Below are 72089 nucleotides of genomic sequence, written 5' to 3' on the forward strand. Positions count from 1 at the left end.
ACAAATTAGTCTGTTGTCGGGACCTGGCGTTTCCCGCCTTCTTCTTGGGTTTTTTAGTGCATATAGGCAGTTTGTGGTTCCAGGCCTCACAATAAATTCATAGGTTGTTGTTTCTGCAATGTTCCCTCTGAGCGGGAGTGAGGGGTCCCCTAATGGTTCCAATTTGCATAGGTTCAGGGAAAGGGCTAGATGGAAGAGAGTCTGAGACCAAAGGAGTGAGTGTAGGCCTCTTCTCACCCCTTTGTTCTGCTCTGCGGGCATCGATCTGGAGCACCAGATCCAATAGTTCACCAAACGCAGTCGGGACAACAGGGACTATGGATAGCGTGTCTTTTAATTCTTCAGACAGACCCTGATTAAAGACAGCTGATTTATTTTCTTCCGGCCAGTCGGTCTCGGCAGCAAGCTAATTAAAGCGAGCCAAGTAGTTCAGTAAGGTAGAAGAGCCCTGCCTAAGTTTGAGGAGCTCTAGGTCAGAGGCTTGGGTTATATAACGAGTGGCGAACACTCTACTCATTGCAGAGAGAAGGGCATCACAATTATACAAAAAAAGTTTGCCTCTAAGAGGGGGTTGGCCCAAGCAGCAGCAGTACCCCCCAGATGAGACAGGATGAAAGCAGCCTTGGTAGTGGAAGTGGGAAAGGATGAGGGACGACACAGAAAATGCAGCTTGCACTGGTTGACAAAAGTGCAATATTGCTTTGGGTCCCCCGTGAAACGTTCCAGAGGAGCCAAGGGAAACTGAGTGGATACTACTACAGGAGTTGGATCCTGCCTAGCCAGTGGAAAACCACAGCCAGAGGCAGGAGCACCTACTGCCTCAGCTCCTTGTAACACAGGAGTCGTAAGAATATCCTGAAGTGCAGAGATCATATCTGCCCTTAGATCAGAGACCATCTGCATGATCTGTGCCAAGCGTTCCGAGGGTTCCATTGGCACTTTTTCTTAAGGCTTCTAATTCTGTTACTCACCACTGTGTAGACAGGCAGGGGTGTTGTTCAGAACTTCTAAGGGAGTAAGCTGCTCAAGACTCAACGTTTCGGCCACTGCTGGAAAGACCACTTGAGGGATTACCCAGACTGGACCTCCTCTAACTGAGGAAACTCTTCTTGGCAATAGACCTTCCTGCTGTGCATAGAATACAGACAGGATGGTAGATTACCCAAAAGAGTGGGGAACACCCACACTGCTACACTAGGCTGCAAGGAAAATTCACACAATTAATATCACCAAAATAACAACAAGGCACAAGTACAGGTCTACGGACAGTATAACTATCCGGAAGAAGTAGACGGAACACTAAGGAAGGAGCCTAGAAAAATAATAGGAAAAGTTATCTCTATTCTTTGACTGAGGGTTAGGGTGTTTGACTGGAAGTGGAGTGGTTCTTACCCTCCAATATGAAAAGGAATCTTTTATTGATGAAACGACAGGAAAAAACAATAAAAGGGAAGATTAGTATGGGATACCTCCCCGAAAGGAACGAGGGTCGCAACTAGTTTCAGGGTGGTGCATTTGGGCACCAAAGCGTTCGAGGAATGTACGGGAAGAGTTCCAAATTCAGGGTTTGCAAAGCACCAAAGTTCAATATCCAGAGTACACTCTTCAGAGGGCAAAGAGAGCCAGGTTCCCAAAAGCAGAAGAAACCAACAGTACAATATATTAGCTTACCGGGTGAAGGAAGCAGTGTAATGCAGTGGAGCCCCTTATGAAAGGAGCGGTTGCCAAACAGAAACAGTCTGCAGGTATTCAATCAGGTCTGCTGAATCAGAAATGAGGCTCCGTGTTTCTTTGAGAAGCGGGGAATGAAATGGAGCAGCTCAAAGGGAGGAGTGTATAACGGAATTCACGGCACCAAAATGCCAGCAATTTGAAAACCACGGTCTCCAAGGGCGGCAGAGAATCGAAGGTTGGTTTGGCGGTCCGAGTCGGTATCAGCGGGTCAGGATTCAAACAGAGGTAGAGACATAGGCGGATCGGTTAAGGAATCTGAGGTCATAAACACGATGAAAGGCAAGGCAGCGAATAAGTTTAAAAAAACAAAACAAGTAACGCTAATTAGAAGCACTGTTGCGAGGGTTCTGGGCTCTTTTGACATGAAGCAGTTGTGGCTTGAAAGTCAGCGTCGGCTTGTAGACCTGCGCTGAGGTCAGCTGGCGAGTCATGTGACTTTTAGGCAACCGCCTCCGTTTCCCTAGCAACCTCCAGCGTTGCCAGAACAGAGACGCCCGCTGTAAGCAATGTTCCTTAACCCGGGGATACCGCAGGCGGTACGGGGTGGTAAGGACCCTAGATGTAACAATGGCATTGAATTACTTAAGGAAAAAATTGGTTTAAATGCCGAATCCACCTTAAATTTGATCCTGATTTACAGACCTCCATCCTTGTCTGAAGATTTCACGTCAGCGCTGTCCAACCTTCTACTGTCCTTCCTTAAACCCAATTCCAGTCTTCTGCTGTTTGGTGATTTAAACTTCTTGCTGGGCCTTAAATAAGACCCCTGTGGAGTAGAGTTGGAGAGGACTCTGGTGAACCTAGGTTTGGATCAGAAAAATCGGATACCTACCCACATCCTGGGGCACATGCTAGATTGGGTCTCCGCTATTAATGTTGTCATGAAAGATCTACAGGTATCTCCTTGTCCCTGGTCTGATCATTCGTTCGTCCACTTTGTTATCCAGGCTGATTTCCCTAAAAAACCAAAGGGGAAGGTGGATATTATTGGATGAAACACCAGACTAATTACGAGGACTAGAATAGAACCACTATTGAGCCCTAACATTTTTTTCTCTCCCAAAGAGACGTTGGGGGGATGTCAAAATTCTTGATCTCCAACCTAGAGGAGATTACTCATATCCTAGCTCCATAAAAATACAAAGACATTTGGAAGTAGATCAAAAGTAAACCATGGTTCTCTCAGGACTTGCAAAGGCAAAAATCTAATATGAGGAAACTCTTTTATTATTGGAAAACCAACCTGGTCCCAGGATCTCTGATGGCTTATAAAGGCGCAGCCAGAGGGTAGAAACTGCCCATCCTTGATGGCAAGAAAAACCTCTTTAATGAAAGGATTGTTAACGCTAAATCCGAGGTTAAAGAACTTTTTAAATTATTGAAAGAACCGGAATCCACCACTTCACCTGACATTGATTCTGTTTCGAAGGACGTGGCATGGTGTAAAGACCGGAGGGGGGTGGTCTGTACTTCGGCTCTCTATAAGATAGAGCAGAGGCACAGAGGACCCCTACCAAGATTCTCTTTTATTGGTATCTTGGTCGAGCAATCAAGGCCTAGCTTCTCAAGAGGTGATGCAAGCTGGTTCTTAAGTACAGTGTGGTCCCCAAGCACCCACAAAGGAATGTCCACACACTAATCGGTTACAACACAGTCTTTATATAATTAATGTTCAAAGGTATATACATTATCACGATAACTCACTTTGTACTCCGAAAATCAGCAATGGTAAATATATACAGTTTCTAAAGTGGTACCACTAACGTTATTAGATCTCATTAAAGTGCATACAGTCAGAATGACACACAGATCAAAATAAAGAGGAAACCAGCAGTAGAGAGAGGAAGGAAAGCAAGATGGTTTAGCAATTGGCAGAATACTGGCCCGTACCACAAGACACAGTTCTGTGTGGAGATCCCCCCACCTGGGCAACCAGTAGAAGAAAGATACAAGCCCAGTCCATATATTGTTCACACTAGACTTCCCAATAGTTCTGCAACCCCAAAGTACCTTGGTGTTGCAGCGTTCCTCGTCGGGGAATCAACGGCCCTTCTTGAGTGCCCTCCCTTTAAGGCAGGAGTCACGGGTCGTCAAACGTCCGACGGAGAACAGGTCGAGCTAAGACGGTGAAGTGGCTGTGTCGTTTCTAGAGGTGCTCGTTGACGGGGAAGCATAAACGTCCTGCCAGGAAGAGGCGTGCGGGGCACCTCAGTGTCGATAGTTCTGGACCGCAAAGAGTTGAAGAACTGTGGCCCAGCAAGGGCGTCGAGTCGTCGGCATCTCTGTGGTCTTTGGGTGGCAGGAAACCCACCGGTGGATGCTCCTCGGCGTGTCGACGGTCAGGCCTTCTCCAGCAGGATACAGCAGCGACGCTGCGGACGAGAGCGTCCTTGGATCAATGAAGTTCTTAGGCAAACGGGAGCATGGCGGCTCCGGTCGGCGACGGTGGTCGTCGACAGTGGCAGATAACAGTCTGGGCGCTTCTCCTTGGAGTTCCGCAGCAGTCCCCGTATCGGGTCGACAGCCTGTTGAAGGTCTGTCTACCAGGGAGTTTAGGCAAAGATCAGCTGTGCACGATGGTCCCTCGTAGCTCGGGAAGAGGGCGCCCTACCAGGTCCTCTCTGGGTCAGTCCTTGAAGCACAGCAGCTTTCAGATTGTGAAGGAGAGCAACAGCAATTCTTCTCGTCCAGCAGGGCTTCAAGATCAAGCTTCAGTTACTCCAGTTACTCATCGTAGTGGACTTCAGCTTCTGAAAACGATTCCTAGCCGTGAGAGATCCCCAGATATACTGTTGATCTCCCATTCATTCCGCTGGGTCACACTCAAGCATCCAATCACGACTATGGTCATTCATGCAGGCAGGCAGTCAATCAGGCACACGGTGCATTCAGGCCAATCACTTCTCTCCAGACACTCACAACAAGTTATGTGTATTGGGACAAGTACCGATCCATTCAACACTCCAAGCTGCATTCATACAGGTTTTGGGCAGGGCTGTCTCAACCATTGTGTCAACCACCAGATACTAGACAGCCACAACATAGAATGTATATTCGTCACACACTCCATTCACCCAGCTCCAACCACAGGCGTATCCACTACATACGGTCGTTGAGAAGGCTCCAGCCAGTCTGGTCGGCACTTCCCCACACTACCATATACGGAACTTCCACCCAACAGCCAGTCAGGGGGAAGGGACAGAGGCAGGGCTTCCCGGGACTTCAAGATGATCAAGGTAACAGGTGATAGAAGGCAAGAGGCCATGGGGGCCATTTTGTCTACATCCGGAATCTACCGATTCCAATGACAGGGCCTGGGCATCCCAAAATGGAGGATGCTCAGGGCACCAGTCATTTCAGCACGGAGCTACCACCAGCCCATACCCGGTTCTGTGGGTCACACACAGGTGCCCAAAAACATACACTAGGGGCACAGGGTTGCACCCCTACCCATGGGTGCCATAAGGGTATCCCATGGGTCTGTTCACCAAACCAAAAGAGAGAGAGAGCTGCACTGCCAGGAGTCCCACATAAACTCCTGTGCAGAAAACACAACAGAACATACAATAAAAAGCAGTAAAGGACAAGGATAGGGAGGCCCTGTCCCTCCGATGCATTTCCAGCATCACACATGGTGCCAGAGCATTCAAGATGCTATGGTTAATAAATTGAAGGGTATCAAGGCAGACATCTCCCAAAAGAAAGACGCCTCCTCGTCGGACCAGAGCAAGCCTTGTACAGATTACTTTAAAAGATGTCCTTCCATCCCACAGATTAATTATCTGCCCCCCACCTTACTTGCAGCGATCTGCACATTCGTGAACGCATCACTTGTTGAGGGTCACGTTCCAACTGATATTAAACAATCCTCGACCGGGATGCATATGGGCAAATTGCACAACATTTAAACAAATACCCCATTTTGAACCGTCGACAATCTGGTTTTAGAGCAGGCTACGGCACGGAGACTGCTCTATTAGAATTGAAATCCAGACTGCGGGATAGAATGGATAAGGGGCTGGCATCTATGCTCATTCTTTTGGACTTGTTGGCCGCGTTCATTTGGTAGACCGTGCAAAATTAGTTTCAAGGTTAGAGGACGTGGCCAATTTTTCTCTAGCTGCTACACGCTGGGTCTAATCATTCCTCAATAACAGAGAAAGCAGAGTGTGCTCTGAGGTGGCAGAGTCAGTCTCATTTCCAGTGGAATACGGTGTACCACAGGGGGCTTGCATATCCCCTTGTCTGTATAACATTTTTATGGCGATGTATTTTCGCACTGCTGGATCAGGAAGGGATCTTATTCACCAACTATACGGACGATAGGCAGTGCGTCGTCCCCTTAGTAGGATCTCATGACCAAGACAAAGAAGAATTGAATAGGGTTTATGTTCTAATTGAAACATTGATGTTATGGAACAACCTGACGCTGAATAGGTCTAAGACCGAATTATTAATAGTCAGTTCGCAGTCCATGCTGTCTAAACTGGACTCGGCTTATGAAGTTTTTTTACTGGCGGAGGTTAAGATAACCCCCCCTCAAGAAAGTAAAAACATTGGGTGTCACTTCGATCAGTGCCTCACTATGAAGGTCCATGGTCTCCGCGGCCACGTATTATATCAAACTTCTTACTCATTTAAGACCTCTAATAACTCAGGCCAATGCAGAGACCATAGAAAGAGCTATAATTGGTGCCAAGTTGGATTATTGCTGTAGCCTACTAACCGGGCTTAGTAAATCAGTAACAAGTAGGCTACAAATAATTCTAAACAGGGCTGTAAGGGTGGTCATGGGTCTCTCCAGACGTGACCATGTCTCGGAGGCGAGAAGAGCACTGCACTGGCTTCCGGTGGAGGCCGAATACATTCTTGCCTCCTTGCGAACACTTTCACATGCATTCTTGGCATTATGCCCGGTTACCTGCAGGTCTTTATCCAGGAAAAGGCTGCGTGCAGATCTCTCAGATCTAATAATCAAAAATGACTAATGATCCTGAGATGCAGAACAAGGAAGACAGAAAAGGGAGCATTCTGTTTTGCTGCTCCTAAGGCGTGGAATGACCTTCTGCTTGAACTCAGATTCCAAGACAAGCTTGAACCTTGCAAGAGAAGGCTTAAAACATGGCTGTTAGCCTAGCTTCTATTGTGGCCTTTTCCTACCAGTCTTTTCCCACCTGCTATTTGCTTGAATTGTCCTTTCTGGGCTTTTTTGTTTGTCAGCGCCCTCATGCCCATGGGTTCAAGGTTTGCGCTATACAAATAATGAAAGTAAAGTAAAGTAAAAGCAGTGTACGACATGGTATAGAGGCAATGAGGATTAGTTGAAGAGATTGGTTTTGAGTTTCTTCCTGAACAGATTGTAGGATGGTTTTTTCTGCAAATTGGGTGAGGTTGTTCCAGATGGGGGGGCAACGCAAACTAGGAAGCGAGATCTGCCAGCCCTTATGCAGTTGAACTTGGTGTGATGAGACGGTGTCTGTACTGTACGCAGCTCTTTAGGCTCTCAGTGAGGTGTGTCTCTTGAGTTTTTGTGCAAGGTATGAAGCGGCGTCGTTAGAGAGGCAGTGATGGGCGATGGACAGGATCTTGAAGAAGATTATGTCTTTGACTAGGAGCCAGTGGGCGAACCTCCTGTCCTCTGAGATATGATCGTGAATACCTATGTTCAATGCAGCCTGGAGGGCATTGTTCTGAATTGTTTGTAGTTTGTTCATTGTAGTGCATTACAATATTTTAATTTGGCCCTGAGGACGGTTTGTGCGACAGGAAGCCTATTCTCAGAGGACAGGAATGGTTTACTAGCGTTGATGAGCTTTGTGGCGTGTCCTGTGGCTGAGGGAATATGATTAATCTGTCATGACATGTTGAGTGATGAATCAAGGTAGACACCCAGTGTTTTTACTGACGTGGCAACAGGGATTTTGTGACCATCAATGATGAAGGCCTTGTATATGTTGTCCAGTTTGACCAGGCTGACCGGGGGATAAATCAGAAATAGATTGTTTTTCTCATTGTTGTGACAGAGGCTGTGTGAAGCCATTCAGGATTGGATACATTCATAAATGGAGTTCAATTTGAGTGTGTCCTGTGTGTTGTCGTCAATGAGGGGGTTGAGAATTTGGGTGTTGTCAGCGTAATTAGGGGACAAGATGCTTAGCGAGTCAAGGTGGTGAAACAACTGTTTAGTAAAAAAGTTGTATAACTTGGGCGAGACACAAGATGTGATGTTTACCGCATGTGGTAGATACTGCATGCGGTACTACCTTGTGTGGTGGTAATAATTGTAATTGTTAGATGGACAATCTCAATTGCCTTTTTCATCAATTAGAAGTCTAAACGCCCCTTGCAAGCTTGGGGGAAATTCCATAGAAGCCACAATTTTTAAGTAAAATGGGTCCATAACCTTGACCCATGCGTAAAGATATCAGTAGGCAACCAATCCCTCCCCTCAGAGCTTCATCTGATTTCTACGAAATTAGAGCCTCCTTTACATCAACGGCTGTGGAAATCATCAGTTCAGATAGAAGTACCATTAAAGAACCACATGAATGTTGACTAAAACCTCTAGCACGTTGGATCCCAGACTTAGATGCCGGTTATATGGCATACAAGTACTAAAAGTGATCAGACCACCTTCTTTAATGTTGTAATCTGATTTTGGAACATAGAACAGACAGGGTGTCATTGACAACAATTTTCCAGAAATCTCTCTGGTTCTTTCTGAGTACAGAACTTGGTAGTGCATCCCATTTCTTTTCCATGCAATAATCCTCCTTAAGGGAAATTATTTCTATACACCCCCTCCTCATAAGGGCCATTGCTACAAACATTTTAATGATAGTGTTTTAAATGAGCACCAGGTCCAGTTTACATTATTTAGTTGGGGATTCATGTATACAACTCTTTCAACACAGAAATATTTGTAAAATATAAAGCTTTGTGTTAATTCTTATGTTCTCAAAATACTCTTTGATTTTATGCAAAGCAAGGTGGAACTCTCACTGGTGCTATTTGCCCCTTTCCTTTCTTTCATGGAGGAATCTCAAAAGAGTACAAAATGAGATTACCAGACATAACATCTTGAAATGATGACCTTCTATTAGAACTAAGGAAAGAAAAACCTGGTAATTGACTGCACTATTTATTATTTAGTAACATGAATAAACCTGCATGTGTCTCCTTTTATAAACAGAGTGAGCACATTTTACAATGTGGATTGTGATCAGATGACAACTTTCTTCTAGAGCACCATGTTGACAATTGGGGATGTAATAGCGACATTCTTCATAGCATTAATGGGGAGCTGAATCATGAAATTCCAATCATCAGAAAAAGAACATTGAAGGTGGTCATCTACTTGACCAGTAGAAGATGCATTGATCGTGATTCGGTATGAAGTATGCTGTGGCTACCTCTCCCAGTCACCTAACGTTATGCCTAACCTCAATTTTCTGGGATGTTTGTAATCGTATCTTTTGCAGTGGACAAACTTTGGTATCAGTAGACAGACTGGAAATGAAGAGAAAGCTTGTGACTTCTGTTGTCTGGGCAAACGGACAGCAGCCAGTCATCAAAGGTAGTTTCTTTTCGGTTCACTGTAAGAACCAATCCTAGGCCACCAAAGGCTGCCTCCCTGGCACTGCTTTACATCAAGAATATTCAAAGGTGGTGTCATGGGTACAAAAATGGACTCCCCAAATGACTCTGGAATGCAGACTATAACCTATAACTATCTTTCTCCCACGTTCTTAGTTTCCCCCAAAAAGTCTTATTTATTATACTTGGTAGTCTTGCCAGTCCCATCAGATTCTCTAAATATATATTTTTTAAACAATTGTATTTATTTTATTCAACATACAACACAAACCAAACTTGAATTTTGTTTCTCTCAATCAGTGTCTTCTGCTTCTCCCGTGCCCTCCCTCCCACTAAAGCCTACTCTCCTTCACATTCCATTTATTCATCTTGCAGCGGGAGTCCCCCTCCCTTGTTTTCTGCTGAGTCCCGGTCACACGACCAGTCTTTTGTGGGCCCAAACAACGTGGCTATTAAATGTTTCCAGGCTGTAAAGGTTTCAGCTTCCTCCTCCCCACCAGAATTACCAGCTTCCTGCCATACTGTGGTTTCAGCTTCTGCCCATTTCCGAAGGTCTTTCCACCAGACTTCTATTCTCGGTTTATGGCATTCCTTCCATCCCATAGCAACTCTGCGCTTCGCAAGTATATATGCCAGATCTTTTAATTTACTTACATGCTTAAGTTTGCGTGGTCTGGGGAACCCTCCTATCAGGCATGCCCATGCTGTATCTACCATTATCTTGATCCCTTTTTCTTCTAGCCTATATGCAACTTCTCCCCAGAATCTCTCAATTACTGGACATGCCCAAAACATATGTGCCATTCCGGCGTTTTCTTCGTCACATTTGGGGCATGATTGTCGCCCTGCATTTTTAAATTTAGCTATCCTCTGGGGTGTCATATGTGCCCTATGAGTTATATATAATTGTATTTGTTGTAACCTTGCATTCCTTGACACTTTCTTATGGTACCCTTGGGCTCGCTCCCACATCCCATCAGTCATAGGACACCCACTTCTTCCTCCCAGTCCTGCCTCAGTTGTTCCACTTCCTTTCCTACTTTGGACATCACCAGCTCATATATTCTAGATATTTCATGTCCTCCTTCTTCTATGTCATATATTATATCTATGGTGGCATCCGGTTTATCCTCTAGTACTATTTCGGACCATGTTTCTTTGATTCTCCGCACCACCCTATGGTATGTAATATATTGTCCTGTATGTAACCCTGTTTCATCCACCAGCATCCCAAAGTCTGTTATGCTCCCCACTGGCCATATATCTCCCATTGTTGCTATCCCTACTGGTTCCCAATGTTTCCTGATCATCAGCTTAGCTTAGTTGGCTTTCTTTTCCCGGCAGTGCAACTAATGGCACTTGCGGGGATACAGGGATGGGTTCTCCATTGCCTGACAGGCCCTACGCCATATTTCCCGTCCCAATATCATCATCCTCGGGCACTCTTTCATATCTGATTTGGGCAGCCAGATCATTTCCTTTAGGAAGAATGGGGCACATTCCAGTCCGAACAGCCTAGTTTCTGAGGTTGGTTCTTCTGATAAACATTTTGCCACATATTGTAGTTGGCTTGGTAGATAGTAAATTTCAAGGTTTGGCAGTTTTATCCCCCCTCTATGATGTGATTTTTGTAGCTTCCAAAGGGCAATTCTTTTCCTCGTCCCATGCCAGAGGAATTCCCTAAATATGCTATGTAACCTGGCAAAGAATCGCCTTGGTATCAAGTACAGTATATTACCAAAATAATGCAACAATCTAGGCAGGACGACCATTTTCAGCATTGCCCCTCTCCCCATCATCGCCATGGAGAGCTTCACCCAGAACTTCATGCTATTTTCGATGCTCTTAATCGCATTCCCGGTATTGTGCTGGTGCTCTGCCTCGACAGTATGGTAAATATCTAACCCAAGATATCTGAACGTGTTGAACTCCCATGGTATTTGCAGGACAGGTAATTGTTCTAGTGGGATCCCTTTGTATCTACCCAGCGGAAATATACATGATGTTTTGGGGTTCACTGCTATGCCGGACAGCAACGCAAATTGCTCCATCACTTCCAGTACATATTGGAGGTTTTCTTCGGGGTAGCGTAAATACAACAGCATATCATCTGCATACAAGGAGATTAAGTGTGGTTCCCCTTTTATGGTGATTCCTATTACGTCGTACTGTTGCCTTAGGTATATCGCCAGGGGCTCTAGTGCTAACATACACAGCATAGGGGACCACGGGCATCCCTGTCTAGTACCCATACTGAGTTGCCTTCTCTCCAATATTATTGCTCACGTTTTAACCATGGCCAGCGGTGTGCTATATAATAGCTGGACCCATTTAAGATACCCAGGCCCTATCCCATAGCTGGTCAGGGCTGCAATCAACCAAGGCCATTTGTCTGAGTCAAAGGCCTTTATTGCGTCCAGCGATACAATTGCCATTTCGGCCGCGTCCCCATTCGTTTGTTCAATGACTCAGTGGAGTCGTCTAAGATTGTTGGATACATTCCTATTTGGGACATACCCGGTCTGGTCGGGGTGTATTAATTTGTTAATAATCTTCCTCATTCTGTTCGCTAGAACCGCTGTGAGCATTTTGCTGTCTTGGTTTAGCATTGATAGCGGTCTAAATGATCCACAATCATTGCCAGGCTTATTGGTTTAGGGAGCGTCATGATAATTGCCTCTCTTAGGGACTCTGTCAGCCTTCCCATTTCGTACGCCTCATTTAGCACCGCTAAAAGCGGGGGGAGCACCTCCTTTCTATACATTTTATAAAATTCACTAGGGAGTCCATCGGCCCCCGGAGTCTTGCTGGTGGGCAGTTGCACTACTACCTCTTCTAATTCTTCTAGGGGGTTTCGGGGCATCCAGCTCTTCTCGCTCCTCTGCGCTAATTTGCGGCAAACCTATGTCTCCAAGTGTTTGTCTTATTTTCCTACCATCGCTTCCCTCCTTATCTCCGTACAGGAGTTGGTAGTAATGTGTGAATTCTCGGTTAACGCCTTCTTGAGTGTCCACTATGCGCCCATCTTCTTTTGTTATTGTTCTGATTGTAAGTTTGGGGGTCTCGCTTTTATATAACCATGCCAGTGCCCTCCCTGACTTATCACCTCCAGCATGCTGTCTCTCTATGTACATTTTATAGCTTAGGTTACAAAATCTCTCCCAGAATCCAACACATTTCTGTTGCAGCCTAAGTATTGTTTCATTATCTTCCTTGGTAGTACTTTCCCTTCTCGACGCTGTTTCTAATTCTTTTTCAGCTTCCTGCAGTTCAGTTAATATCCCTCCTTCTAGTCCCTTGGACTTAGCTATAGCTATCCCCCTCACAACCACTTTAAGGGCTTCCCAGAACATACCAGCAGTCTCGACACTGCCAGTGTTGGTCTCAAAAAGCTTATTATTTCTTCTCTCAAATCCTCCCTGAAAATTGTATCTTTGAACGCCTTAGCTCTGAGGCACCACGTTGGTATCCTCACTCTTGGGGGTCGGTATTGCCATATCAGAACCAGCGGTGAGTGGTCCGATAGGACCCTCGCTTTGTATTCTGTCTGCGCTATTTCTGCCATTAGTCCTTGTGTGGCAAACATATAATCCAGCCTCGTATGCAAATTTTGTGGGGCCGAGTAATGCGAATATTGCCTATCCTGCAGGTGATGTGCCCTCCATGCATCCTCAAACCCGAGATCCGTCAGCAGTGTCTGCAACGCCCTGGCAGCGGGGGTGGGTCTGTCTATTTTTTTATCTGATCTGTCAAGTTTCATATTTAATGTGCAGTTGAAATCTCCTCCCCAAATCACCGCCCCCCCAGGCACATGCCAAGTTTGCTATATAGGGTTCTAAAGTATGCCGCTATGTCCTGGTTCGGGGCATATGTATTGATGATGTTTATTTCTTTGTTCTCCACCAACCCTTTTATTATGACCATCCTCCCATCCGCTGTAACGCTCACCTTGTATCCACAGGGATGCCACCCGACTGGTCTGGAATGCTTCTTGGACGGATGCACCTCCCCGGGTACTTGCGCTGCCGTGGGCTTAGTCTGGAAGACAGGAGTTCAATTTTAGCCACAAACGCCTTCTCTCGGGGCCCGCCTCCCAAGTGTCCCCTTGCGAACCCCTTAGAGCCTCTCTCACCTTGTATTTCGATAAGGTGCACTCCCCGTCCTGCCATTCTGTGCAGGGGCGCATCATGGTTGGGCACCTTTCCGCCGAGTAACTTCACTGGCGTGGGCCCGGGAGTCCAGGCCAGCTGCGACTCCACTCTTGAGGTAAGTCTTTAGTCTTTTTAAAGAATAAGTGTACGCAATAGTTGTTGCCCTGTTGACCTTCTCTTTCTCTCGTTGATGCAGAAGGGGTGATGGAGACGTCGAGCAGATGGAGAGGGCAGTGCTCGAGTAGGTAAGAGAATGCGCGAAGCGCAGCGCTATGAGCGTCTTTGAAATAAGCTAACCTGTGCTATCCTTCCTTGCAGGTCGCCGAGAAATTCCTGGAAGAAATGTGGCCAGATGGAAGCGGAGCATAGATTGGAAGATGTCCGGTCGGCGATGGAGTTCCAGGAGAGTTTTGGTAAGTAAGCAGAGCCTGGAGGCGATGGAATCGGAAGATGAAGGCTTACTAATTGTCCTCTTCTTGACTCTCCTCTCTAGGATGTTACTAGTGGAAGAAGATGAGTTCCAGGGAAGGTTCCGGATTGATCGAGGAGCTGGAGGCAGAACAGATAAGGATGAATAACGGTGTTCTTCTTCTTCTCCCCGGAGATGCAGGCCAAGGATGCTGCAAGCAGGCCTCGGTGAACGGCACGCTGCAAGTGCAGAACAATGCGAAGCAAGTGCCTCAGCTCGGGCGTGGCTTAAATAGCAGCAGGTATCCCAGGTGCCTTCAGGGCGGACCACGCCCTGGATGCTAGACTGCATGATGCAGTTCCACGTTGATCCTTGTGGGGGCAGCCATGTTGGTCCATTGCCCAATGGAAACTCTACCAGCCATATGAGCCTGGCGCCAATGGAACCAGGACTGGCTCCAGGACAGCCGAGAGGGGCATGATTGGGCCCTTGGGGCCTTGCAGGAATACTGTGGAGAGGGCCAGAGGCCCTGAGTTCCCAGGCCAGGGGTTAAGGTCGTGACATCCGCTTCCACAGTGGATTGTAGTAGCTGGAATGGGACAAGCGGTGCTACCCAGGTAATCACACCTCTAGCATAAGCTGAGTATGTTGCACCCACAACAGTCCCCTTCCACTTCTTTTGGATTACCTCTAAACTTTCTTGTGTGAGGTGAGTCTCCTATATCAGGGCTATGTCTATTTTGTGTCAACGCAGATACATCATAACCTTGTTGCTCTTTAGGTACCTATTGAGCCCTCTAACATTCCAAGTGATTACTTTAAGGTCCCCCATGATTTGTTAACATCCCGTCCCTCCCTCTGCAAGTGCAGTCCCTATCTAGAGTTTTTCCTCCTGCGTGTAGGCTCATTCCCCAACTTAAACTTCCCCTAACTATAAACACTTCAACTTCTCCCACCTCCCTCCCTCCCTCCTCCCATCCCCACCCCAACACACTTCCCAACTCCCAACGTTCCCCCACCCCTCCCAACTGTAGGCCGGCTCCATCCCTGGATCTCAGGCACACCTGCATCTAGCCCTTTTACTTGGGCACAGCAGGGAAGCGTCGCCCTACTGGCGCTTCCGCTGTTCTACCTACTGGGGTTAGGTCCTCTGCCTGCAGTGGCTCCTGCGTTGGCATCCACCAGTGTGCATTCTCTGCTCAGAGTTTCATTATGCAATTCTATATTCCAGTCCAGCTTGTTCATATCATTAGGCATATCAATAGGTTAGGTCAATACTTTACCCAAGCCTCCTTCATCATTGTTTCTGTCCTCTGCCTTACAGCTTCACCCTCCCCTGCAGTTTCCGGTGTAGTGTTGGGTTACTTCTCCTGTTCTTCGCCACCTTGCCCATTGCCAGACTCCGGGAATCCATGAGCGTTCAGCCATTCCATCACCTCTTCTGGAGTGTCGTAGAAGTGTTCTTTGCCTTTGTGTAGGACCTTGAGTTTCGCAGAATACAAAAGCATGTACTTAAGGCCCGTTGTCCGCAATCTTCTTTCGCCGCCACATAACTGTACCGCAGTCTCTTTACCGCCATAGTGTAATCCGGGTATGTAGTGACCGTCGCAGATGCTTGCGTTATTGTCCCCCCTTTCCGAAAGAATTCCAGGATCTTTTCTCTGTCTCTGTAATTCAGAATCTTTGCTATGATTGCTCGAGGTGGGGCACCGGGTTAAGGTCCCCTCGTCAGAGCCCTATGTGCTCGTTCTATGACAAATCCTTGTGAGAGCTTGCCGGCCCCAATTTCCAGAATGAGCATATTTTCCACATAGTCCGTGAAGTCTGGGCCTTCTTCTCCTGCTTGCAGGCCTACCAGCCGTATATTGTTGCGTCGTGCTCTCCCTTCGGCCACCTCTGCGCGGTCCTCCAGTTTCGACACTTGCTGTTTTAGTATATGGACCTCCTTAGCGTTGGTGGTGCTGGTCTCTGTGTTGCCTTTTACTGCACTCTCGAGGCCACTAGTTCTTTCCGCACAAGCCGACCACTATCCGAGTTGCATCTATCTTTGTCTCAAGGGTCGCCTCCAGGTCTGCCATCGCAGCCCCCCATGAGGATTTTAGTTCAGTTATGGCTGCCGGGATCTGATGGTCGTTTGTCGGCCCTGATCCGGTGCAGTGGTTTTTGCTTGTGTGGGTGTGTGCGGAGTCTGGTTTGTTTTAGTAAAGATATCCATCGTAGGTTGCTTCCCTTTGCCTTTGCCTCCCTTGAGCGCCAGCACTCTTGTATTCTCGACGCAGCTCGTCCTCTGCTGAAGGCTGCGTGCTATCGGACGTGTTGCGATACAGGTTTGGCCAGCGGTTGTGTTTGATGCGTGCAAAGCTCCTTATGGTGCTGCCAGCGCTTCTCTTAGTGTGAGGGCCGCCTCACGCGTGGCTACAAGCCCAGCTCCTCAGTCCGTCGAGCTTACCAGGTCTGCGTTGGCTCTCAGAGGTACAGACCATGTGCGAGTTCAGCCTAGGGGCCCTAGCTTGGCCTCATCAGGCCTCTTCTCCCCACGTGCCACGTGCTCCTTTTCTGGCCGGCAGTGGCTTCAGCCTCCGAGCAAGATGTGCTACTCCGTCTTACCGGAATTCGGGTGCCCCTTGGGGTAGTGAAGTTGCTCCCTCGGCCGTTCTACCAATTGGGCATTTTGTTACATGTGCCTTTCAGTGCTCCTCATACCAGGTACATGAGGTCGCCGGCACATCACCCTCGTGCCCTGCACTAGGGATGCCTGCTCATTTATCAGCTTCTCGCTGTTTTTGGCACTCTGCCTGGGCGCTTTTGCCTGGGGTTCAGGCTCTTTCCGCCTCTGCTCCAGAGGGCCACCCCAGTATAATGTCTCCTGGGCCCTTCCGTCCGTATGGCACGTTGTGTGGCCCCCCGGGTCACGGAAGCAACCTCCTGGATTATAGCCTTGGGGTGCTCTGGATCCAGGTACCCACGTTATTCATCACGGAGGTGCTCACAAAGCATGAGCAGTGTTTCCTTCTCCATGTGTGGCCATTTGTGTGGTTTTCCACTTGCAGTTGTCTCTGCTTCTTGTTTCTGTTGCTTTAGCTTATGTGGGGCTCTTCTTTGGCCCTCCTCTAGTTCCCTTTCGTGTTCCAGTCACGTGCGACATACTTCCCAGGGGCATCCGCAGTGTTACATGCCACCTCCCATTATGTGGTCATCTAGGGCCCCGTTCCGTTTCGCGTGCAGTCCCCGGGGGCTCTTCCTCCGTTCGCTGTGCTATTTCTTCGCCGCTGGGTCTGCTCACTGCGCTGGCACCTCGATGCTCTCCTGCAGCCGTTTTATCCAACGGTCTGCGTACTCCTCAGTACGCTCTCCTCCACGGCGGTCTATCAGCACTCCGACTCAGGCTTCTGGCTTTGTGCCGACACTTCTCCTCACCCTGCGCTGTGCGGGGCTGTCTCCACCATGTGCGGGCCAGGTAGTCTTCGTTGTCCACATCTGTTCCAAATTCAGCGGCCGTCTGCACATCAGAGATCCCTTTGTTCTGGGACTGCCGCCATTTTGCCAGGACTTCCCGTAACCTTCTCAGTCCCACAACTCGGGTTCTGAACCTGCTTTTCACACGGCGATGCATCCGCTGGGGACTCTCCACCTTCCCATATCCATATTGATGTATGCTTGCTGGAATTTCAGAGCATTTTCTTGCACTCTGTCGGATCAATTTGGCAGCCATGTTGGTCCATTGCCCAATGGAAACTCTACCAGCCATATGAGCCTGGCGCCAATGGAACCAGGACTGGCTCCAGGACAGCCGAGAGGGGCATGATTGGGCCCTTGGGGCCTTGCAGTAATACTGTGGAGAGGGCCAGAGGCCCTGAGTTCCCAGGCCAGGGGTTAAGGTCGTGACATCCGCTTCCACAGTGGATTGTAGTAGCTGGAATGGGACAAGCGGTGCTACCCAGGTAATCACACCTCTAGCATAAGCTGAGTATGTTGCATCCACAACAGTCCCCTTCCACTTCTTTTGGATTACCTCTAACCTTTCTTGTGTGAGGTGAGTCTCCTGTATCAGGGCGATGTCTATTTTGTGTCAACGCAGATACATCATAACCTTGTTCCTCTTTAGGTAGCTATTGAGCCCTCTAACATTCCAAGTGATTACTTTAAGGTCCCCCATGATTTGTTAACATCCCGTCCCTCCCTCTGCAAGTGCAGTCCCTATCTAGAGTTTTTCCTCCTGCGTGTAGGCTCATTCCCCAACTTAAACTTCCCCTAACTATAAACACTTCAACTTCTCCCACCTCCCTCCCTCCCTCCTCCCATCCCCACCCCAACACACTTCCCAACTCCCAACGTTCCCCCACCCCTCCCAACTGTAGGCCAGCTCCATCCCTGGATCTCAGGCACACCTGCATCTAGCCCTTTTACTTGGGCACAGCAGGGAAGCGTCGCCCTACTGGCGCTTCCGCTGTTCTACCTACTGGGGTTAGGTCCTCTGCCTGCAGTGGCTCCTGCGTTGGCATCCACCAGTGCGCATTCTCTGCTCAGAGTTTCATTATGCAATTCTATATTCCAGTCCAGCTTGTTCATATCATTAGGCATATCAATAGGTTAGGTCAATACTTTACCCAAGCCTCCTTCATCATTGTTTCTGTCCTCTGCCTTACAGCTTCACCCTCCCCTGCAGTTTCCGGTGTAGTGTTGGGTCACTTCTCCTGTTCTTCGCCACCTTGCCCATTGCCAGAGTCCGGGAATCCATGAGCGTTCAGCCATTCCATCACCTCTTCTGGAGTGTCGAAGAAGTGTTCTTTGCCTTTGTGTAGGACCTTGAGTTTCGCAGAATACAAAAGCATGTACCTAAGGCCCGTTGTCCGCAATCTTCTTTCGCCGCCACATAACTGTACCGCAGTCTCTTTACCGCCATAGTGTAATCCGGGTATGCAGTGACTGTCGCAGATGCTTGCATTATTGTCCCCCCTTTCCGAAAGAATTCCAGGATCTTTTCTCTGTCTCTGTAATTCAGAATCTTTGCTATGATTGCTCGAGGTGGGGCACCGGGTTAAGCTCCCCTCGTCAGAGCCCTATGTGCTCGTTCTATGACAAATCCTTGTGAGAGCTTGCTGGCCCCAATTTCCAGAATGAGCATATTTTCCACATAGTCCGTGGGGTATGGGCCTTCTTCTCCTGCTTGCAGGCCTACCAGCCGTATATTGTTGCGTCGTGCTCTCCCTTCGGCCTCCTCTGCGCGGTCCTCCAGTTTCGACACTTGCTGTTTTAGTATATGGACCTCCTTAGCGTTGGTGGTGCTGGTCTCTGTGTTGCCTTTTACTGCATTCTCGAGGCCACTAGTCCTTTCCGCCATAACTCGTACATCTTGTCTGAGCAAGCCGACCTCTATCCCCACTGCATCTATCTTTGTCTCAAGGGTCGCCTTGAGGTCTGCCATCGCAGCCCCCCATGAGGATTTTAGTTCAGACATGGCTGCCAGGATCTGATGGTCGTTTGTCGGCCCTGATCAGGTGCAGTGGTTTTTGCTTGTATGGGTGTGTGCGGAGTCTGGTTTGTTTTAGTAAAGATATCCATCGTAGGTTGCTTCCCTTTGCCTTTGCCTCCCTTGAGCGCCAGCACTCTTGTATTCTCGACGCATCTCGTCCTCTGCTGAAGGCTGCGTGCTATCGGCCGTGTTGCGATACAGGTTTGGCCAGCGGTTGTGTTTGATGCGTGCAAAGCTCCTTATGGTGCTGCCAGCGCTTCTCACGCGTGGCTACAAGACCAGCTCCTCAGTCCGTCGAGCTTACCAGGTCTGCGTTGGCTCTCAGAGGTACAGACCATGTGCGAGTTCAGCCTAGGGGCCCTAGCTTGGCCTCATCAGGCCTCTTCTCCCCACATGCCACGTGCTCCTTTTCTGGCCGGCAGTGGCTTCAGCCTCCGAGCAAGATGTGCTACTCCGTCTTACCGGAATTCGGGTGCCCCTTGGGGTAGTGAAGTTGCTCCCTCGGCCGTTCTACCAATTGGGCATTTTGTTACATGTGCCTTTCAGTGCTCCTCATACCTGGTACATGAGGTCGCCGGCACATCACCCTCGTGCCCTGCACTAGGGATGCCTGCTCATTTATCAGCTTCTCACTGTTTTTGGCACTCTGCCTGGGCGCTTTTGCCTGGGGTTCAGGCTCTTTCCGCCTTTGCTCCAGAGGGCCACCCCAGTATGTCTCCTGGGCCCTTCCGTCCGAATGGCACGTTGTGTGGCCTCCCGGGTCATGGAAGCAACCTCCTGGATTATAGCCTTGGGGTGCTCTGGATCCAGGTACCCACGTTATTCATCACGGAGGTGCTCACAAAGCATGAGCAGTGTTTCCTTCTCCATGTGTGGCCATTTGTGTGGTTTTCCACTTGCAGTTGTCTGTGCTTCTTGTTTCTGTTGCTTTAGCTTATGTGGGGCTCTTCTTTGGCCCTCCTTTAGTTCCCTTTTGTGTTCCAGTCACATGCAACATACTTCCCAGGGGCATCCGCAGTGTTACATGCCACCTCCCATTATGTGGTCATCTGGGGCCCTGTTCGGTTTCGCGTGCAGTCCCCGGGGGCTCTTCCTCCATTCGCCGTGCTATTTCTTCGCCGCTGGGTCTGCTCACTGCGCTGGCACCTCGATGCTCTCCTGCAGCCGTCTTATCCAACGGTCTGCGTACTCCTCAGTACGCTCTCCTCCACGGCAGTCTATCAGCACTCCGACTCAGGCTTCTGGCTTTGCGCCGACACTTCTCCTCACCCTGCGCTGTGCGGGGCTGTCTCCACCATGTGCGGGCCAGGTAGTCTTCGCTGTCCACATCTGTTCCAAATTCGGCGGCCGTCTGCACATCAGAGATCCCTTTGTTCTGGGACTGCCGCCATTTTGCCAGGACTTCCCACAACTCGGGTTCTGAACCTGCTTTTCACACAGCGATGCATCCTCTGGGGTCTCTCCACCTTCCCATATCCATATTGATGTATGCTTGCTGGAATTTCAGAGCATTTTCTTGCGCTCTGTCGGATCAATTTGCAAATCCTCAGAGCTCACACAAGGAGCAGCCTAGTCCATGGCTGTCAAGCCACGCCCCCCATCAGATTCTATACTTGTTTGTTTGTTTATTGTATTTGTATTATTTCATCACATTTACCGTATCATACCTTTTGCTCTTCTGTCTTTCACTTCTTCTAACATTCACATTGGCATTACAGGGGAGATCCTCTGCGCCCCCTTCTTTCCGGACCCATATTCTTCTCACTAACCCTTCCTCGACCCCAACCCTTACCTTACACATCCATTGCCACCTTGACAATGTGAAGATGCAGACGGTGTAAAGGTATGAGAAAGTAAATGCAAGACGAAGTACATGTCTGACAAAGTCAATGTAGAAGAGGTACGTGTTGAAGTTTTTTAGGCGAGGTAAAGGGAAGTTACTTCTATGCTATGGTTCCTAGCTAGCCTAGCTCTCTCAGGCTTCAACTTTTCTGTTTTGCTTAGATCTTCAGGCTTTCTCCCCTCCCCCACCCTGTTTTCAGGCCCAGGCCCATGAGAAATGTAACACCTCTATACCTGGTGCCTTGGATGTGACCCAGCTCTGCCACCTCTTGACTTGCCTTTTGCCGCTAAGCGTGCTGGTGGTCATAATTACAGTATTCTGACAAATACCTAGGTAAGAGGAAGAGGAGGAGGAAGAGAATTATACTCTGAGAGCACACTGGGGCAACGGGGGCAAGCGGCAGGTCTTGCCTCACTAAAAGCATAACATAACTTTGAGCAAGATTGGGCTACAGGTCTTGCCCCAGTATTAGGTCTCACCTCAGTATAAACATGAATGATCCTTGGGACAAGATGGGAAGGCTAGTTGCCTTAGTAAAGCATCAAGAGACATCTATAGTGAGAGGGGTAATTACACAGGGCTTGTCCCAATAGGAGTTAATAAAAGGCTACATTAGATCACTCAATATCAGAATCTGACAAGGCCAAGATGAAGAAGTCTGCGTGGGCACTTAAAACTTCCCTGAATCTGTGAGTGTTTGGAAGGATGCTTTCCTGGGTGTCATAGCCTAGAAGTTTGGGATTAGGCATAGGGACAGAACAGTGGAATCAGGAAACTAGGTCCATCTAGGACCTATCCGAGAAGGACGTAGTTTCTTGGGTTTAAGGTAACTTGTTATCCTAATAATGATTCCTTAAGAAACCCCACTAATTCCCTTATTTAATTCTATCCCAGAATGTGCACTTGGTTGTCTTACACTGCCCTTTCTCAGTACTCATTCAGAAGGAATTCAATGGGCCTCATTACGAGTTGGGTGGTGCGGGTTAAATGCAGCAGTATTACAGTATGCCGCTGCATTACCGCACCGTCCAACTATGACTTGGTCGGAAACCTGGAGGATGCACCTCAAGTTATGATCTGGAAATAAATTTGCCAATTTCTGCCAATTTTCGGCAGAATTACCGCCGGCAGAGGAATCACTGTTGTGATAATTCCCCCAAAATGCACCATAGAGTCCTATGGACTCAAAGTAAATGGGGACTAACACCGCCACTTGTAATTCGGCAGTAATACCGCCAGACCAAATGGTGGTAACGGTAATTCCATTTGGTGGTATCTTGGCAGATTTACTGCTAAGATGCCACCAAACTTATAATGAGGCCCATTAATGGCTGGAGAAATCAAAGAGCGAGATACTGGACTACTCCATGACAGAATTGAGGAAGAGGGGAGAACCACCCTACAAAGACTGAGGATCAAGCACATACATTTCTAGGTATAAAATACTCCAGGTTACACTAGAAGACTAGCTTGTGGTTAGGCAAGGCCCCTTTTTGTTGATAGACACTTAGCGCTGCCAAGTAGGCCAGTTCAATATATGCTTTATCCGTTTCACCCGCTACTCTGACCACATGTTATTGGCTTCCGAATAAAATCTATTTTGATTGGTTTGATTGAATGATTGGCTATACCACATTTATTTTGGGGACCCGTGTTCTGTTCCTCCCTCCTTTGACAGCTAGCACAAAATATTTAGATATTTGTTTGGCTCGCCATTGTCATAGACAAAATATGAAACCATTTGGAATTTTTCGGCTAGGTTTATTAAATTATACACAATCGATTTAATTTTTGTAAATGAGACTATTAGAACCCTAGAGCCCCAGATTTGCGCACAGACGGTCAACACGAGCGATCACGCCATGTCGAAGATGGAGTGCAACATGATTAACATCAAACGTATTGACCATCTCAGGACCAATCCGCAGGTCAACTTGTCAGGCAATAGACTACTTTGATCTACATAAAACATTTGCTGTTTTAATATTGCAATGACCAGGGGTGACCTGCCGATAGAATACGTCTTGGAGAGCTGTAAATGGGACCTGGGTGTGTTAATGGATATATACTGGTCCCAGGGGCTCAAGCAATTGGCCAAGCGCATTGTCCTAGCTAAACCTGGAGCACCCTACAATGAGATAATTGCGGCCAAGAAGAGGTCTTTGAGAGCCACATAGAGACATATTAAGTGTGCATTGGCACACCAACCTTCAGCTTACCTAGAACAAGATAACATTTTTAAAAAGCAATTCAGGGCTTGGCTGAAGGGGCATAAAGCAAATACACATCTGCCAGATGGCAGTTAATTCACTCCTGGGTAACAACTCACGACTCACATTTTTGTTGGCATATGCTAGGAGGGTTTTGAGCTAATGGGGCAACCCTTGAAGTCTGCTGTGTTACTGAGGCTGACTGGGGTAGCTACCTTATAGACCATTATCACTCTGCCAACGAGCGTAGTAGCACTGATATTAGAATGTCAATGGCTAATACCCGTGTCTGGTCTCATATGAAGACGGCTGATGTAGAGGGAATGAGTAAGATATCTAAACCCTCACGGCCCATTGGCCTGGATGGTCTTTGTAATGCGGTTTTGAAGATGAACCCAGCATTCTGGGCTGCATTATCAAAAAGACTCTTTCTTCGCATATGCAATGACGGTGATATTCCACAATCCTGGCGGTATTCGATCTTGGTGCACGACTTTAAACGGGGATCTCATGCGGATCCAACCTGTTATCGTATTCTAGCTATGCTAGATTGTAGCTCTAAATATTTTGCAGGATTGCTTTTTAATATGTTGACCGAGTGGGTGGAAAGAGAGAACTTACTCAGGCAGCATCAGTCTGGTTTTAGAAAGGGTTTTAACACCTCCCATTCCATTTGGATCCTCCAAACACTTATATCGGATGCATATAGTTACCCAGGCATGTCATTGTATCTGTGCTTTGGGGATTACAGTGCTGCCTTTGACAGTGTGATCCGCTCCCGATTATGGAACAAACTGGCAGCATGGAGTATAGATTCCTCCCTACTTTACTGCATAACGCTTTTGTACTGTGACACTAGTGTCAGGGTCAGATTATCGCAGGAGGGGGCCTTGATAAGGTCTTTTAGCACAAATAGAGGTTTAAACAGGGGTGTGCCTTGGCACCACTCATATATTACCTATATGTTTCAGACCTGCACCAGTCTTTGAAATTGGCCCGTAATTTTCCTTCTAGGTTCGGCACAGAGGATATAGTCTGCCTCATGTACGATGACCCAGTGGTTATGGACAGGACCGCCTTGGGCTTACAGCATTCGTTAAATACACTTCAGGCCCATTCAAAAATTAACGGCCTGTAAATAAATATTCCCAAGACCAAGGTTATGAGTTGTGTTAGCAGGATCAAGGGTAGGAAGGTATTCCATTGGGTAATGGATAATGTTAGGCTGGAGCCTGTCCTTACTTATAAGTATCTGGGCATATATTTTCAGGCTTCTTCTTTCCTGGTGCACCTGGCAGCGGGTATTGTATTGAAATCTTGGTTGGCAATTAGGCTGGTCATTTTAGATAACGGGGGAGCATCCATTGAAGCACTCGTCATTGCATATAGTCTGTCCATCATACCCACTATCATGTTTGCTCTTGAGGTCTTCCCATGTAAGGCCCTCTCATGGCTCCCGACCCTGGAGGCCACGATTCTTTGGTCCATTCTGAATCGTCCTAGTTGTGTCCCCATGGAGGCTGCACAACTGGAGTTGGGCCTCCACTCAATTATTTCTGTTTGGAAAATAGCAGCTCGTAAGCTATGGGCAGAGATTAAATATAATTAGAGTGCCACGCCCTCGCAGCTATTCTCCACAATAGAATACAATGATCTCTGACAAAAAAGCTTTTGGTTTAGAGAATTTGAGGCCACGGTGGGCACTCATTGGGCCTCATTAGGAGTGTGCCGGTTGTGGTTGCGGTAACAACCGTGCTGGTAAGTTAACCGGACCGGCACACTCCGAGTTCTACAGGCGGACTATGACGGATGCACCGCCACTGTTGCACACAGTGCTGGTGCATCTGTCCTCCCCATTCCCTATGGGACTCAGTCCCTATGGGACTCAAATAGGAATGGGGAGTTACTTTTTCCGACCCCTGTCTGCAGGGACTGTCGGGGCTGTAATGCCCCGGTGATTCCCCATAGCCAGGCGCCGGAAATAATACACGACTCCTGCGGCAGCCTGCTGTTTTTACAGGCGCGGCTACCGCCGGGGTCGTGATGAGGCCCACTGTCACGATATTAACCGATTTTCCCATAATGATAGTGACATCCCCTTATTTTTTAGTAAGCTTAGTTCTAAATCCTGTGTATTTGACCGCATCTCATCCCTCAGCAGATTGGCGGAGACACGCAAGTATGCCATTTACACCCAACAGGACTTATTAGGGGACATCCCTCACAAATGCCTTGTGTAGCTCCAATTTCCGGTACTTACAAGATTTATACTTTACCTATGTTTTGACCTATTGCCGTTACTAGCCTATACAGGGGCCTGGAAGGGGATCATCAGGGATGCTCGCTTCTGTCGGCTCTGTCTTGCACACGTGGAAACGGCTAGCCATGTTCTGACCATTTATAGGGTTTTGAATGCTTTATATTTAAGGGGCTATGCCAAATGCGTTAATTTTTTAATCTGATCAGTTCTGGAGCATGCTCTATTCTGGCGAATCTCATGTCATTTCTGCGTCGGGCTTCCACGTGTGGCTTAAAATGAATTAACAAAGAGCACAACATTAGTAAGTAACCTCTCTTGGTAACTTTTGGTGAATGATAAATCAATCAAGTGTAATATTAGAAATGTTTAAGCTGAATTGTATAATGAAGTGAAACGTTTTTAAGTTTAAGCATGAAATGTAACCTGAAGTGAAGTCTTTTTAGCTGTATTTTATTGGTTTTTATATTCACTTCTGTTCTATTTTAAATGTTTGGCATACTGATATTGTATGTTTTGTGTGCGAAAAGACCAATTGTGTCTTAAATGCACATAATAAAAAATAATAAAAAAATTATACACAATGATGCATGAAATTTAGGTGAGAGAAACAAAATATCACTGCATTATTTTGTTCAAGATTATTTGATTCTATTGGTGGATACCATGTTATGTAAAAACCCTTCTCACGAATTGCATGCAATTGGTTTATTGATGGGAGCTTTACATTGAAGACAATATTTGTTTTCTGGCTGCTTGTACAGGGCTTCTACAGAAAGATGAATTACCTTCCTCATCAAGGAGATTCATTGGTACTATTGACCAGTTCCATCAGCTAATTAATGTGCACAAAACAAGTGCAAACATGCCAGCTTAGCTTCAGTGGGTTGTTCTTCTGATTTGCGAAAACCTAAGAGTTATTTTTCATATGAAGCACATTTGGAAATACTGTACACAAATACCTTAACTTGTGGCCAGAACAAACAGTACATTGGGGGTCATTACAGTGGTGGTAGCCGTGCCAGTTCCATCCGCTAATTACATCAGCATTACAGCCCCGGCGGACCCGGTAATTGCCCATTCCCGGGCGCCGGAATATATAAATCCCCATTCCCATTTGAGTCCCATTGGTCTCAATGGGAATGGGGAGGACGGATGTACCAGCACCATTCATGAATGGTGCCGGTGCATCCGGTGCATCCGTCAATGTCTGCGAGCGGGTGCCGTTCTGCCCGCCAGGTCAGACGTAGCGGGCAGAAAGGCACCCGCTCGCAGAACTCGTAGTATGCCAGTCGGTAGCAATGGTGCCGATAGCTTACCATTATTACCGGGCCGGCATACTTGTAATGAGGCCCATTGAGTAGATAGGGAGTAATTCCAAAAGGATTACCCCCAAACTCGTTTACCATTATCGCCACTCGGTCTGTGGAATTATCACAAGGCTAAATATACGGTAACGGCAGAGTTAGACTCCAAGGGGAATTTGGCCGATTGGAAGTGAATGATTATTCTCGCAACGGTAAATCCTCGGTTATTTGGAGGCAAAGTGGAAGATGCTGAAAGTATTTGCTATATGTTGGAGGTAACTCCTCCACTTCATTACCAATCTCGTAATTTGGTGGTGTGGTAAATGTAACAGTGAATAAAAGATTTACTGCCCCTTTTTTACCACAAAGACATATTGTACTCAGGCCTATTTTGCCAAATAGGTGAGGGGCCGTACAATGTGCTACAAATGTCGAGTGACAGGCTTTCCTGTCTATAATAACAAATGTTTGAGCACAGTTGAGTCACACGCACCATTACTGAGGAGTGATGTCTGATTTTGACGTCGTCGTTTGCGTGATGCACGCGATTTTCCCATGATAGAGCATCTGTTGGTAAAAACACACAACGTGATGGGCCGACATACAAAGTTCACCAGCAATTAATGGTGATTGGTACCAGTAAAAGCAGTTAAAATGTACGCAAAAGGAAAGATTCTGTACCTTAATATAAAAACTGAGATGGTGCAAGCATACTGCACATTGGAACATTTGAATTGTTGGTGGTGATTGTACAATGTGCCTGGGAACAGACTGGTGACAGCAGTAGCTTTTTCTTGTATTTGTGTAACTATTTACTGAGCCATCTCACGTTTACCGCGTTTGGATCATGACTGTGGCTAGTGTCTAACATGCCAAGCCACAAGGTCTTTTGTCGGTTCCTTTGGCCATTTTGTCCCATATCTTTATTCCTGCCCTTCAAGGGGCGGAATTTCCTTATTTGGGCATGCAGTTGCCAGGGAAAGCTGCTTCTTTCGCGGGTCTCTACAGGTCACGCGTGAAGGTACACAGGAAGTGGCCTGGGACTGTCTGGTCAGAATCCACACTACTGGTGCCAGGGTGTCTGGTGTGCTCGAGAGCATGAGAACCCTAGTGGTCCCTGATAGGGCCCCTACTGGTGTCATTGCATGGAGCAGATCTTCCCATTGGTGGGATGGGTGGATATAAGGAGGGGTCCTGCATTCATTCCAGCAGATCAGCAACAGGTCAGGACCGACCTGCAGAAGGAACCAAGTATCCTGAAGAGCCGAGCAGAACAAAGGACGATCCTGAGACACACTGAAGAGGGCTGGCAACCGAATCCCATTGTTATCCTGGTTGAGCTCTGATTTGCGCTTGATTTCAGAAGATCTGTGAAGGTGGTTAAAACCCTTGTAGCGGTGGGGACAATCATTCTCGGCATCTCCTGGTAACCCTGCAAGTGAGCCTTTCATCTCAAGTGCTGATTTAACTTTTCTCTTGGACTGTGAGCTGCAGACACAGAAAGCTTTTATTCCATCTCCATGCCATATGCTGAAAGCACCCAGCCCTGTAAAATGTATTGTTTTGCCTGCAGTGCCCATTCTCGTTTATTATCAGTGGCGGTGCAGAGATAGTTCTGTGAGTTAATGTTCATGCTGCATTAATGTGTGCGTTGCACGACTGATGCGGAAAAACAAGTACATTTTTCAATCCCCCGGGGTTGAAATGTGTGCAAATCGCTGACTTTGTTAACTGTTATCTATCACCACATAGCCCTGTATACCCAAGTGCTAATTTGTCTGTACATTTCTCTTCCCAGTAAAAAAAAGAATCACCCTCTTATTTTGTCAGCACCCATTTTATGTGTTTGTTAAATTGCGAGTGAGGGGCGGTGCTCGGAAATTAAATAAGAAATGCTCTCACTAGATTTTAATGACAAGGGCAGTCAGCAGTACCAGCACGCTGTGCTGGAGTTCGAGTATTTTTTCCAGCTTCATCAGTGGAGGCGTGTGCTCAGAGGCATGTCCCGAGCCCTCCATTCTACATACCCTCAGCCCTCCGCGAAGCGGACCGCGAAGGGACTGACAAGGGCAGTCAGCAGTCCGCGGGCCCGCGTGACCGCGTGCTGATCCAACTCTGAGACTTCTTTCATAAAGAGCCACTGCTCCTCAGGCCCAGCGGATGGCGGCTCTGGACGATTCCGTAAAGCGGAAACCTGGGTTGGAAGACCTGGACAAGCGCTTGCTAAGAAACGGCAAACCTCGCCAGCCGCCATCCCATAACAAGGACCATGTAACCTCGCCGGAAAGCGTGGAGCAGTTGGCTACTCAGAGGCTTCAACGGATTTCCCGCATTAAACACGCGAGCAAAATGATTCAGGCAAATACAAATCGCCCAGCGGAGCTTAACGAAGTAAGTGACTTCATGTTTCCCCCGATTGAATCCTTGGGCTTGGAGGGCACACCATCTCTGATAGTGCCGACTACAGAACACGATCAAACTATCCCTCAAGAGGCCATCTTAATAACGACGAGCCCTGCGTCTACCTACACACTCCCCTCCCCTCTACCCAATACGGAGGCCCAAGGTCCAGAAACAGGGAGGGGAAGCCCGTCAAACCCGGAGTTGTTCCCACTGTTTGGGGAGGAAGCGCAAGAGGCCACGTCCGAGCAGCCCACGACCCCTATACGGAACGTGGAGGGGGGGGGAGCCAGTCTCCGTCCTGCTTTTTGGACTCCCTCACGGAGCAAGCAACGCACAAGGGCGGCAGGAAAATATCCCGGACAGACCCAATCCCGCCCTCACTCCCGGGGGAGTCAGTAGTGATCATGATACACAACACAGAGGAAGCGGCGGCAGTGGAGGTTTTAAGAACACCTCCGGGACTAGTCGCCCCATCTTCCTCCCCCCAATTGCTGTTCGAACTTGCTGGTGAGGAGGGAAGGGACGAACATCGGGGTTTGGAGATTGTGGGGACTGCCCTGGAAGAGGGGGGTACCCAACCCCCTGCTCCCCGCTCTCAGTCGGGAATTCCGAAGCCCAGCTCCAGCCCAGCGAAAAAACATCCATTTCTACCCAGTACATCCCCCCCACCCTTACTCGGTGTGGTTGATGCAACAGCAAATGCCAATGAGATTCCGGGCAACTTGCCGAAACTTTCGGGAGGCTCTCAAAAGATGTCCTCTCGTAGAATGGTGAGGGCCAAACCCCCGTATAAAAGAGGACAGGGGAGGGGTAAAAACATCTTATCCCTCATTGCATGTCAACGCTGAAAGAGTTTTTTGGGAAAAAGATACGAACGGAGGGTGAAGGATACCAAGATGTATCAGATGCAGAGCTTTTGGCCATAGTTGAAGATAGAGCCATACTCCCCTCAACCCTGAACTTCCCTGTTAAGATGACCGCATCCTTAGAGAAAGCGGCTAATAGTGCTTCACACTTAACCGCTCAAGCGAGTCGGAGTCCAAATTTAATACACACGGGATCAGAAGCTGTAACGGGGAGGGACATACCACAACCGGTTAATGGTGCTGGAACTTGTGATCTGTTGGACAAGACGACTGTTTCAACTCAGCCGCATACGGAGTTAGACGCTGGAAGGGGGACCTTGGGAAGTGCCACTTTGGTTACTGGCACCCCGCGCTCCATTAACAAACAAGCAGAGGGATTGGGGCTGTCAGGAACCCTGGTGGGAGAGCCACACCCGCCCCTGGCTCCGGTTAATGGCCCCCCTGCGCTGCCCAAAAGGTAGGTCCCCTTTTTTCCCCGATCTTTGGAGTGCAGCTTGGAACCGCACATTAGAGGGGTGGGCCCTCCGTACGAGGTAAATCCGAGCCACCCCAAAGAACGGGGCTCTCCGACGCCCCTCAGTTATCAAGGCGAACCTCCTCCTAGCCAAGTGTCTGAAACTCCCTCGCAAAAAGAGGATCTTATGTCTATTCTAGCTACAGTCACTATCGCGCTGGCAGCATTTGGGAAATTATATGAAGCCAAAATGCTGACAGTGGTGCACACCTGGTAACAATTGATATAGAAATTCAAATCATCATTATATGTACAGAAGAGCTGGTTTAAGAATTTAAAGGTGCGGGGGAGGAAAAAAGGCCTTGGCACAAAGCCTAAATCAGAAAAGAGAAAATAGAAGAGGACCCAAAAAGTGGGGCCCTCCCGTCCCCTGCACACTGTTTACTGATGCCACATAGGGCCTTCAAATATATGGATATAGATATATAACAGCAGTTTGTTAGTTGAGCATATAACAATTTATTTGGCAAAGAGGAAAACAAAATTTGCCAAAAGGCACATTCTGTTGTACAAAGTAATTCGTGACGTTTAACATATTAAAACAAATTGCGAAGAAGCAATAAATGATGGAGAGGTGATGCTGTCCAATTGTGGAGTGGCCGACGCGTTTCGAGGGTAACCTCTTCTTCATAAGGGCCCAATTGAACTGTTGACAACATTTCAAGGAGACAAAAAGTAAAATCTTTTATTTTATTTCCATAACAGTCAAGGACTGACTGACAAGCTGTACATAACTCGGGATGCTAGCGAGATGGTGAAGAGCAGAATACTGGAGATCTAGTATGGTGAAAAGAGTGAACTAACAGATCAAAGAGAAACACTCTATACTAATAGCTAAACACATAACAAAGGAGATGTATTGTGTGAGATCCACCTACATGGTGGGATCTAGAAAATGGCGTGATGAAGAGTCAGACAGATCGAGATAAGCCAAAAGCGGTAGTGGGTTCTAAATAGCAAGGACCACCCTTGAATAGTGAAAAAGCTGAGTCAATATGGGGAGCGTGTTTAAGAAAAAACCATACCCCTCCTGTGGACGGAGAAAGAATAACTCCAAAAGAGCGCTACTGAATAAAATAAATAATACTTTATTCAGTAGCGCTCTTTTGGAGTTATTCTTTCTCCGTCCACAGGAGGGGTATGGTTTTTTCTTAAACACGCTCCCCATATTGACTCAGCTTTTTCACTATTCAAGGGTGGTCCTTGCTATTTAGAACCCACTACCGCTTTTGGCTTATCTCGATCTGTCTGACTCTTCATCACGCCATTTTCTAGATCCCACCATGTAGGTGGATCTCACACAATACATCTCCTTTGTTATGTGTTTAGCTATTAGTATAGAGTGTTTCTCTTTGATCTGTTAGTTCACTCTTTTCACCATACTAGATCTCCAGTATTCTGCTCTTCACCATCTCGCTAGCATCCCGAGTTATGTACAGCTTGTCAGTCAGTCCTTGACTGTTATGGAAATAAAATAAAAGATTTTACTTTTTGTCTCCTTGAAATGTTGTCAACAGTTCAATTGGGCCCTTATGAAGAAGAGGTTACCCTCGAAACGCGTCGGCCACTCCACAATTGGACAGCATCACCTCTCCATCATTTATTGCTTCTTCGCAATTTGTTTTAATATGTTAAACGTCACGAATTACTTTGTACAACAGAATGTGCCTTTTGGCAAATTTTGTTTTCCTCTTTGCCAAATAAATTGTTATATGCTCAACTAACAAACTGCTGTTATATATCTATATCCATATATTTGAAGGCCCTATGTGGCATCAGTAAACAGTGTGCAGGGGACGGGAGGGCCCCACTTTTTGGGTCCTCTTCTATTTTCTCTTTTCCAAATTATATGAAGCCATCAGCGATACTTTAAAAGATCAAACCACTCTGATCGCACATATGCACACCAAACTGAATTTCCTAGAGGGGTTCATTACAGCCTCTCAACAGCACAAAGCCGACGACATGCAAAGTTCGAGTGGGGGGAGCAAATCCCTGGTAGTGGAACAGCTACCAACTGACCACTCGTGCTCTGGAAACAGGACAGAAAACGCGCAGGGGACACAACTGATCGATCGGCCTTGCTCGAGAGAATCCCCCGAGACGAATCAAGGTCTCGAGCCCGGCCGGGAGATAGAGGTGGGCACTTGGCCCACTGACAGACCACTACCTTTGGCGAAAAGTGCAACACAGACGGAACTCCGCTCAAAGGGGGGCCAGTCTTTGAATGAATCGACTGGTAAACCAGGAAGGAAAAATGTATCAGTTGCATTTGCCCTCCCAGAAAGTGCAGCGATCCAATCAGTCGCGAAACCAATAGACTTCTCCAAAATGAAAATCCCGTCTACCTTTGAAATATTCCAACACAAAGGCCAAAGTGAACCTGTCTGTAAGGGCAAGAAGGCTTCGAAACATAAGCCCCCTCAACAGCCTGCACAAAAAGACAAAACAGAGAGCAGAGGTCAAAGTAACCAAGAGAAACCTACCCCACCAATACAAAATCGCCAAGTCTTCAAACTAAAACCCGCAGATAAGACGCAGAAGGCCTTACGGAGTCCAGAGAGGTCGCAAGATGATTCTTGGAATTCACTTGACCTAATGAACATGAGTACCTACACGGTCGAGGACTCAGAATCAGAAATTCCGCAAGCGCTGAATCAAAAAAGAAAAAAACCGGAAAGTCGCGAAAACAGAGAAGCAGAGGAACCGAAATCAAAGGCTCTGCTTCTCGATTCTCCCTCGACCTCGCCGCGAGCGTTGGAAAAAACTACTTTGCCACAAAAAAGAGCAAGTAGGAACTTGGGACAATTGCGGGGTAAGGGGCTTCAGGGGAGAAATCAAGGCGAAGTCAACCCCCGAGACCCTCAGCTAAGATCGCGCTCTCCAGGGGAGAAGAACCCTTGGGTCCAACATGACAGAAAAAAGGATAGGAGCCCATCAATTGACAAACCCAAATGCCACTATAGAACCAGGGCTCATGCTCCGTCGGGATCACCAGGCCGGCGGGTTGACGTAGCCACCCGTTCTAACCACTCTCCTCCGCCTAGACAAAGGAACACGACGACAAGAACTTTTAATTTGCAAAGAATACATGAAAGACAGGATAGTTGGACACTGAACCGCAAAGCTCTATTCAAACTGTTTCAGGAGAGCCGGTTGTCTCATATCGATGTTACAAAAGACATAAAAATCCTGGAACCGAATCCTAACGGAAGAAAAGATAGTTCGTTCCTACACATAGGATCGAATTATATTCAAGAACAAATCTGGAAAGCAAGAGACAAATTGTACAATCTTGGCTTCGATCTGTCAAATGCGAGGGAGGGCAAAACACCGTCTGTGCCCCCGCAGGAGTGGTCTTATCATCGATCTAGACAGCAGGAACCTGATCGAGGCTCTCTGCTGCACAAGATTCCTACCGGGGAACAAGCTCCAAGTAAATATGTCGAAAACCGTATCCGGCGCAAATCTAATATTCTGAACACTCGACGGGATGCGAATAGGAGAGTGAGTTCGGAGAGGGATCTCTCACCGGCATCACACCCGATATGTAATGTAACTCATAGAATCTTCCAACGCATTGATAAAACAGATGAGCCAACGAAGCACGGCAGAAGCTTATCGGGAAAAATTGACCCAGTTGCAGAGGGAACAATTTATAGCAGGCACTCCCAGAAATCCCAAATCAGAAGGCAGTAGCCACCAGAGGGGCCTTCCGGCGATTCCTTCAGGAAGGCACGGGCTTCTATGGAACCCCCAGAAGCATCGTTGAAACTAGGATCGTGGAATACCAGAGGCTTTGCTCACTTAACTGTCACATCAGACGTTAACTTTGGGAGTTTCGACGCCTTATGTCTGCAGGAAACTTGGCTAATTGAGCCACCCACTTTAGACGGTTTCCAAATGGCACATTCACCGGCTCAAAGAAGCGAGAGGGGCAGACCGAGATCTGGCCTTATTACTGCCATAAGAGTGGGCTCTGGCTTATCATTGTCAAAGATACTTTTGGCCTCAGAATTCATTCTGGCGACGCTCTTGGAGTGGGAAAAGAAGGAAGGTTCTTCGGAGCCGAATCAAAGTGCAGAGATTCTTTTGATCAACGTCTACTGGAACCCAAAGCGAGTGACCAACGACTATTTCCTCGCTCAAATCGAGACTCTAATAGACGACTTTCTGATAACATCTACCTCCAGCGACGTGATCATCACCGGAGACCTGAATACTGATCTAACCTTCCACTCCAAAGTGCTCCAAAGTAGAAATAACATGTGGCACAACCTTCTAAATGCAAGAGAGATGTACATCCTCAAGCAAAAGGATGTGAAGAAGCTCAAAGCCATCCCAACTTGGGAGAGAGAGGATCAAGCGGCAATTATAGACTACATACAGGTTTCGAGAAGCCTATTGCCATTGCTCATAACCTTTACAATTACCAGGACGCAACATAGCGACCATAACTTGCTCACCTTCTCGTGGTATTCACGGAGAAGAGAGGCGGTTTACGACGCTCAGAACCTGGAAGTAAATCAGAGCGGGATAAGGCTGAGACTGTCAGAAGTAGCCATTGCCAACATAACCACCCAATATAAGGCACGATCGCTGGTTGCCCATTTATGCCCGGAAAGACGGATCGAATACTCGCCCCTTCTGACAGTGTACCATCGGAAAAAAGGAGCGTTGAAGCAAGAAAACAAGGTCCCACTCCATACTTACAATGAACAGCTAGTTGCACGAAGAAAGGGGGTCAGAAAATTGCAACGGGAGGCCGCAAAAACAACATCCTTAAGTAAGAAGGTTGAAGCTATTAAGGCAGCAAAAACCTATAAAACCTGGTTGAAGTTAACAAAAGCAAATAGGCTCCAAGCTGACGCGGAGAATATGCTGCGCGCTATCAGTGGCCATAAGGCACGCGACTTCTGGTCACTGATCAAGGGTAATTCTAAAGTAGTGAACCAGGCACTGCAAAATTCAATTGGTGAAAAAACATGGCTATCCCACTTTGAAAAATTGTATGGAGTCAAAGAGAAAAAAAAAGAGAGCAAGGCCCCCAGCTCTGGGGACCGGTGGGAAATCCCTCTGGACCTGAACACAATCAAAGGGAAAATAATACATCTCAATGGATCCAGAGCGGCAGGCCCCGACGGAATAACCAATTTTGATATAAAAAACAAATTGGAAATCTGGGCACTCTTCATCAAGGAGGTCTTCTCAAATTGCGTCAGACTCTCGACCATTCCTTCGTCATGGAAAAAAGCGATTCTGGTCCCCATTTTCAAAAAGGGAGCTAAAGATAACCCTTCACACTACCGCCCTATCGCTCTACTTGATTCCATAGGAAAGCTCTTTGGTGCCCTAATCCTGGATAATTTTAGTAATTGGATCTCCGTGACTGGCCTGTCGGACCCTTTCCAGGCGGGTTTCGTGAAAAATGTCGGAACTACCGTTAACATCTTGGTGGTGAGCACACTTAAAGCTAAAGTGTTCGAGGGCAGCCCGAAGATCTACATGGCATTCATTGATCTGGTGCAGGCCTTCGATCGGGTAGACAGGCAACGTCTCTGGGCAAAATTACAACTTCACGCCTGTGCCCCAAGGATACTGGAGCCCATAAAGGCCTTGTACACGGAAACTACAATATGTGTTCGGTTAAACAACCAAGGCCTGCTATCTTCTTGGATGAAGACGGAAAGAGGGGTAAAGCAGGGATGTCCCTTAGCCCCCGCCCTGTACAACGCATACACGGCCGATTTTAAAGAGCACGAAACAAGAGTCCGGATGTTCCCCCCAACACTGGGATCCAGCAAAATCTCACGCCTATTATATGCGGACGATATAATCCTCTTCGATGTTACTCCGATCTGCCTCCAGAGGCAGATAAACAACCTCGACTCCTATCTGAAGGAAAACAACCTCTTGATGAACTTGGAAAAGACTAAGATCATGACTCTGGGCGGAAACGAAAGGAAGTTGGAGAAATTCACATGGGCGGTAAATAACACCAAACTTGAACTGGTGGATAGCTTCAAATACCTGGGCGTTATTATCAACAAGAACAGTAAGGAAACAATGATGCAGGAGAGCATCATGTCCAAAGCGAGACTACTCATTTCACAATCCCGAGCAGTATTGAAAAAATATGGAAAATTCACGATGGCGCCAGTGGTGACGTTCTATAAGTCTAAAGTGATCCCAACACTCACCTACGGGGCAGAAGCTCTACCAAACCTTCCAACATCCTTTTGGTTAAAACTGGAAGGATTCTATTGGAGAAAGGTCCTTAATCTCCCTGACTCGCTACCAATGGTGTTAATAAGAAGGGAACTTTCTCTACAATCGCTGACCTCCATTGTGACCCGTAACGAAGCCATGCTATTCCGAAAGTCTTTACTCCCAAGCCCTCCTTTGATTATGCAAGAAATCCATCAAGAAATTCAGTCGGGATCATGCAAAATGCTAACAAAATGGGCGGCAAAGATCGACGCAATTCTGAAGGGTGTTGGAAGTTCTAAAGACAAATTAATTTACAACCCTTCTAAGGTCAAATTGCGTCTACTACACCAAGATTGGATTGATACACTGGAAAAAGCAGCCGCTTCGAATTTGTTCACTGATCTGCCTCTACAACTGACTAAAGTGAACGAACTTAAGTCCTACTTGGTGAAAGTGCCAGATTCGAATCTTAGGGCGAACTTCTTAAGAATCCGCCTGAACATTCTTCACACAAGAGAAGTTCTATTCCGAAGAAAACTGGCTTCGGATGAAACCTGCAGATTCTGTAGAAAGTTAGAGATGGCAGAAACCATAAAACACCTACTGCTAAACTGCTTAGGAGTCACGGGCCCCCGCCAGAGACATCTGGGACACTTGTTCAAAAATCTATATATCTATGATGAAGAGGAATGGTGGTGTCGGCTTCTAAGTGGGGAAAAGACTACTTGGGTGATTGCGGTGGTGGGCTTCTTCCGAGAGTTAAAACTGCTCACCTGATGGCAGTTAAGAGGGGGCTGGTTTGCCAGCCGGGCGTCCCTATTTCATCTCCTCCTGGGGGGAAGCTGAATTTGACCCTGACTCCGAACCTGAACTCGAATTGAAAAAGAATTGATCTGACGGAGCCTCGCGGGCGAGATGTTTGGGGCGCAGGACAAAGAATGACGGTGGGGAACCTGGAACAGTTAACGTGGAAACTTCTCTTTTCTTCGTTTTACTCCTCTTCAATTTTGTAAAAATTGTTCTATACAATTAAATCAAAAAAAAAAAAAAAAATAAAAATGAAAAACTTGCCTCTCTCTCTCTGAGGCGCCCGTTGCTGCTGCACCCTTCTCACTTCTAGACTTGCATGCCTGTCTTTCAAAACAGCATCGCATTGGTGCTGTATAGTCACAAACAACTGAATTTGTTCATCTGGTTTCTGGCTCTTCCCCCCTGCCCCTTACCCGTGCATTCTTCGGGTTAATGTTTCACTTTGATCAAATTCTCTTGTAGTTTCTGTACTATTTTGAATGAAAAGTTGTGGAGGTGTTTTTTATTAAAGTGCAGAGTGTGTAGAGCACTAGAATAAGTAGATAACTGCTCTTAACCAAGGATAAAGATTTGTGAATCCTGCTGCCAGCGAGTAGTTCTTAGAAGACAGTGTCCCTCTGTCTTGACAAGGTTTACAGTGGGTTTAGGGGAAGGACCGAATTCCACACAGTGCTGGATCAGAAATGTTGGTAATACAGAATGGTCAAAGCTGAATTGTATAATGAAGTTGCTCTGCTGATAAGCAACCAAATAGGCCAGCGGAGCCGCTACAGCGAGATGTGCAGTCACAGCGATCTTTCTAATTGCTGTGACCACACATCTCGCTGTAGTGGCCCCGCTGGCCCATTCGGTTGCTTATCAGCAGAGCCACTACGGTGGAGCAGACTACGTAATTGCTCTCCACGCATGCCTTGAAAAAGACCCTTGTTGGGTCGAAACACATGTCGGCTTATGTGTTTAATGAAATCACCCTATTACTCGAAGTGACAAGATTCCTCATTTTTTGCTCAAAATCACAATTGAACCAATCCGCATTAGCATAATTTCTCATCAAGCAGCATGTGGAATTCGGTTGTTGCCCTAAACCCACTCTTGTTTATTAAAGTGAATGCTTCCTGCATGGTTGGATTACCAACCCATTGGCCTCTTAATCTTAGCTCCTCAAGCACAATGATAGAATATGTTACTGTAGTTCTGACACATGACGGGACATTCTGGTACAGTTCTGGCACACTGCTGGGATATTCTTGCACTTTGACAAGTTGTTCTGCCATCGATCTGGCACAGCACAGAGATATTAAGTCACAATGACACACCTGACAATGGTCTCTATCACCTAAGATTGCTTGTGGCAGCAGTGAAGGGCAATGTAATGCATTTGGGCAGCAGAAACTCATGGGAACTACAAATTAGATGTGGGTAACATTTGGAAGGCCCCCAAATTGGGGGATCACATTAGATGGTAATGCTCTTGATATCAAAGTGATGAAACAAACTGACAGTGACAATGTAAGCCTGACAAGTCAAGTTATACTCCCATGCAGATGTTTCCAATGCACACACCAAATAGGTAACACACATTGGCAATGGCAAACGTCTGCGCTTTTGTGTAGGCATGGCAAAGGCACTTGCAAGGCACATCCGTAGTGGAATTAACTGGCCATTGGTGGTAGCAGGAGCAAAATGTAAGAGTTCCTGGGCATCTAATAGCACTGCTTGGCAAATGCCTAATTCGTATACACAAGTTAAAACGGTTGGCTTTGCCAGTGCTTGTTTTTAACATGACTTTGGTGAAGGACAGGCGTAGGGCTTATAAATGCAGTGGCTAAAGGCAGACCTGGTTAAGACATTTTATTACGACATAAGTTGGTTTACAACTCCATTTAAGTCATTAACCCTCAGCAGGATGCTTTGAAAGAACACTGGCAGGCACTTGAGTGCAATGTTTGATGATAAGGCCTGATTAAAGTGAGCTCAGAGAGTTCCCAGGAAGAGGTGTTTTGGGCATGCAGAGGTAGGGACTGGGTGAGAATGGTCATAGGGATTTGAATGGCTATAGGTAGTCAAAGTGTGGGCAAATAACTAATCAATACCTACAAGCTGTGTGTCCCTCCTCATACCCAATTTCTCCCCATCTGTACTTTAATGCAACAGTTTAGTTTTGGCTTATAGATGTTGCAAGCAACACATAATAGCCTAAACTAAAAAGTGCACAGAGCATCAGGCGTGTGACTAAAGACTTGCATCACACCCCTTAACCCACTTATACTTTGTATGAAGTGTATACCTTATTACAGTGATATTGTAACCATATGTTCTATTATACTGAAGGACAATGCAATGTCATGCCACTTCCTGTGATGTCAAAGGGTGAAAGGTTGTGTGCCATCACTTCCTGTGATGTCATTTTGGGGTGGGGTCAAATGACATTACACCACTTTCTGTGATGTCACTTGGGGTGGGGTCAAATGACACCACTTCCTGTGTCATAGGGGAGGTCAAGGGTCGTGTGATGTCACTTCTGCTACCCCTGGCATTTTGGTGAAATGATGTCCCTGATGCAAGAGCAGCAGCAGCTAGAACTGTGTGTGAAGTGTGTTTAAGTCCAATGGCCCTGCCTTTACTTTTTCTATACTTGCAGTGTTGGCACACCAGCTTGTACCAATGTACAAGAGAATGACCATCGGCACTGAGTTTTTTCCAGTGCGTGTGGCCTTTTATGTTTGTGGCACACAAATGCATGCACACGTGCATGTGTTTGTGTGTGTGCGCACACGTGCATGTGTCTATAAAATATCTGGCATTGTCAGAGCTTATGGCAGAGGCTGACTCTTCTTTTTAAATGTAGCCACCCACAGGAATAAGGGTGCGGGGTGTTGGCATCCCAATTGGGGTGTGCATACTTACTTTGGCCTAGGAGGGCTTCCATCCGCTGTTTGCCATCTGCTGCTGGCCACGCCCCCTTTGCTGTTATAAACCCGGACCCTGCCCTGCTAGGGTGAAGCCTGCGGTGACAAGGCGTCCCGCTGGGGGTGTTCGCGGCCTGCTGGGCTCCCCATACCAGACTGTAAAGACTGTCATCACACGCAGATCTGAGTTAAGAGCGAAATGAAATTGAAACTGGGAATTTGATAAAGCAGGAAGTTTGCATATCTGAAAGAGAACTGTCATAAGAGCTACAATGGAGACAGTGGTGTCTCCACCTGATTCCCCCTTTCCTCCCCTTTTTCTTTGTAACTCTGCCCTTCTTTCTAACCTGCAAACCTACCCAGACTCTAAAACCAAATGCAAGATCAAGGTTGCGCGAAGAAAGGGAGGCGAGGGTCATCACATGACAAAGGGTAATTGTCACACCTCTGACACTGTCATCGAGCCTGGGAAGACCCCTGCCCCAGTAGCTGCTGCCGCCTTTACCGCTGCTGCGGGGGGAGATATTGGGGAGTTGTCCAACAAGAAATCGAACAGTACTCCCAACTCCTTGGGGGTGATGCCCCGCACAATTTAAACTACCCATTGGCCCAACACCACTGCCTCCGTTGGGGAACCAGTGGCCTCAGTTGACCTCTGTGGGGAGCTACTGAATATCAAAGCCCATTCCCCCATTGCGAACCCTGGGGAAGGCTACCCCACTATGAACCAACGAAAGCCTACGCACAACACAGGTTTTCCTCTCCAGCCCAAGGAGACTACTCTGTAGGGACGCTGCAGAGATTTCCAACGCACCAGACAACAGAATTGAGAAGGCGTTCACAGGCCTATTAATAAGTACCAAGGACTGTGTTCAACCGGTTTCTCCTCTGGTATCCATAGTGCCTCCTGGCTTGCCAACTAGGCCCTCTTCTGGCATTGTTCATTTAGCCCCTGAATTACAGACCACAGCCCACCTTCTGGCTACCCTTGTACTCCCTTACCCAGACTCCATGGACCAAGACAGGGTCACTGAAGGAGCAACCAAGGAAAAGCCCTCCACCAGCTCCATCTGCAGTTCCATCTGCAGCTATTGGAGTGAGTCGATGTCAGTTGCACACTCGGGGGCTAGCTCCTTCCTCTGATTAACCCCTCTTTGGGCTCCCAAGCCTTAAAATCAAGGCATTTTGCTTTCCACGGATCCCTTGCGCACAGAGGGCACACCTGCTTGGGGTTGTTCTTGTGATCTTGTGCTGTCCAAGCTGGCAGACATTAAAAAGCTGTTATTAGATCTGATTGAGGCCCAGGGAAGGGTAGTAGGTGGGAGAGGAGGACGAGAGGGCCCATTGGGGGAGCCCGAAGGTATCGCTGTTGTGGGGTCGCATCACTCACCCCGCCTTCTGAACATTGCGTCTGCTGTTTACAAAGTTCCCACCCTGATGAGCCAGTCCCAGGCTGATCAACTCCTAAAATCCAACATACCTGGAGAACCTCTGAGGCCCCTTACTCTAGGTAGCAACCCCCCTACCTTGGTCAACAGTGCTCCTAGTATTCTGAGCATTAAGCGTCCCAGGGAGAGGGCAATTGGTGCTTGTAACCATCGATCTGTGGGGTGTTTGCCCAAGTACCAAGCACATATGGGGCCAAGTGGGCCCTGACGTATTTCTCCATGGGGTACCGAAACTGCCTCCTGGTAGGCAAGAACCGAGGGATTCCCTCTTGAATAAATGCCTTCACTGGCTCCATTCTGTGGGGGACCGTGCCTCTGTGACCCGGGAAGCAATGGTGGGATGCCATAGATTGATCAGTGACAATCCCAATGATTCTGTTAAATTAGTTTTCATGGATGAGCAAATGCCCAAGGATGCTCTGGAAAGACTAAAGTGATATGGTTGGTCCTGCAACAGTGGGATTTTTGGTAGTCTGTCCTCCGATCCTTGTACTGTGAGCCCCTCAAGAAATGGTCACCAACATAGTTCTATCTCATCCTCTTGTTCACTCGGTAATCAGGCAATTAATTCGGAACTGTGACTGTGGAAATGCGACCTGAGAATTGTCTCAAGCAACTAAACAAGGGTTGTGTTTTGCTCTTTTGTAATGGTCACAAGGTTGGTAACGTTGATCTCGATTAATGGCCTTAGAGAAATCTTACCCCCGAAGCCTATGGGTGCTCTAATGCTTTTTATTTTCCCCCTTGATGTGTTTTCTTATTGGGTGTGTCTAATGTATTCTATTATTTTACTGGGCATGTATGTATGTGGATGATAATGAAATGATGTGATGGTCCCCACGGCTGAATAAAGTTATGTTTAACAATATAACAACTGCCCTGTGATGGGCACACATCAGAGCAACTTATGAAGTCAGACTTGTACCCTCCTCACCAGGACCAATAACAAATCTAGGATGGCATACACTTTGTCTTTGTTTGCTCCCACCTTATGGATAGTGTTAGTGCTTTTCTGTTAAGCCTGCCAGGACATCTTCGATGGGCTTGGCTGTTTTCTCAAAGCAGACTTTCCTTTGGGAATCAAATTCAAATTACTATCAAGAAATTAAACTAGAAGGACCAAACAATGTCCTAGAACCTTTCTTAGCTCGCTGGCAATGTCATTTTCTTTTTTTAGCAACATTGTCAATTACCTACGACTGGGATGTTCACACTAACTTTCCCAATGATGTCCACACAAATATCCCCATCCACACATCTGCTTTCATTCCATGTCAGATTCTCATCACAGCCACTCTGTCCCAATTTTAGAGTTGACACTGCTTTTGTGCAATGGGTTACAGTGTTTTGCAGGCCACATTGTCATGCGACATATTGGACTGCCACCTAGTGTATCATAAAAATTACCCCTTTTAGTGTGTTTAGGGATTGCAAATTAGATTTGAATATGGATGTAATAGCTGGTGTGTTAACTTGATCTGATATCCAGGAATTGTTCAACGTGTCCCATGTAACGGTTTATTCAGAGGCCACCCTCAACACGGGGAGTTCCTTCCCTCCCAAATCTAAACATCACACAATAAACAGTTTAATGTCAGTTCTTTATTCAGCCCTATTTATAATTCATCTAATACCCCTTCGATCCCTCCCCCTGAGCTACCAATGAGCCAAGAACCAGGCCGGTGTACAGAAAATATATTTGTATTTATCTGAATGATAAAGAATGGAGAACACACTAAAACAACGCACTCCACCTTCTTCGTGTCTTACAATTAAACTCCTTGTTACACAAATACATCACACAAGTTGGCTGGGAAAAACACATATCAAAATTCTTTACTTTCTACAGATTTCACTTCAAGAAATAATCAAATTGGTCAAACAACAAAATCAATTACATGTGCAATGCTGTGGAATTTCGAGGTTCCTGCACGCTTAAAAGGATAACAGTTGGGTTTACAGATTTGTACAAATGCATATGGCAATTATTATAATAAAATAAACACAGGGTGATTTAGCAGTGGATTTTTCAGCCCCCACCCCTGTAGTTTGGTCTGTGTTGGGGAACATGGACAGAAGAAAATTAGGACAATTTCAGAATTTTGGATTTCAGATCCCACTCTGCACAAAGGCCCGTGTTGGGGATGCTGGAAAGAAAGAATTGGGGTGATTTGAGAATTTTGGATTTCAGACCCCCTCCACATAATGGCCTGTGTTGGGGAAGCTAGGAGTTTAGGGATTTTGTGTGTTTTAGTTTAGGGTCGAAGACACCCCTCTTGGGATTGGGGTTAACAGGAAAGATATGATTACCAATTACATTACAGTCTATAGTTTTCAGCGCGCACTGGGAATGAGCTTTGTGAATTTTGAATTTTTACCAAAAATCACTCAGTGATGATCTGCCATGGGAATTCATTAAATTAATATTTGTAGTTCAATAGGCTATACACAGCTGTGCCCTCCCACCCCACCCACTAAAAAGGGAAAGGATTTCAGGCAAGCCGATTCTCCCACCTTTTGGTTCCAAAGGGCTCAATTCTACCTATATTGAACATCTCTGTTTAAAGTTCAGGAAAGCCAGCTGCATTTCAGGTGCCTCTGGGAGGACAGGACAGGGGTCAGGTCACTCCACTGTCAAGGATGGTCCCGAGCTCTTCATCATAGGATCCAGTCAGCTTTTAGGCCTTCCCAGCAATAGACAACTCCACCCAGGTGCACTTTCAGCAAAATCTCCTTTTGGTTTTTCCTTGCGACTCTCAGATGGTCATTTTCAGCAGTTTTCCCTTCTCCCATAGTGCATCCACTTTATATACCAATGACACCATCAAGATTAAAATTTTGGGCAGTGCCATGCAAGGATTCCTGCAATCAGGATTTGACAGTCACCCTTCTCTCTCATCCCAAATCCAGCCTCTCTCTAAGGATTGGTTTAGCAGTCTGGAGCAGACATATGGCAATTCCCATTTGAAATCACGTTTTGTTTTCATGTCAACTTTTGGCAAAAATCTAGTTATGAATCAAAAACGTTGTGATTTACGAATAACTGCCATAATGTATATATTTTCGGGTTCAGCTAATCAGGGGAAATTTAATAAAACAACAGCGGGTCCACACCATGTTACACGGCCGTTTAGCAATTTTCAATACATTTTTACAAAAAGCATAATAGTTAGGAACATGTAATTTACTCCCCACATTCCTATTCTAACTCTCCACCAGCACGCCAATTCTCAAATTCGGGACATGTTCAGCGCAGCCAGAAACACCTTTTAGCTGGCCATTACAATTCCCTAAATTGCAGGTGGATGCTTTTTATCTCAACAAAATCGCCTGAGATTTATCTAAAAAATGACACAAAAATGAAGGCAGTGCAACTTATGGTTTCTGAAAAACAATGCCTCGATGATAATAGTCCTTTTACATTAATAGGAACTCTTCATATTATGCAAATTGTAGCTCTCTGATCTCAAGGCCATTTGCCACTATGGAAAGTCTGTGACCACAGATTTTTTTAATAGTCTTTTTGTTGTTTGAAATGTAAGCTGCAGATCATAAATACTTGGGATGCACCGGCCAACACAGAGATCCCCCACTGCAGACATCTGGCACCTGTCCTCTTATCTGAAGGGGACCATGACTTTGATCTGTAAAGCTTCTATGTTCCTGTATTTTCTTCAGAGTTCAGCCTTGATTGCAGCCCCTGGTTTCACAATTCCTCCCTATATTCCAGTCATGCACTGCCCATGCCATTTGCCATGCACAGAAATAAGCTTTCAGAGACATCAAGTCTGGGGAAACTTTATTTTCCACACCGCATAGCTGGCCACAGTCTATTGCAGTTGTAAACAGCTAGCATGCAAGCCAGGCTTTCAGTGGGGGCACAGTCTGCCCAACAATCCAAAAGTGTCTGCCTTCGACCTAAATTAAATGTTCATGTGACCCATGGAACAAAGTTTTTCTTTTTACTTGTTGCCAGTATTTTGCATGTGAAGCATAATATACTACATCTTGTTTAACACACATTAGGGCATCATTACAAGGTTGCTGGTAGGTTGCTGGTATTACCGGCAGCCTACTGACAACCTTGCCTTCCCGTTTCCACCACCTGATATCCTGGTGCTACCGAGAAATCACAGGCAGCGGAGGAACAGTAAGTTACCGTTTCTGTGGAGTCTCACAGAACTCGGCGGGAATGTGGACCCTGAAGCACCGGGCTTCAGTGAAAAACCTGCTGGTAGGGGACTGAACTACCGGCAGGTCAGGCCTGCCGGTAGTTCACAGCCCCTACTGGTAGCCTCGAAGTGAGCGGTCCGGAAAGGGTGTCAGTAATGTTGTTACGGGCACCTTTTTTTTTTTGGCCCGCCTCAATTGTAATGTGGCCCTAAGTATTTTCCCTGACATCTCTATGTTAACAGAGGAACATTTTTCTCATGTCTTGCTTTCAAACTGCAAACGCACATTTAGAGCCATTTTCGTGTTAGTATTTGCAAATCTTGATTTTTATGTGAAAGGGGCCTTTGATTTTATTCCGCCACCATGAATTAAAAGGCTGCTTTTCCTTTTTTCACATTGCACTTCCTTGTGTTACTTGCAGAACCCCCACAGTCTGCCTTAATAGGCCTGTTGTCAGCGTGCAGGCTTTCTAATTTTTTTTATAAAGGCTGGCAGGTAATTGTTTCAGTGGGCCCTTCAGTTCCGTTGGTTTGGGGCCTTTGATTACACCCCACACCCACTACTGCATTATTTCCTGGGAAGCACTTTCTTTCCAGTAATTGAGGTTACACCTACCTGTACTGAGACAGGGAAATTATCAGCCTCAACACTGGTTACCCAGAGCACAATACCTGCTTCCTGAAATATGGTTTCCGTTTATTCCTCCAACAGTCTGGATGACATATACAATGTTAACTGCATCCACTCCCAGCCTTTTCGTTCCAGACCATATTGCTATCAGCCACTCTAATGGTTTTCCAGCTGGAAATTGCTTTTGTACAGTAGGTTCTAGTGTGGTGCAGGCATGATTGGCCTCTGGCAACTCAGGTTGCCACTCAGCATGAAAGCTACATACATGTGTTATGCCCACACACCACCCAATGACAGATGATATCCGATACTTGGAATGCTGGAATGCCATGTTCTCTGTTAAGTACTTTTGATAGAAGGGACATTCTTGGTGATATTCCTGGGTTGTAGGTGTGGCAAGATGTCTACTAAGGTGTGCTTTCCCATTTGGTCACCTACTGTACCTGATTTTCAGGTTATCCTGGCTTTTGTGCAGTGTCTTCTAGAGTCATCTTTATGGATGTGGTGGTCTGTAAATGCAAATGTTTCCTTTCAGCAACTAGTGGCCTTCATATGGCCTATCTTCCTCTTGGTCCCAACTCTGTGCTCCTGATGCCACTCTTCTGCTTCAGACTCATGTCTTGTGTGATGAATGCAACATTTTCAACGCATCAAGTTCCATCCATGTTTCCGAAGGCACGCCCCTAAATGCTCACACCAGAAAAAATACAACCCACTAAGGAAAAAAGGCCAAGAGATTCTTGCAAGGGTAACACGTTTTAATTATACAAAAAATAGGTGTGCCAGCAAAGAACTCTGCTGCCCAGGAATGTTCTGAGCAAAAAGGGTGCAAGCAAAAACTTAAAAGGGGGCCCAGCGTCATTCATATACAGTAAAAACCTGCACGGCTGGCTGGTGTGACCCTCTGCATGGTCGGCCTACTCCGTAGGGGATGCCAGGCCATTGGCCCCAGCCATCCATCCGTCTTCTGACGTGGGGTCAGCTTGGCTCATCGTCTCCAGGGAACCAAGGTCAAAAAGACAATTAGTTATATTATTCTAAAAGTGCTACTCTATCACTATACAGGGCACCTGGCATGATCATGGACTGGCATAGGGGAAAGCTCAAGGTCACTGTGACCTGCACACATTTTACTCATCCCAGTTGCGTCGTCTGGCTTCCACCCTCGCTACTATACTATAATGTACCCACCCTGCACTGCGCATTTCAAATCATGCCATTGTAAATTAAGGATAGGGTGACCATTCTCTTAGATTTGTTATGGTTGACTGGTTTATGGTGGCCTGGCGTCAGCTGGTATCTCGGAATTCAGGGGTCTTGGGACCCAGACAGTTGTAGGGGCTATGACTCGTAGTTGGCTGAGTCGGGGGTCGGAGGCTTGCTCTGGTCTGGTTGTGATAACAAGTACAGCGAGGTGCCTAGCACTGTCTCATCGCCTTGCAGGATACATTGTTTCTCGGGATAAACATTTTGGCAACAGTTTTAGAACAAAGGAGGATTTCTGTGGAAATTAGCAGCGCAGGTCTCTCTCTCAGTGCTTGGGCCTATTCAGGTTTCTTCACCAGGTTTGCGGCTTGTGTGTAATGGGCTGCCATGCAGGCCCTGTGTTTCTGCCATAGCAAACAAAATGGTGTCTGTTTATATGAGTGCACTAAGTCTAAACATCTACAATTTGCAATGTATTGTGCCATTGCAGGGTCTCTTAATACTCCCCCCTGGCACACCACAGGTCTCCTCATGGAATTTACCTCACCCTAAAGCACCTCAAGGCGAGGATAGGTTAATTTCCTTCCCACCATTCCCCATTTCGTTACTTGTACAGTAATAAACTCCCCCTGATGCATGCATTTGTTCCCCCTTCTCACTGTGGTCTCATACAGTGGACTTCCCTTTACTGGCTTTCAGGTCCTGCATACTTACCACAAACTTTCTCCTGACAGCGCATATTCTTCGGGTGTGCATGTCATATAAATACATCCTCCATCTTCTGCTACATCAACCCATACCTTCTCATAATTTTTAGGGTCAGGGGGCGGGACAATGATGGTGTGGTATAAGCCGTCTACTTTGTCTCCATAGGGAATAGGGAGCATTTGAGGAATGGCATGGTCAGTTTGTATTTCAGTATCCTTTGTTTTATTTTATTTTAATTTTTATAGGCTTTATTTGGTTTAAACATTTGTAAACCTTTTGCTTTTGATGTTTCAGTTGAGTTGTTTGTAGTGGTAACAAATAGATTAAAAGCAAATAACATTTCATTTTCATCAGTCAAGTTCTCATTCATTATGTGCTTGATACTTTTTTGTTTTTAGGTTGTTAATATTCTTGAAGATTACCAACAGGAGTTTCACCAGCACTAGCGTGAGTCACATTTGTTGCCCACTCAGCAGCTCCAACCACCATTCTTCTGCTCATCGACTCACATAGGTTTTGGTGATTCAGGTCATTAGATGTGTTCTTATTTCATCTATTCCTGGGCAAAATAGAGTCAAATGTTTTAATGATTCCTCCATTAAATTGCTTTGACATAATTTGCAATGTGAACTTTGCTTTTGTTTTGACCTTGCGTTGATTATTTCTCGTGTGGGGAACAAATTCAGCCTAAATCTCAGATATTGATCTCTGAACAACCAGTTTCGGAAGAGCTCTAGGTAATTTTCTGCTTTCAGGAAATGGTTTGCCGTACAATTTTAGCTTTTGTCTCTCTTTTTGAGTGTTAATCAAGTCCATAGTATATAGCTTCTGCTTGATCTTGTCTGGGTTTTCCATGAGCGTTTGGTCTGTTTCATCAAGGTCTGCAATAATTGCTTGGCATATTAGTTTCCATTCATGCAGTGTCAATTCATTACTTTCTATAATTGCATTTCTCATTACTGCGAAGCCACTTTTCTCAGGAGGGTCCAGACATTTGTGGTACAGTGCCAGCCCCTTAATGATGGTGGGAGGTGCAAGTATGCTTGTTGGCCACAGACCCAGTATTAATCCATCACAGCTGCTGTGCCCCCCTTTTCAGGTCTGGGATGAGGAGGGTCCTCTTGCACTTCTCATTCTAACCAATAAATACAGTTCCTTCACTGTGGAAGCAAAGTTCATATGTTTATGCTCGGTGTACCTTCACTGGTTTTTCTATCGCTGCAATCAGGTCAGTTTTGCGATGTGCTCTGTCCAGATTTGTGCGCATGTTGATTCCACTCGAGCCAGGTGTTCCTCCTCATATCATAATAGTCCTTCTGCCAGAAAAGTAAGTGTGGCTTCTTGCCACTTGCGATTTGTACATTTGAGTCCTTCAACCACCAAGATGGCTGCTGTAGGAATTTAATGTCTCTTGAGTTGTCGTTACATTGCAGATGGTCTGAGTCGACAATCTCTAGTTGTACTCTATATGCCTGGAAGGTGCCTTTAACCCTACATAGCGCAAGATGAACCAGGCATGTGTCTCAATAATTGGTACTTCCTGTGATACTAATACCTTGGGTGCCCCTGAAGCGTGTGGGATTAGTAAACAGATGTATCAGCTGCCATTTGCTGTTTGTCTCCCTACCACACTCATGTCTGTGTACCAGCTAGTCGACATTTTTGGATGTCGTACATCCTCAATGGCATTGAGGCCAAGCCTGTGGTAGGTGTCATATTTCGCCCTTCATGCTTGCTGTTTCCTTCTTTTACGTAATTCTAGGGATTTGCTAACAACACTCCCTCTAGTAATGTTATCATAAATGCTTACGTTATGCAAAATATATTAAAAAATAAATGGAAAAAGATGTTCTAATATTATGCTCATTTTCTTACTAATAAATGCAGGTGCACTTGTTGATTTGTTATAGCTGTTATTAAGCTCGTCACTAATATAAATATTTACAGTATTCTTGGTGGTGTTTGTATATGTGCTTCCCGCGCCTCCCTCTTTTATATGAGCTCCCCTGAAAGATTAATACAATAGCGGAGGCCCTTCACTTTTACAGCAAGAGGGGTTGAGAATATGACCTTGTATAGGCCATGAAATCTGGGGTTGTTCCACTTTCTGACAAACCTACGCACATAGATCATTTCTCCAGGCAGGAGCTGTTGGGTATGCTGGGAGCTAGCCACTGCTGTGTTTGGTAGCTGTTGTGTCCTATGTTCTGGTCGGTGCAATTTGTTGTGAGATGTACTTAATGGCACGTGTTAGGGTTGTCAAATACTCTTTAAATTCCTCACCTTGGACTGGGCATTTCAAGGCTCTCCTGACAGGGATATGGCTGTGTTTATGCGCTGGCCAGTTACCACCCCATGGGTTGATAGGTGGTGGTCCTTGCTAGGTTGTGTGCGCAAACTGAAGAGGGCCAAGGACAAGCAGTGAATCCAGTTCTTTTTCAATGTGGTATAGAGCTTAGATAGTTTGCTTTTGAACAGACCGTTGATCCTCTCCACAACGCTGTTGGCATGTTGTGATAGTTTGAACACATCCAGTGTTTAATGCCAAGTAGCGCTCTGATCTCTTTAAAGAATTAATTGATAAAATGTGTGCCGTTATCAGACCATAACGCAACGCACACACCCCATTGGGGGAAAACTTCACTGACAAGAAATTTAGCAGCACATTTGGCATCCGGGTGTGCAAAAGGACCTGCCTCGACCCACCGTGAGACGGGGCAGACCATAACGATCAAGTTCCGCGAACCATTGAATCTTTCTCCCATGTCAGCATAATCTATGTGTAACTCACGGAACAGCCCAATAGGGTGGGGCAGGTGCCTCATAAAGTCTGGAACATCATGCCTGTACAAAAACTTTGGCACGTGGTGCCATGTATGATTAGGTTTGTGAGGTGTCCCTGAAGATTGGGGATAAACCAATCCCCCTGTCGTCTGCTGCAATTTGCTTCGGGCTGTGGGCGGGTTGGTGGAGTTGGACAAAAGCTATTGTCAGTAGTTCATATGGCATTGCTGCTTTGCCAGAGCATTCTTGGCGCCATAACAAATCTGTCGGGACTGTTTGCACCCTCTTTTGGAGCACATTTCCTTTTCTTCACCTGGTGCTTTGCTTTGCAACTCGATAATCTGTGCAACAGGCAATGATGTATTCGGTGTGTCTTGACGGTTGTGTGTTGGTGTCATTAGGACAAACTCAGAAATTATTGGGACAGGGAGATAGGCTGCCATTTTGGCCGCGGCATGCACAGCAGCATTTCCCAGTGAAATTTCACATGTGCTATTGGTGTGTGTGTGGCGCATTTCACGACCGTCACAACAGAGGGCTGTGACAATCTGGAAATCAATGTATCTAGCAGTGCGGCATGTTGTACTGGGGAACCATCTGCTCTCTGGAAACTCCTCCTCTTCCACTGTGAAAACCCAGAATGCACTGTTGTAATTACGTATGCCGAGTCCGAATAGATGGTCACGTGGCAACCTTGTGACGATTGTAGTACTTTTGATGAGTGCCACAAGCTCTGCTGCTTGGGCCGAATAAAGCATGGGTAGTCTTTTCATCACTAGTGTTTTTTTTATTGTGAACGCAGCCGCAGAAAGTGCTTCTTAGTACGCGAATTGTCCTTGCATAACTGAGTCGAGTTACCACTGTAATAGGCAAATGGCTTGTGGCCCATTGTACTTTTCTGGGTTAGCACAGCGGTCATAAGTTTGCCATTTAATGTGAGAATATTTAAAACTCCTAGGTGTAGTCTGGGATGGCAAAAACTGGAGCTGTGGATATTATCTCCTTCAAAGCATTGAAATGTTGTATCATGTCTGCTGTCCATTTGAGTTTGTGATTGCCTTTCTGTGCTTCTTTGAGGCTCTGCAGGAGTGGCCTTGTGGACACTGCATAGTCTAGAATCCATGCTCTGCAGTAATTGCACAACCCCAGGAATTTTTGCATGTCATTCACTGTCACAGGTCTGGGCGTGGCACGCCCGGATGCCGCTCTGTCTGGTATTATTCTTTTTAATTTTATTTTTTAATTTTAATTTTATTTTGTATATACTCACAGCCAAATAGCTTTGTATATACAACACAGTACAAATTAAGCATAAAAACATAAAACACATGAGCAGGGAATACATCCTAGAGGTCATGAAAATACAAAATATAAAAAAGAAGCAGGTTGCAGCAACATTAAAAAGGTATACTGTCAGAGCACTTGACGCATTAAATGGGATTTGAAACATATCATACAAACATTGTTATGAAACTATACTTAAAATCAAGCAGATAAAAGTTTAATAATTTCTGCACATTTCCAGTAGAATTTCACCATATGGAATATCAAATTGTAATCTTTTCCCACCAGAAACAGAGCCCAGAGGGTGGACTTGTCAGGACAATCAAAGCCGTTGTTAAAGGATTTGAGATAATTGAACCTTAATTGTTGCAAGCTCTCACAGTCAATCATAGGATGTTCTAAGGTTTCAATAACTAGAGTGCCACAAAGACGACAAAATCACATTGATCATTCAATCCCAAGAAAAGCACCTTTGGTAGCCAGTGCATCGCTGATGTTAAACTTGAGCAACAAGTATTGTCTGGCTATAGCACTGCTAGGATAAACCACAATATAGGTGGTTTTGCCAGACGATTAGTTATATAATCAAAAAAAGTGCTGTTAAGTTTTGTGTAAAGAGTGGCTAGATTTTGTTCTTTACTAAATGTAGACAATATTGATTTCAGTTGTGATTTAACTACATACACTTCACCTCTCAACGCTCAATTGATACACCCAACATGCAACTTAGTATAAATTGAGAGCAATGAGCCTAACATCCCTCTAGATTTACAGTTATCAAGCTCTAGAAATGCGCTTAAAAAGCTCACCATCATTGTCCCATTGTGTAACACACGCAGGTGTTCGTAGAATATAACAGTTTTCAGTAGAAAATCATATGTAATGCCATCGATCTCAAAATCTAAATACAGATATTCGATAGACAAAGATTGAGGCATACGAAACAGGCTACCAAGCATTGACCCTTCAAATCGTTTTAATGCTGCTACATAATGGTGTCCCCAGATCGCAATACAATGCAAGAGAATTGGAAGGACTTTTGCAAATTAAAGGAGGATAACTGTTGTGATGGAGGGACCTCCTTGGAGGCCTATAAAATAGGTAATAGCTCGGACAGCTTTATTACACTTGACTTTAGTTTCTGTCCAATGCATGGACCATTTTAAGGTGTTCTTAACATCGATACCTAGATATTTGTTGGAGGTGACACATTCTAGTTGGAAACCATTTAGCCTGCATACTAAATTCCTCCCCTTACGAGCAGCAGGGACAAATATCATTGTCTTGTTTTTCTCAATATTTACAGATAGACCATTAGTCTCTGCATATTCCCCTAAAGGCTGTGATCAAGCATTGAAGCCCTTTGTGAGTTTGATCTATAAGAAGCAGATCATCTGCAAAGGCCAACCAGCTGGTCTGATGTCGGCCCATTTTCACGGGGCAGGTATGTAGGTTGTTAAAGGCGATAGAGAGGTCAGCCAAATGTAAATTAAAAAGCGCATCGGCAAAGATACACCCCTGCTTCACACCGCGATGCGTGGGCAGAGGGTTGGACAGTTTCCCATCTGCATCAAGTCTAATCCTTACAGTTGTATCTGTGTACGGCAGCATCAGCATCCTGAGGAGGCCAAGAGGAATCTTCCATTGAGTCAACTTTTGCCAATTTGTTGCGTATAACTGAGTCAAAAGCTGCAGAAAGGTCAATGAACGCACAGTACACTGGGGTCTATCTGCATGACCAAGCATATTCAACCGAGGAAATGGGAATCACTAGGTTATGAGAGGTAGACACCTTCTTAATGAAACCCATTTGATTGGGAGGTGGGTGTTATTTGCAATTATCCATTGGTTTAACTTAGCAAAGATCTTATTTGGGATGTCTAACATGGCTAACAATCTATAATTAGTTGGCGCATTCCATAGCCCCTTTTTATGGACCAGTAATATGTGGATTTGGCACCATGTATCAGGGATGATACCAAATGTACATATCTGAGTGAAGAATAGATGTAACGCATTAGCCAACAGGCCAGGGGGGGATTTAGCCAGGGAAATGAAAATCACATCAAGGCCGGCAGCCGGAGATGTGTTTAGCTGTTCGATGATGGTGATTATGTCCAAGATTGTTACTTGACAGGTCCAGGGAGTACCTGGGAGGGGAAGGGTACCTTCATTAGGTACTATCAGGCGTAAGGTAGATGTAATGTAGTGAACCCAGTCCGGTTCAGGCACACCATTTATAGGCAGAGCTCACTTTTCATTACCCCGCATTATACTCCATATCATTGCATTATACTTTTGTGTGGCTAGATGGGCAATTTCTTTCCATTTTGCTACTGCACAGTTTAACTTATGTTTCTTTAGCCATTTTCGGTAGTTTAATGTAGCCGCTCTGACATACCAGTTAATCTCCTATGGATTGAACAGGCACAAGCTGGTGTATAAAACAGCTGAAATTTTGGCTCGTAATTGCTTCTTGACTGTCGCAATTGTGGCAATTGTGGCATCAAAAGTCAGCCGTTTAGTAATGATCTTGTTTGTCTGCTCAGCAGGTCTTTTGTATTTCCTATGACGAGTGATGGATTCTTTGATCTGGTATTATTCTTTGGCCATTTGCTGAGATTAATTGACCCAAGTACAGCACTTCCTGCTGGCAATACAGAAGTTTGGCCCTGTCAACCTTGTATCCCTTGCGGGCCAGGAGTTGTAGGAGAGTGATAGAGTCTCTTCAGCAGTTCTGCTCACTGTTGCTACACAAAAGCAAGTCGTCCGCGTACTGGATGACCATGCTGGGCACTTGGATGTTTCCGAGGTCAGCATGTAATATTCTGTTAAAGATGCTTGGGCTTTCGCAGTACCCTTGGGGCAAACATGTGTGTTTGTAGTGCTTTCCACCATGGGTAAAGGCAGTGAGGTACTGTGAGTCAGGGTGCAAGGGTATCAAAAAGAAGGCGTGATTTAGATCTACCACCGTAATGTGGGTTGCTTCTTTGAGGATACTACACAAAATGGTTGCCAGGTTTGGAACCACCGGAAACTCTTTCTGTGCCACATCATTTAGGAAGCATAAATCCTGGATTATTCTCCAATTTCCCCCATTGCCTTTTTGACAGGGTACATCGCTGTGTTGCACAGTCAGGTGGGTAGCACAATTATCCCTTGATTGAGCAGGGCCTGTATTGTGTCTTTTATTCCCTTCTCTCCCTCTCTTGATAGTGGGTACTGTTTGACTCAGGGTAATACATCTCCAGTCTTTAGTGTAATGTGTACTGGGGTCGCTTCTTTTAAAAAACCCAATGCCATGTGGGTTGGTGGCCCACAACTGTGTGGGCACATATTACAAGTCTGCCTCAATGAAGCGATGTGACGCCACAATGGCCATCAGGGGGCACTGCACCCTTCTGTACTGCACCATGATCTCACAGGGGATACATATCTCTAATATTATCTCTCCATCACTGTCATTGTTTTCAAAAAGATCTGAATCTGTTACCTCCTTTAGGAGGACGGTGGGATCGATGCAAAGCACTGTGCACCATCCTTGCCTGCCTGTTCCTAGCACAACCACTCTTTTCGCAGATACCGACAATCCTTGTAGGTCTAGGGACAGGATTGTTCTCGCCAACAATTCTGGGGACACAACAAGGTGAAAAAATGAAATCCGTTGGCACTCTCCAACAGCCCTTGGCAATTTGTGGCACTGCCTCCACAAGTACTGTTATTCCATAGATAAACATGTCTGGTCTACAGGTATGCCTCGGACCACTGAATGAGATTGTCATGTTCAACTTACTGAGTAGGTCTGTGCCCAGCAGGTTGACAGGAGAAGTCCCAGAGAATAATAGGGGAGCGCGCACAGCCCTCCCCCCCACATTTACATCTACATCATTTGTGTATGGAACCGTAGAAATAGCTCCAGAGAAGCCTTGCATGTCGAGAGTTTGCCAGATAATGGAAAGTCCCCTTCACTAATGGATGACCGAACTGCAAGAGTTCTCTGTGGGCTGTCCTAGTCAGGATATGTATTTCCCCTGGGATATGAGAAGGGGTTTCCTTCCAGCATGGCTGCGCATTGAAACGGGCGACTATGCCATTCGGCATTCCATTAAACAGGTGTGTACTACCTTACTGTTGGCAAGTGTTCTGGGGTACATATTGTTGCATCACTTGCTGTTGCTGCTACTGAAAGGGTGGGCCTGGGATCTGTGGGGGCAACTGCATGTAAGCCTGGTGTATTTCGTTGGGTATGGAGGTCATTCTGGGTGTTGGCCCTTGGGGAGGCCCCTGAGGTGGTGGACCATAATTCTGTTGACCGTATCTGTACCCCATCCCCTGTCTGCTCCTACATTCCCTTGAAAAATGAACATTTCCCACAGTTCCAATGTTGTGAAGACCCCATTCCTCTCCTTCTGGGTCCCGTCCATCCAAATCCCCCTCCCTTCGATCCGCAGAACCCACCTCTTCCTCGGCGCTGTCCTCCTTGCAACTGTGGGCCGGGGTAATGTGTATTCAAACCCCACTGTCATTGTCCTCCTTCCAACCACATTGCAGCTATTCTAGCATTTGTGAAATTTGGGGTGTATCCTGCCATTTTTGTCTGTGCGGGCGTGGAAACTGACGCCTCCACAGCAACCTTAGCTAATTTGTTTTGTACTAGCTTTGCTTCCTCTGCCTGCCGCCTCTGAGCTGTTTCCTTGTCATGCTCCTTTATTCTTCTGAAATGATGTACTATTATGCTCTGTATTTCAGGCCACCCCTTTGCTTCAATACCCACAATTTTTGTCTAATGCCTTTTGCACCTCTTTGGGTAGGGCCTTCTTAACAATGAAGTAGAAAAAGGGTACTGATTGATCACATGAATTACCTGTCTCCGCTCTCCACATCTCCTGAACCTTAACAATGAATTGGGCAGGGTCTTCATCATCGCCCATAGTAAATTGCATGATAGACTGTAAATCAGGTGAGTCACGGAATGCCTGCCATAGCGCGTCCCATACCTTTTCTCAAATCTTATTAAATGATGCTCCATCATGTGCATCATTCCCCAGAGTCACTCCTGGCTATCCCGCTTTCACCCACATCTCCCCAGCCTGATCTCCAATCGTTACCACCAATAAGCTCTTTATGTCACCGACCACCAGTGGTACCCCGGTGGTCTGGTTTTCAAATGTGTAAATCCACCTGCCCACACATGCCGTCAGGGGCGGGAGTGCCTTTATCTAATTGTTTTTATCCATCTGTGCCCATGGCACATAGTGCGGTCTGCTGGGGCCCTTATATATAAGGGGCATCTGCATCCTTGCATTACCCCATCACTCCTTTTCCCACTTCCTCTCTCCCTTTACAATGCCATGCAGCCAATCCGGCAACATAACATAACATAAACAACATTCACAAGTTCTGAATAACCTTCTGATGTCCTGGGTAGAAAAATAAGTCTTGGGTATATCAACTGGATTAACAGGCACTTGCCAATAGCCTTTAATTAGATCATAAGTGCAAAGGTACTTGGAATCACCTAATTTATCAATCAGATAATCTATTCTGAGCATAGGATAGCTATAGAATTGGGACACATCATTCTATTTTCTGAAATCTACCCAGAATATCCAGGAATTATCTGGCTTGGCAAGTAAGAAAATCGGGGAGGACCATGGGCTTTGTGATGGTTTAATAACATTGGCCTTCAACACAGCTTCTACTTCTTCTGATTTGTTTTCACCTTTCAGGGATGCAGTAAGGTTTTGGATGTTCTAGCTGTCATGGAGGAGTATGTTTATTTTGGTATTCTCCTTTCACTCTCCCTGGTTCAGGTCTATACACATCAGGAAATTGTTGTAATAAATCCAATAAATCTTGTTTTTAATTTTGTGATAGCGCAGGGGAGATTAGCTGGTTGTCCTTATTTTCTTCTGATAGAAGACTGGTTAGCATGATGGAACCATCTTTTCCCATAGGTTCTTTCCACTCTTTAAGTAAATTGATAAGATACATATATATGGTTACGTGATCAAGCGCTCAGTTGAGCGCGAAACGCGTTGTAAGCGGGCCGTGCCTATAGGCGTCCTGCCTCTGTTTGTATATGCTGTTTCCCCAGCCTTTTGTCCTGTGCATTATGCACAGCTTGTAACTTATTAAACAAATTTTTCTTTTGTTTCTAATTTATGTGAGCTGCGCTTTTTTTTGGATATGGATTCACGGAGAGTGCGGTCCGTCCCCTCTCCTCTTTTTCTTTACATACATATATATATATATATATATATGGGTTTTAATTTTCCAATCAGGTTGTGATATTTTGTAATTATAAGGTTCCATCCGTTCAATTACTTCATAAGGTCTGTGCCATCTAGATAGCATCTTGTTATCAGATGAGGGAAGACGGACCAACACATTTTGCTCTATGGAGAAAGATCTTATCAATGCCTTCCTGCCATGACTTTTCTTTCGGCTGTTCCTGAGCTTTTACCATATTTAGATGAACTATTTTCCTTCTGCCATTTGTTCTTTTAGTTTTTGAGAAGTTTGTGTTATAAGGAATAGTGGCTCACTCCATTTCCTCCCAGGTTTACCTTAACACGTCTAACACATCTCAGGGCTCCCTTCAACACAATAATTCAAAGAGAGACACTCCAGTAGATGATTGGGGAGTTTTTCTGATGGCAAACAGGGCGCAAGGTATCATAACATCCCAGTTCTTCCCATCTGCTTCAACCAATTTCTTATATGATTTAGAGTCTGGGTGAACCTCTCAACTAACTAGTCAGTCTGCGGATGATAAAGCAAGGTCCTAAGGGTTTTAATTTGAAGAATGTCCTCTACCTCAGCCAAAGGTTTACTAATAATAAAAGTCAGTTAGGATTTCCTTTGGGGAACGAGTTCTGGAAAATAAATGTAATAAATGCTTCAAGATTTGTTGAGAAGTATTATTCCTTAAAGGGATAGCAGGAGGAGGCATTTTTGTACTGGTCTTCTGGCAAAGCTCACAGGTATTTATGAACCTTTTGGTATCAGCATAAATACTGGGACAATAAAATCTGTTCACAATTTTGGCCTGGGTTTTACTGATTCCCAAACGTTTCCCGGTCAAATGAGCATGAGCCATCTCTCTTACAATGTCTTTATGACTTCTTAGTATCAAAATCTGAGTTCTAGGTTTACCAAAGGGGTGCACATCTCCCCTATATAGCAACCCATTCTTTTGGAAAACGAATGGACCACTTTTCTTCCTATCTTCTTCTTCACTTGTTACCTGATTAAAACATTCTGCTAGCAAAGGATCATTATGCTGGGCAAAAGTTAAGTCAGAAATCATTATTTCTTCTTCCTTATCTATAGGCACTGGAACTTTTAGTTCTGCCTCCCCAAACCCTTGAGCTCCTCCTCCAGTTTGTTCACAATTCTTAACTTTCTTAAGTTTTGGGAACATAGCACATTCTAAAATACCTTGTACTATCCTATCCCCAGCTATGTTTTGGTATGCCTTTTTTCCATTATTTTGCATTAAGACTTTTACATCTCCTCTATAGTCTGGGTCAATCACCCTTGCCAATATGTCTAGGTCATACTGCCAGGCTTGTCATGTCTCACAGAAGGAGATGGTCGTTGTGGCACCGATGGTCCCAGGCACGGATTGCAGCCATTGTTTCTCCCAAGATGGCGGCGCCGGCAGATCGTGGCATTCCAGTCTTAGAGCGGATGCCTGTAATCATGACTCCGCCCCCTCAGCAAGGTTCCAGTTATCTGACGACAGGCACAACGCTCGAGTGCGTTGCTACTCCTATCAGCCAGCGCTTCATAAATTCGCGTCTAGGCTTTACTACTTGCTACATTCTTATTGTGCTACTCTAACACGCCTCTGTCTTTGTGCGTTAGAAGATTTTGCAGCATTCCCCTTGGATAAGGGCTCTGCCTCATCACACCCGTTCTTTTCGAGACAGCAGTCGACTCCGACCTGATCCTTTTCCTGCCATCCGGGATCGCTTACCTTCAATCCGCTCTGAAAGCTTGGTGCCCGCGTATTCAGTCTAGTTTCTTCGGATGTTCCCTGGCGTGTTTACCCGGAACCATATCCGACTTCTCTCACGATTGAAACCTGCTTATCAGGTATCTTTTTCTAACGTTCCGTTCCATTCTTACGCTTTAGCTAGCACTGTTTATTCTTACCACGTCTTTTCTTTTCTTTTCCGACTCAGTCGATTCCGGAACTCCCATCACAAGGGTCACATGTAATTCCTTTTCGATTGAATTCTGTCTCCCAGGTATTGAAGATTCCTCTTCTCAATAGATTGAACATACTACAAATTTCAGTATCCTAATACTTTAAACCTTCTTTCTTCTATATTTCTGCCATTCAAAAGGAATTCGTATTCCCGTAATTCTGAACACTTCATTTCAACATTTCCTTTTCCACAGGGTAATTATTTCCTTATCACTAACCAGATTATTTCACCTCTATTTTTACTTCTGAATCTACTGTTCTATAATCTTTTCTTTTCTTACCTCCTTGTTGCATTTGTATTCAGTCACCTGGAACTGCAACGGAAACTCGCCCCGTCCGGTGCAACTTAGAAGACGAACATCTACTGAGGCGGTCAGGGTTTATTACCCCAGAGGGTTTCCCTGGAGAACTCATTCCCTCCTGATTTACTTATCTAGGGAGAGGAAGAGGTTCCACAGGGGGTCACTCATATTCAGCACATTACATCTACTGGAACAGGTCAGTGGGTGCATGTTTAGAGGGAGATTATTTTTCCTGGAGATTTCTAAATTACTCAATAAACATCACAAGGCTAGGACTGACTTAGAGGCAAGGCGGATATAAGTATCCTTAGGGTGAATTAGGATCACATCTGTGGGGATCAAACCTCTTTCCCGTGTTTGTACCAATTCTCCCCTACTGCTACAAATATCAAACACAATAGAAACTTCAGTAGCTATAGTGGGGTCAGAAGCTCTCCTACTAAGCTTCTCAAATTTTAGGGTTGCCCAATTTGTATTAATTAATTCTGACCCCACTTCTTACACCATTTGTGAGGGGTCAGTAATACAAGGCGGACAACTGTTTGAAGATTTATCAAAACATGCCATTTTATTCTCAAAAGAATATTGAAAAAATGCCTCACTATCCCTACTCTGCTGAGGATTTCCCTGCCTAATCAAAGCTAAGGGAAACACTTTAATAAAGGAGCCCTCACACCAAGCAACAAATACACAAAGAAAATATATGGCAATATAACATAACATAAACAACATTCACAAGTTCTGAATAACCTTTTGATGCCCTGGGTGCATTCCCGTCCCCAGGATTCAAGGTCAACTCTGCTAATGTTCAACCAAAGAAATAAATGTCTCACATCAGTTCTTGATGTTTCAAAGTCAAACTAAGGTTTGTTTACCAAAGTTCCAATGATAGCAAATCTTTTCTCCATGGTGAAATATCCACTTTCCACTTTCACCAAACAGCACCAATGGTAATCTCAACCACAATGATGTGTCACCTCTTCAAGAATACTTGCCACAGTTCAAAACAGACAATATCCATGACTGTCAGTGATACACAGTTTTTGGTTAGCAGTTAGTATTTCATTAGTTATAGTTTTAGAATGTACAATGGTATATTTGCCACAATGACTTCACAGTGCTGCTGCTTCCATTACAACAAATTCACTTCTACTTGATTCACTATGAGAACAGTCACCATTGTCTTATAGTACTCCACATTGTTTAGGCTATTACAATGTTGCAATTACTGACAACCAGATATACCACCACAGCTTCAGTACATTGGACTACTACTACAACTTCAGTGATTTGTAATTCTAGATATGCTTTGACAAGATACACTTTAAAGTACATCAACACCTTCAAGTAGGCATGGTACTCTTCCTCTGAATATCTCTCTTCAAAAGGGGCAACCTCTATGACTCTCTTGTCTGTCTGCCACAAAACCAACCTGGGTTCGCCTTTAAGACTCACCTCTCTCTGGTTTCCACAGTCTTTGGCACTACAGGTTGGGTCAACTTCAAAATAGTCTTTACAAGCAGCTAATTTCCCTTCACCAACTTTCTCAGCCCAAGTAATTACCCGGAAGCCTTGGTGCTACTCTCTTAGCTTCAGGTAATGCTTGCACATATGTATCTTAGCCCAGTTGAACTGTTATTAACTTCACAGTGATAGATTGATTGCTTCTTAGCTCTGAGAAAGGCTGATTTCACTTTTGATATGAGGAGGCTCTTGGCTTGGGCAATGCTTGTTCTCTTCAATAGAAGATACACTTTAACTTCTTATATATGAAAAAGTATGCTGCTTCAAAGTAAAGGACAGAGTTCAGTCTTTCTTTAGGAATCACAATTAGGCACACCCGACTACTTCTTAAGGTAGGTTTTCAGAGGATAAAGACGTGTGTTGAATTGTATTTCCATTTAAAAGTAAATGATAGAGGTCTGTCTACCTTTGGGAATCAAAATTAGGCAAACGCAACCACTCTTTGATATAGTTTTCACAAGATAAAGACTTCAACAATTATATTCATAAGGATTAGGTATTCAGTAATGGTCTTTGCAGCGTTCACTCTTAATTAGTGATACGCGACCATTCCTTCAGTTTAACAATGGGTTTAAGCAGCATTTGCTCTCCACGTGAGTAAAAGGACTTTCCTGATATACACGAGTGCTACTTTTGCATTGTTCATATATCAGAACTTCAATTAACAACTTCAGCTCACTTTAAATCACACACAAGTGAATAGGGAACTGGATACTGTTGCCGGCCATGCTCGCGCAAGGTATTAGAATGCCAGGCTTCACTCACCGGCTTCTTTAACACTTGCCCTGTGGATCGCAATGCTTCTACGACTTCTTTCACAACTTCTACTACTTTTGGTGTCTAAGGGACCTGCACCATGCCTCCCTGAAGGTGTCTTCGGTCCATCCACACATTTATGGAGCCCTTCTCGCTCCTGAGACCCACAACTTGACAATTGCTCCTCACCTCAGTCTCCAACACGTTTGCTTCACAGCAACCACAGAAATCAGGCTCACATGAGGAAAGACAGCCTGTCTGCATCTCTTCCGCTGCGCAGCCTCTGCACTTCAGCGTTTGGGGGAACAGGGCCCTCTCAGAACAAGCAGGTGATATCTGCTGTCTCCACGTTCCGGCATCCCTCTTGTTCTCCCACTTCTGCTTGGTTTGCCAGCTTTGTGTCTTCCTCTTTCTGCTACTACTGCTACAGCTCGCATTCCAATCACAGTTCCAGCTCCTTCTAATTGCCTGCACCAGAGGGGGCCTTTTATGCCTCCCAGGTTCTCTCAGGTGTCGGATGTTAGCCTTAATTGCCTGGCTACTGCTACAGCATGTCTCTTTAGCCCTCTTCCTCTTCCCCGTACTCATGAGATTATGGGGCATGTAGTCCCTTCCAACAAAGTTGTTTCTTTTAACTTCTGAAGTTTGGCAAACAGCCATCAAAAGTGTGGATTACAGGGAAAGTTAAGCAGGGGGCTTTCCCTGTCTTCCTGGTCTGCTTCCCCCATGTGATCCTCCCGCAGTACACCAGCCCCAGGGTCGGGATCAGGAAGTGTCTGCCTTTCCCTGGCCACATGAGAAGAGTCCCAGACCAGGTTCCTGGGAGGAAGCATCATGTATTTATTTATTTATTTGTTCATTTATTTATTTATTTATTTATTGTGCATTTGTTAGGCTCTTATACAGCAAGTAAATTGTGTTTCAAAGCACCCATATGACAACAGGGAGGGAACATGGGATTGAAACAATACATACAATGGAGGATAAAGACGAACCTACTATGCCTTGTGAGTATTCAGAACGAGGAAGTGCAGAGAAAGAATAGGGGAAGAGGGAGTGGGGTAAGTACTGGAATGTATGTGTTCATGGGTGAGCAGCAGATGTAAGTGCCAAGGATAGTACATGCTAGGGGGGAGGCCGGTGGTAAGTGCTGTCTGTAGGCAGAAGCTGAGGCGACTGGATGTGGGAGGCAAGGGCCCAGAGGGCACATAAGGGACCTTGTTTCACTCTGCCCAATTTCCCTTCGTCATGGGGTAAAAATGTGGGAAAGTGAAAAGATCCTTGGGTAAAACAACTTAAATGATTATATTGGTCCTCTTATCAAAACAGATGCAACACTGCTCTGCCCAATTTCCCTTCGGCATGGGGTAAAAATGTGGGAAAGGGAAAAGAACCATTAGTAAAACAACTTAAATGATTATATTGGGCGTCTTATCAAAACAGGTGCGACGCTGATCTGCCCAATTTCCCTTCGGCAGAGGGGTAGAAATGTGAGAAAGAGAAAATAACCGGGGGTAAAACAACTTAAATACTTATATTGGGCCCCTTCTCAAAACAGGTATGAAGCTGCTTCACTCAATTTCCCTTTGGTCACATCCCAAGCTTCTATTCCCTTTTATTTTTAAAAACCTATCATTAGACCTTCAGTTTGTCAGAATGGTCCTCCTTCTAACGTTAGACAGTAGGAAACAATGTAGCAGTTTCAAAAGTATCTTCAAGGTCGGAATTCTCTTCTCCCCAAATATAAAACACAATGCAACACATATGTCTCCACTGTAAACAAAGAAAACTTTCTTTTTTTGTTCTTCTTTTTTTAAGCAGTTTAGATACAAAACTTTAAGCACATATCTTTATAACAAAAAGAAAGACAATTAAAAATGTATACACTTTGTCATAAAATAATGAAAGAAATTCAGAAACATGTGTTCAAATATATATAAAAATGCATTACTTTTGCAATAAATAAATCTGCATGATTACCATGTATAGATTATTGAAATATCGTTATACCAAGGACTCCATTTTTTTTTATCACTAGGTTCCATATTGCGAAAGCAGCGGTAGTTATCACTACAGATTGGGCCCCACACAATGTTAACCAGAATTGATTGTCGCGTATATTATCAATACATCTGACGTACCCCCGTAACGCCTCAGATAACAATCTTCCATAGCTGGGCAAGCAGTGGGAACATGACGACTCGTTTCAATATCTGTTTCACAGAGTGTAGAAAGAAGACCTTGTGATGTGGAGGTATGCCATGAGCTCACGTAGTCTTCAGTGGGGTGAATGTTAAATCTGAGATACATAATGAAGCACTTCAATTCAACGCTGCAGAATTTAGTTAAATAGGTACGTCTGGGCAGCTCTGATAAGACTATTGTCTATACTTTTTGTAATTATGCAATTTGTCAATATTCAAGGCAGTGTCCCACTGTTGAATTTTAGATTTAATTTTCTTTTTCGTAGTCAGGGCTATCATCCAAAATTTCAGATTCAATACCCACATTTGCTACATCGTTTTTGCTAAAGGTTTTTAGATTCTCTATTAATGCATTATTAGACTCATCGTCCAGTTTTTCTCCCAGGAGCTGTAACAATGCATTTGAACTGCGATCACATTTTTTGCAGTTCAGCGTAAACCACAACTCTTCGAATAAACCACAATGAATTAAGTGATGGTAGGCTGTATTCAAGCCTTAATGCCGCGATTGGTACGGTATTTGGGAGATTTATTATAGAGCGCAGTAGTTTTGCCTCAAACTTCCATAACCAACCCACTTGTGCGCCTTTCAAAGTACTTCCAGTGTATGCATTATGGAAGGAATAATGCTCATTCTGTTTATCTCAACAAACCCCTCAATATTATGGCCCCCTTGGTATGATATGATATGATATTTTATTTATAGCTTGTCTATAACTACGTTTTTCGAGGCGTGACAGGGCAAGGGAGGGGAATAAGGGAGGACAAGACAACGATCTTACTAGGCCAAGTGACATTGAGATTGCGCAAGTGCAGGGGAGAAGGAAGGGGAAAAGCACCAGGGTAAGGGGAGGAGGAGAAGTACGAGACATAGGAGAAGACATACAAATAAGTGTGGCCAACAAGTGGAAGGGCAAGTGGTTAAGTGCAGACAGCAAGGGTTAGATAAGTGCAAGTAGGGGGGCTGTATCCTCCAGATACAGCCCCAGTGCAGGGATGCTGGCGGTAGTGCAGGTGTGCAACTGGGAGGGCAGGGACCTGGGCCCGTGATTCAGAGGGTAGCCAGATAGATCAGTGCAGTATCAGAGAGGCAATCACAAGGGAAGTGGAAAATGGAAGGCAGAAGCAAAGAGGAAAGTCTTGAGCTGCTCCCGGAAGTGGAGATGGTTCTGCTCAAGTTTCAGAGAGGAAGGGAGGCTGTTCCAGAGGAAGGTGCCGGCAGAAGAGAAAGATCTGTCCCTACCTTGCTGCTTAGAAAAGCATCCGACTCTCAAGGAGTTAGAGATGGAGGAGCAAAGAGCTTGAAAAGGAAGATACTTCTGAAGAGAAAGCTGGAGATAGATTGGTCCCAAGCCCCAGAGGGCCTTGTGGACAATGCAAAGGGTCTTGAATTTGATCCTTGCAGCCAATGGGAACCAATGGAGAGAAATCAGTGCTGGAGAGATACGATCCCTGGGCTTAAGGTCAAGGACAAGTGTCGCAGTCCTGTTCTGGATGAGTTGCAAAGGACGGAGAGTAGAGGTGGGTAGATGTAAAAAGAGGCTATTACAGTAGTAAAGCTTAGAGGGAACCAGAGCTCTGGAGAGAGTGAGCTTCTGGGGGAAGGAGAGGAAAGGAAGAATACCGCTGAGGAGGTATAGTTGGTAATTTGACTTCTTACTGACGGTACTCTATATAGTTCGTCACAAGCCATTTTTTCCAAATGTTCTCCTTTACCAGAGTCTCATAATAGGATGAGGATGGACGGATTTTAACCAGAAAGCCCAAGTACTTGAATTCCTGTGTGTTTTCCAATGGGGCTTTATTGATACTTCATTTAAAATGTTCTCTGGCTGTAGGGACCCCTCCAAGGCACAACGTCTTTGTTTTTAGCTTAATTATGATCATCTCATTTTCCTTTGCATATGCCGCTAAAGCCGCGATTGAACATTGTAAGCCAATCAGGGTTTGCTCAAAGAGTATTATATCCTCAGCGTATGACAAGCTGACGATATTTGTACGGCTTATCTGCGGAGGAAAATTGCGGACCTGATGCAAGTCAGGCTCTAAATCAACGTTATAGGCATTATACAAAGTAGGGCCCAACACGCATCCATGCTTCAGGCCCCCATTTGTTTGATAGTAATCAGAATGGTAACCTTCAGAGTTGAGCTGTATAGAAATAGAGATGTTAGAATATAACTGCTGGATGTAGTGCAGCAGGGTTGGATCTATTCCCCTTTGCTTTAATTTTGCTCAAAGTTTAGGTCTAGACACAAGGTCGAAGCCCTTAGTAAAGTCCACATAACATCAGAAAGGTTTAGAGACCTTCTTGGAATCATATTCTGTGGTAAGAAATTGGAGTGTATTGATGTTTGAGATGGTACTGAAATATTTTCTGAAACCTGTTTAGAAAACACTGAGGAGCTTTCTCTCTTCTAGCCAGGTGGTAAATGTATCTAGAATAATGTTGGCAAATATCTCTTGGCTTGAGTCCATCATTGCCAGAAGGCTGTAATTCGATGGCTCTAGTCTATTACCTTTTTAAAATATTGGTACCAATACCGATCTTTGAATAATACCAGTCTGCTCTATATGCGTAAAGAGAGCTTTCAATATTTTTGCCCATAGTTCCGGCTGGTCTTTAAAGACTATGTTGGGGACGCCATCCGGGTTAGGTGCCTGAGAAGCGTTCGTTTTGCCTATTAGTCTAATAGGATTTTCCTCTTGAAAGTGTAAATTGGAAAAGTACTGTATCGGGGTTACTTTTGCCAATATAGCACTATGCCCATCATTCAAGGTGTCAAATACAGATTTATCCAAGATGTAATATAGCACCTGTATATGTTTCGACCATACCTCCTGAGATATGGGATTCGATTCAATGGGAGATAGCGCTTTACGGAAATCATTATATTGCAACCAAAATGTACCTGCATTATGTGTTTTTAGCCATTGGAACAGTTTTTGCTAGAAAGCTTCTGTTCTTTGAGCTAATTTCTATATTTAGAAGTCAGGTTTGTGAGAGCTTTTTGTTTTTCCTGGTTATTCGACCCAGGATTGGCTCTAACAGCGGCACGTTCCTTTTGAAGTAGGCTTTTCTTGCCATCTATGATGGGGTCGAACGGAGCACTATTTTTAAGAATGTTATTATTAGTACTTTTCCAGTTCTTTATTGGCAAAGACTGTGTTTTAGTGATGGCCATTTTTCCAAGATCCCAATCTGCCGAGCTCAAGGCTTCTACCAGGCTTGGCTGGTCGCGCAATAAGATCACATTTGTAAGTTGAATGTTCTTGGCTGACCAATGTAAGCGATTACCTTGGAAATTAGAACAAAGGTCCAATTTTCTAACAATGTGTTTGGACTGGAATGTTACATCCATAGACCAGCCAAGAACCGCATGATCACGCAAGCTATTATGCATTACCTTGATTGGGTTACAACTGTTCTTCAAAGCTGAGTGCATTAAGACGTAATCATTGTGTGATCTAGCAATACCATTTCACCAAGTGTGATTGCTCAATTGGGAACCAGTAGGTAGGAAATCAAGAAACAACAAATCAAAATGGTCCATTAGTTTATGCCAAGAGCTGAGGCAGATAATCCTGTCATGGTCACTAGATGTACATCTCTTTTATTAAAGTCTTCAGCAATCACTACACTTCCAGCGGGGGGAAGTTTCAAACCATTTTCAGATAGAGCTTTCCAAAATCCCTTGAAACATTTTCGACCGAAGGCCCCGCGGGGGTGAGGGGAGGTCGTAAAGAATAATGATTAGGGTCCTTTCTGGTTCAATGATAGATTAGTGCAGAACACCCATCATCACATATGGTGAGTTTGGAAAGTGTGGAAAAGGAATCGAACCTTTTTCTTCATCCAAGAAAAGTGTCTCTTAAGTATTTTCAAAGAGCTAACCATGTTGTGCTGTAGGTCAAAGAGAAGTTTAAGTTAATGGCTTGGTGTGTTTTTCTTTTGGTACTTTGTCCGCCTCAATCACTTGTAGAAAGTCTGTAATCAAATCCATCATGAATATTCATTTCTGAAGACATTCCATGTAGACCAGGGGTCTTCAAACCTGCTAACCAGATGTATTGAACAACAACTCATAGCAGCATAGTCACTGGAGAGCAATCATGGAAGTTTTAGTCCAAAGCATCTTGCGGGCCGTGGGTTGGAAACTCTTGATCTAGGCATACAATATTGAAATGTGTTGGAATTCAGCTCTTCTATTACCTGATCACACACTACAAGCCAGCCACGTGTGTGTTTGTCTATGTGTGCGTGTGTGGTGTTTCATTTCATTTTAGTTATAGAGTAGTGTAAGGGTCGTAAAGGTTTCCGTTTCAGGCATATTTATTAAACCGAAATGGTTTAGATGAATGCCTCTTCATCCCAATCCTAAAGAGAGTTTGCTTACCTAGGAAACTAAAACTAAAGAGCAGTCTATCCTTGTGTCCAAAATTTATAATCTGGCCCTCACAATAAAATAAACAACTAAGGGTGCAAGGAAATATCTCTGACTTATAGTTGACAAAGGATGCTCATGATCAAAAGTAAATAAGCAAATCTAACAGAAAAGTTTTTTCCAAGGAAACACCCATGGATCCAGAGGGCAGAATAATAAAAAATGTATTTCTCAAACAACAACTTATCAACCAGGATGGCAAAAGTGTCTCTTTTAATGCAGATGAGTAATTCCACATTCAGATGAGAAATTCTGCACAAAAGTATATTTTTACTCCCCTGCCAGGTATCTTGTCCTAAAAAATCCTTTATTTAATTTCACAATTTCAAACACGTGGTGTATTTACTCACCAAGACCTACTTCATGCGTTTTCCAGTCCAGGTCTACTTCTATGCTAGGTATTGTGCAACATGGATACATTTCCTTTTACAGCTTGAGTGGACTTCCTGGCATACTCCCCTGCCAGAAAGCCTTTGGTGGGATCTTCAGATCCCCTTGTGTACTCTCCTGCTAGATATCTTCCCACAGTTTATACATTCTTATTTAAGTTCAATGTGCCTGGTATCATGGGCTGCCATGCTTTCTTTATGGCCCTTTTCAGATCCCCTGATACCTGCCAGGTATTTTGCCACATGTCTTACAACTCTTTATACCTACGGTGGATTGCCTGCTATACTCCCCTGCCAGGAATCCTTCTCTGGGGCCTTGCAGACCCTCTGCTATACTTCTCTACCAGATATCTTCCTCCCCTCCAAATGTCAATTGCCTGGCATGCTTCTTTTACCAGGACTCCTCTTTAGTTTCACTGTTCTTTAAACATGCCAGAGTTATATCACATCACTGTGTTTCTACTTGTTTGCTTCAGGTAATACTTGTTCCAACTCTCCTCACATTGACATCTCATGTATGGGGACCCGTTCAAATGTTATTGTTGTACTTTATCTGCTCAATATTTAAATGTTCTTAATGCATTCAGTTGTGTACATGCCTGTCAATACACCCCAGAGTCCCCAGTGCTTCTGAGCAGACTCACTAGTACTTTGTAGCATTTCTGACCCGCAGCGTGTCTCTGCAAAGACGCTTCCTCTCTGGGGCAGCCTCTGTTGTGCTGTGGACCGTCCTTCAGCATTCCTGGCAGCTTCGCGCTCTACTACCTACCTCTCACCGTGACCTAGAATGGAGAATGCTGCTTTTTGGCATGGTCGTATGAGCAAGAGCTTCTCTGCTGCTCCAAGCACTCCGACGGTTCTCCAAAGGTGCCCGTGGCGTCTCTCCTTCTTTCCCGCCACGCCAGTAAGTGATTCTCACGCTTGGGAGATGCCGCTTGGATGTGCCTGGTTCCCTGACTTCCTCCGGCAAAGTCCCCTCTCGTTCTGCTTCTACTTGGAGTGCGGATGCCATTTTTAAATGTCCTGTACACTTGTGATTTAAGCAAACAACTAGTCTGCACATTCAACTTTGGGCTTCTTCAATCTGCAGCACCTCCTTCCTCCTCTTCCTAGTCTGAGTACCTGAGGCTTTATTGGAGTTTTAGTCTCTAAAGTTTAGTGGATTTCTAAAAAAGTTGTTTAGGAATTGTATTTGGGAAAATATCAGAAACAGGAGATTTTGTTTATGTGTGGTGTACATTCAAGCTATGAAGTGGTTTTTGTTTAGAGTGTCTTAAAGGAGGGGGTTTCTGAGGTCTACAAAAAAAGAGGATTTGTAGTGTTACA

Source organism: Ambystoma mexicanum, chromosome 11 (assembly GCF_040938575.1).
Source record: "Ambystoma mexicanum isolate Mex_15411 chromosome 11, UKY_AmexF1_1, whole genome shotgun sequence".
Taxonomy (NCBI): domain Eukaryota; kingdom Metazoa; phylum Chordata; class Amphibia; order Caudata; family Ambystomatidae; genus Ambystoma; species Ambystoma mexicanum.